We start from the raw sequence: 72,089 nt of genomic DNA on the forward strand, positions 1-72,089 counted from the left end.
TTCTCCCGCCAAAAGACAGTTCTGTAAGCTAACATGTGTGGTCGCCGTTATGTTTGGTGAATTTGCACAGTAAGGCTGGTTTCACACACAGTATATTTGTCAGTATTGTGGTCTTTTTATTGCAACCAAAACCAGGCGTGGATTGAAAACACAGAAAGGCTCTGTTCACACAATGTTGAAATTGAGTGGATGGCCGCCATTTAACAGCAAATATTTGCTGTTATTTAAAAACAAGAGCTGTTGTATTGAAATAATGGCAGTTATTTACCGTTATATGGCGGCCATTTGCTCAATTTCAGCATTGTGTGGACAGAGCCTCTGGGTATGTGCACACTGCTGAAAAGTGACAGAAATTCTGTCACGTAATCCGCAGCTCGCGTCCGCTTGCGCCCGCTCGTGGACTGCGGCGGGCACGCACATCTCCCCCATGTCATAGACTCCATTCTATGCACGGGCGGATTCCTTCCTCCGTCCAAAGAAGGATCAAGTTCATTCTTTGGACGGAGGAAGGAATCCGCCAGTGCATAGAATGGAGTCTATGACCCAGGCAAAGACGAGCGCGCTTGCCGCAGTCCGCGAGTGGCGGATTATGCGACAGAGTTTCCGTCACTTTCAGCAGTGTGCCCATACCCTCTCTGTGTTTTCAATCCACTCCTGGTTGAGGTTGCAAAATACTGACCAAATACTGACTGAAATATACTGTGTGTGAACCCAGTCTAAGACTATGTTCACACTACATAAAAGTACGGGTGAACAATGCCGATTGTTCTATGGGATCCCGGCCGGAGCGTATACACATCGTATACACATGTCAGTTTTCTGCGACCGCAATTCAGTGAATTGCGGCCGTAGGAAACCCTGTCAGTTCACATAATGAAGCGAGCGGCTCCGGACGCTTGCTTCATTGTGTGCAGGGGGAAGTTCTGATGCGGGCGCGCGCTGATGCACCCACATGAGAACTCTGCGGCCGAAAGATCATCCGGCTGGTACTGCAGTACCGGCCGGGATGATCCATGCAGAGACCGGCCGTTCACGGAACGGCCGGTCTCTATATGTAGCGTGAGCATAGCCTAAATCTGGAAAATTGCATATTGCTACAAAGCAAATTTAATGTCCGATTTGTTGCGGACTGGAATTCGTCAGATTCCCTTCACTCATCTCTAAAAGATACTAATGGATGAATTAAACGAATTGCATACTTTTAAAATGCTAGAAAAGAGTAATCACTAGAATTAGCTTTTTTTTGTCCTTTAAACCATATATGAACACAGGAAATAGTCTCTTTGTAAGCTCAGTGTTTATGTCAGCATGGAGACAGATGACAATGCTTACTTTGTGGCATGTCCTTCATTTCTGTCATTGCCCACAGTCTGGATTTCAAGTCTTCTTTGAGTAATATTTTAAGCCATGTGTGCAAGAAAAGTGTTTGAATTGCATTTGTACACACTTAAAAGCATGGTAATAAAAAGGTTTTGAAGGACAAAGTAACGGAGTCTTATAAATATTTCATGTGTGTCAGTGCAAAGCTAAAAACTGACTATTTACAGTATGTACATAGTAAAATGGAAGGTCGAACCTACTGCTGCTACCCCTACTGTTTCTTCAAATACCTGCTTGACTGCAAACATTTTGCAATTTACTATACACTAGAAAGACTCTCATCTTATCTGCATTGCGGATTCCATTTACAACATAACCCACAGCACTTGGCCACATTTATAATATCACTGATTCAAACTGAATAGCGCTGCTTTCTGTGAAGAATCACAAAACTGCAAAAACTGTAGTGTGAGAATAAACTAATGCATGTAAAATAGAAACGGCTTCTGAACCTGATGTTTAGTAATAGTGTTGAGCGATCCTGACAAACTGTTCTGGTTCGGAAGCTTTCTCCAAAACCCAAACACTCTACATTTGAATTCTGGCATCTGAAGAAGTGGCATCCAACTTCTCCAGCCACCGGGAGTCAAATGCTGAGCGCTCAGGTTCCTGAACAGTTTGGAGAGTTCACTCAACACTTGTATATGTACATGCATATCACAGCAGCATTCTTTTCTTGACAGGAGATACTGTTCAACTACACCAAGGCCATGTTCCCACTGCGTAAGACATCGGCCGTTCTGTGACCCGTTCTGTGACAGGTCAGTTTTTTGCGGTGCCGCTAACGATCCCAGACGGAGTGTATAATATGTGTATACACTCCGGCTGGTATTCCATCAGCTGCAGCACAATTTAAGTTCAGTAGTAATCACGGCCATTGTTGAAAAACGACGGCCATGATTACTACTGAACTTACGTTGTGGGGACATAGCCTAAGAATGTGAAAGAAATCCACAAAAGGCAATACATACTGTATGCCCTCCTTACACACACAAACACACACACACAATCAGGGCATCTTGCAGGGGGGCAGCACCAGGGAGCAGGAGGGAGGGGGAAAAAATTGTTTTTTATTTTTTTTTGTCTCCCACCTCCCATTCAGACTTGCCGAGGTTTTTTTCAAGGGGGGGGATTATGGGTGTATTGCTCAGGTCAGATATGGCAGCATTATCCAGTCACAGTATGGGGGTTTTGGTAAGGTCTGGTGTGGCAGTGTTATCCAGTCACAGTATGGTGGTATTGGTAAGGTCTTTTGTATGTTAAATTGAGCTATTACCTACCAATCTACCAATCCTGTGGTGAGAATTCCGTCAAACAATATGCAGACGGCTCTAATCATTGATTCAATGTGGAAATTTGTTTATGTTTTAAGCAGTTAAAAACCATTAAAACACAATTCAGACAATGCTTCTACATGTAGAGAAATTCATGTGGCCGAAACCATGCTGTAATTTCTTCCCCAGTAGTCATGTGCTGTTACCAGGATTATTGGCCATAAGCCTATTGGTTACCACATGAGGGTCTGGTTTCGGCTACGTGGAGACGTACAGTAAATGTGGGAACACGGCCTAAGACTGATCAGATATCAATATGATATTCAGAAAATCCTGATGCTGATTGGTGAGTGAAGATGTAGCGTCTTCAGCTTTAGTGCCTAGGTAGTTGTTAGTTGGGAAGGTATATTGAAGCCTTAGCAACCAATATGATTACTACTTTTATTTTCAAAGAGAGCTGGAATCTGATTAATTGCTAGGGGTGGCTGCCTCAGAACAGACCCATAGAAATAAAGAATAAAATGTCCTGGACTTCAGATTTGGTGCCATCTTTTGGATCCACTAAGTTAAACCAAGATCAGTACTGACTTGAAGCCACTCTTTGAGATTTTAATTTTACATTTGTAAAGTGTACAGTACTTGACCCCACTTCATCTTCAGGTTCTAACATAAACTAAGCTTATTTGGCAGGAAATCTTGCATGGCCATATGGAAAAATACTTCACGAGCTGCAGAGACTCCTCAGCAAGCTCAAGCTGATAAAATGCACCATGCTATAGCTAGGGCTTCAGAAACACCTCAGGACACTCAGGCCAGGCAGCATGATGATTTTTTTCATAATTTGGGCCTAGAAAACGGGGACAAATTCTACAAAACAGGAAAGGTTAAAACAACTGTCAATGACACTTATGGTTCTGTTGTAGGTACCGTTGGAATACCATGTTTTAAAATTTTACAAAAACTGAACAATTTCATCTTTTTTTAGTCAGTTAAAACTAAAATAACTTAAAGGGGTGCTCCAGCGTGGGGGCACTTTTTAGGGGGGACCGGGGAGGAGGTGGCTGAAATAAAAGACATCCACTTACCTCCCCGGTTCCAGCGGCGGGTCCCGCATCACTGCACTCCGGTGCCCGATTCCCGCCCGCTTCCGGGTGTCTGACGCGGGCTCGGGACGTGACATCTCAGGTCCGCTCAGCCACTCAGTGAAGGAGGCGGGATCCGTTTGAAGTCCGCTTGGATCCCGCCTCCTTCACTGAGTGGTTGAGCGGCCCTGAGACGTAGCGTCTCGGGTGGCGTCAGGCACCCGGAAGCGGCCGGGAACCGGGGACCGGAGCGCCGTGATGCGGGACCCGCCGCTGGAACCGGGGAGGTAAGTGGACGTCTTTTATTTCAGCCACCTCCTCCCCGGTCGCCCCAAAAAAGTGCCCCCACGCTGGAGCAACCCTTTAAAGGCACTTTAAAAATAATACTTCTGCAATTGAAATAATCCCCTTCTTGTCACCGTGAGATGCAATTGTAACACACTGGCAGAAGGTGAGCCGAAGAATTCTCCGTCACAGACACTATTGCTCTTTCGTAGTTACGTATTCAGAACATGAATCTCTTGTTTGTACCACTTCAAGACTACAATCTCATTCGTTTTAGTTGTGATATACATATATAAAATCTGATCTCCCTGTTTATTGTGGGAATCCTAAAGCATCCGATAGTCTTCCCCATTCACAGAAGTGTTTGTTTGGGTTCAGAACGATGTATGATTTCGATTCTTGAATCATGTTGTTGTTGAAATGAAGAATTACGTTTTTTTGAAAACGCTCTTCATTTAGGCTCTTATCTTTGTTCTGCACCTTATTTGTCTGAATGGAAACCAATTCTTATGTCTTCTAAGACTGTTGTAAATCTGGCAAATTGCTAGTCAATTCATATTTTTCCCAGCGAATGTTATACAGGAGGATACATATTCCTCTATGTGAAAGAACAATTGGATTTATATTAGTGTCCAGCGTCCATAAACAGGGCATGAATCAAGACTTCACAGTTAGTATATTAGGAGACACAGTCCACAGATGCAAAAAGAATGAAAGAAATGGCAAAATAATATAATGCATACAGCACAAATATGAAAGACAACAGATTCGGTGAGCATTATTTGGAGGAGCTTTAGCAATATAAATCGGTAAAAATTCTGAACTGGTTTTTGCCTGCTGCATAGTCAAAATGTTAAGTAATAGAATTCTTAGTGCCGACATCCAGGGATGCTCCAATCTAACCCTTTGTAGAGTCCCTATTACGCCCTGCATAGATCTCCCAATGCCTTACGTTTCGTCTGGTTAACCAAATTCATCAGGGGATAACATGCAATGGGTATAGTATTTAGTGTGTATCCATCCATAAAGGATGGTGTGCGGTACCTGAAACAAGGGCAGTGGTGACCTAAAGTATCCTGTGCCTTAGTTGCGAAGCCTCACAAAGAGCTGGTGCAGTGGCAAACTAAACTAGTTAAAGGGAACCAATCACCCAGAAAATCAATGTAAAGACAAGGATATGTGCTGATAGATCACCCAGCACACTTCCCAAATATGCCCCTGTAACCTCTGTGCCCCCCTCAATTAGACAGTAATCTTACTTTGTTCAGGTCACGCGCTGTATGTAAATTTTTGCTAAGTAGTCCTGGTGGGCGTATGTAGTCCTGGTGGGCGTATGTAGTCACGGTCCAGGGGCGTATCTAGTCACGGTCCGGGGGCGTATGTAGTCACGGTCTGGGGCTGTAATCACGCCCAGAGGGGCGTGATTCGGAGGCTTGCGGTCGAGTGACGTCATCCGGCGGCTTGCGTTCCGCGTCGCGGCCGCGCCGACGTGTTCGGGAACCCGCGCATGCGCAGTACGTCAGCGTCGTCTCCCGCCGTACTGCGCATGCGCGGGTTCCCAAACACGTCGGCGCGGCCACGACGCGGAACGCAAGCCGCCGGATGACGTCACTGGACCGCAAGCCTCTGAATCACGCCCCTCTGGGCGTGATTACAGCCCTAGACCGTGACTACATACGCCCCCGGACCGTGACTAGATACGCCCCCGGACCGTGACTACATACGCCCACCAGGACTACATACGCCCACCAGGACTACTTAGCAAAAATTTACATACAGCGCGTGACCTGAACAAAGTAAGATTACTGTCTAATTGAGGGGGGCACAGAGGTTACAGGGGCATATTTGGGAAGTGTGCTGGGTGATCTATCAGCACATATCCTTGTCTTTACATTGATTTTCTGGGTGATTGGTTCCCTTTAAGGCATATAAGAGTTGCAACTATAAATAAAAATATCAGATGTCAGTCTGGTGCAGCGTCATGTACAGACAGCAAACAGTACATAAAAACTCCAGAGACAGCACTTTAAGTGAAAAAAAAACGAAACGTGATTATTTATTTACATCCTACTACGCAACATTTCAGGTAATTCTCAGCCTTTGTTAAGCATGAGGAGGAAAAGCTGAAACGTCACGTAGTAAGATGTGAATAAAGAATCACGTTTTTTTTTTACTTGAAGTGCTGTCACTGGAGCAAATTTTGTGGATTGAGGCCTGCACTCCTTCCTAAACGTCTAAGATACTTACGGGTGCTGTCTACATGCAAATGAGGTCTGTTGCAAATGAGGTGCGGTCCCAGCGTCCCCAGTGCAACAATATCTCATCCCGGTTGATGCACTGCTTCTGTATTCACTCAGTCCAGCCTTCTGTTTCAAGTCTGTTAGTAGAAGTCTGGACTGGATGAATAGAGAAGCCATGCATCACCCGGGGAAGAGATATTGGTGCACTAGGGGCGCTGGACCTGCCACAGTGCACCCAAAGATCTAATTTGCATATTTAGAAAATGGCACAAATCTCGGGAAGCATTGTAATCTGTGCGGCATTCATCAACTCATATGATAAGGTCATAAGTAGGTTATTAGTGGTACATTCACTTTAACACTACTCAGTCTTTGTGTTACCAAGTAATTGTCTGTCTTCCTTTGCAGAAGCCTTCTATCCACCAGCTTTGTCATCACTACCCCATGATGGGAGTCATGAGGCACACTGCTCCCATAGCTCAGACAACGGTCTCACAGGTTAGGTTGTCTCTACACTGACAACTTCACAAGTTTATCACAAGATTTATTACGATTTACACCTGCACACAGGCATAAATTTTAATTGAAATCTACGCCAGCCTGAAGCGTGCATGGATGTCTGAGGCTGCCACGTAGAATTATTACGAGGTGTACACCTTTTAATAAATCCAGTGGATCAGACATCGGGGTTAATTTTCAAATTAGAGTATTGTGTGAAACATTCCTCTGCTCTCATACTATAGGATTCAGGGTGTGAAAGAGGGGTACTCCTTAATATGAAAAGTAAGGACCAGTTAGAGAAGGTCTCAATGTTTACTTAGACAAAGCAGAGGATAATCCTTTGTTCCCATTAGCTAATAAATGTTAATTGATGTGTGACTCAAATTAAAGGGAAACTATCAGCAGGATGGAAGAATCTAACCTGCTGATATCTCCCTAGCGCATGGGACACTAAGGTTAAAGGTATGTTTCTTACCTTCATCCTTGTCACCGGTTCTGTGCTATTAGTAGTTAAAACTTTTTGCTACTTAGGTATTTTGGTGCCCATGGGGGCAGGGCACCTAGTACCGCCCACTCCAACTAATGAATATGAGCGGAGCGGGCCGGCCAAGGACAGGCAGAATCGGTGCACTGAAGGCATCAGTTCCAACCCCATTGCACCAAAACACCTAATTTGCATAAAAATTTTGCTCCTAACAGCACGAAAACAGCACCAAGGATGAAGGTAAGAAACTTAGGCTGGGTTCACACTGCGTTTTTACAATCCCTTTTTGCAATTCGTTTTTTGCAAAAAAAAAAGGATAAAAAAAACTGATGCATTTGTGTGCATCCGTTTTGATCCGTTTTTCCATTGACTTCCATTGTAAAAAAAACCGGATCAAAACAGATCAATTTTTTTTTAAGGGCACAAAAACGTAGCTGACACTTCTTTAAAAAACGGATCCGTTGTTTTACAATGGAAGTCAATGGAAAAACGGATGCACACAAATGCATCAGTTTTTGCAAAAAAATGGATCAAAAAAACAGATTGCAAAAAAGCAGTGTGAACCTATCCTTACCTGTACAATCAGCTCCACGTACGCAATAGGGAGATATCAGTAGTTTACATTATTCTAACCCGTTGAGAGTTTCCCTTTAAATATTTCTCAACTGGGGATGAAAGAGTGCAGTTAAGTACAACACGTCGACATCCAATAATAGTTGAAGGTCAACTTTCACTGCACAGGTGGTCACAGGTAGTCCTTAGAATAAGAGCTACACCAACCTTACATTGTATGCACCTTTGCAACATGTTGCTAGGCCCTTTGTTACTGTGGCTATTGATGAAGCAGAACATGCAAGAGTTATAAAATGCCATGCAGCAAATTTAAGCAAAACAAAAATATTAAGATGACTGGTACAAACAAGAAATGCACGTGGAGTCGAGAAATATTGTTATTGGAATCACATTCTATTCAAATAACTTGCGCATAATTAGCTTATCTATGTGAATATCCCTTATTAATAGTTATTGTAATTGAATGTGACATGATAATATAATTTCCATGAATATTTTTAGGATTGAAGACCAGCGAGAGTGCAGCATTTAATAGATTCTTGCATAATTATCTACTCTACAGACTTTTCTTTAATGGTGATACAATTGTAGGAAATGCTAAGAATTCTAGATATGCTTGTTAACTTTTGCACATAACATCTTTTAATATAATTATGCATCACATGGGACTAATCATCATATAGGTTGAGGCTGCAAATTATATTATGTATTACATAATAGATTAGAAATAATAATGGATTATAGGTCATAGGCGTATGTAGAGCCAAATGTCAATGCCAGTATCTTAACATTGGCATCAGTATCCTGATTCAATATGGCATAGATGTGTCCATCCTTACTTTTCTTTTAGTTAATTTGATTTCTCGTGAAATTATAATGGATTAGAGGTCATAGGCGTATGTAGAGCCAAATGTCAATGCCAGTATCAGACATTGCCATCAGTATCCTGCTTCAATATGGTACAGATGTGTCCATCCTTACTTTTCTTTTAGTTAATTTAATTTCTCGTGAAGCTCAACACACAACATGCTATCAGAACACTCAAACATAAACACATTGGGGGGAATTCACTATTGTATGCTAATTGTCCGACATGCCAACTGCATTGTGCGAGGTGTATTTTTTGTGTCTTTTACTATTTTGGTGCAGGCTGGTGAAAAAAAAAATCATTGTTCAGATGCAAAGTGCAAAGTAATTCCTTCCCTTATTTTCTTGTCATTGTTAAATTGGCACCAGAAGTGAATGGGAGAGAAAAGGCTGCCGGTGCGCATGCCCATTGACAGCCTTTTCATTGGCTTGATCGCATCCCTTCACTTCAAACATCTGGATATTTACTTGAACCTATTCTATACTGTATGTGCCAAACATTGCACACCAAAAAGAGATACAAATCAGTCCAGCTCCACTAAATCATGTAACGTCAATGAGAATTTTAATGGAGATTGCATATTAGGGCCAAAGGAGTCATTTCTAAATATCATTACTAGAATAAAATATACTCATATTGCATTAAGGTTGGAGAGATGTCTGATAAAACATGACCTCCTGATTAGATCAGCTTGTTATCATCTAGTAATTCAGATTTATGGCAGTGACTTAAATGACCAAAAAATAAAGTAATCCAACAATAGGAAGCCATTAGCTGCTAAGGTATAAAGTTAAGCAGTTTATTCCTCTAGAGCTGACTTTCATAAAAATTGTAAGAGATGTTCTGTACTGTATGGCAATATCACATTCACAAATAGAATTACTGATAACATATTCAATTAAGCTATGAATACACTAACATGTCTAAACTGGAAGATACGAAACAAAGTCCTCAGTGTATTAATTATGTAGCCTGCAGGCAGCAGAACAATCTTCCCGACTAATCAGATAAACACAGTCAAGCTCAGAAACAACAAGGACTGATTGGGCAGAATAATATGTAATTTGGTCAATGAGCTATGTGCCATATCATAGCGTGGCAGCGAAGGTGTCCTGAACTAACCTGCCACCAGCCTGTCTCTTCAGCTCTTACAGGAGTCTTTTTATACATAAAATATGTATTATAGGCTATAAAAGTAGACTAACACATAGCAGAGTTGCTGAAGAAGTTCAGTGTGGAAAATCCATAGCGCTTACAGCATCGGTAAAGTGTATAAAGTAAAAACAAATGCAGCTGTTAATGTGAATTTTCACTGTTGGGCCATGTTCCCACTTTGTAAGACACCGCCCGTTCTGTGACCCGGCCAGTTCATAGAACGAGAAAGAGAAGATCATAGAAAGAGAAGATCATCCCGGCCAGTACTACAATACCAGCTGAATGGTCTTCATTCTTGATGAATTGGGATGCGGGCCCATCCGTACGCACCCGCATCCCAATTCGCCACTGCACACAATGGAGAGTATGGCTGGAGCCGACAGGCTGATGAGCAGATTTTTGAGATAATGCAGAGATTTTTGAGGCAGCAGGACGATCAGCAGATTTCTGAGATAACAAAGCGATTTGTTACATTTTTGTAAATTCTCTAGCGCTAACCAAAGAACCACACTCTTACTTACTGTATATTATGACAACATGTATGAGGTATAACCAGTCAGTAGTATTGGAACTTGGACTTCAATCCTGCAGCATGAAATGTTTTGTACGGGAAAACAGCTGCAATGTTTAAGAATTGGAAACCCAATTTTCCTTACAAAATCAGCAATAGGCCATGTTCACACAATGTACAGATGAGCGCAAACAACTTGACGAAATTAATGTTCATGATCATTATTTCTGGGTTAGCAGTGGTTTAGCGTTAAACAACGGCCATTCACTAAAGAACGTCCATTGTTAGTACATAGTGGGAACATGGGGCGAAGGTCATGTTCGCGCATAGTATTTCCATCAGTCTTTTAGCTAGTAATAAAACGGCGCCATACGTGGGAACCGGGCCACAGTTCAAAAAAGGACCGCGGCATCGGCTTCTCCGCTCTGGTGCTGTTCTATGCATATGCAAATCGTAAAGTGAATGTACTTATGCTACATTCACTTTATGGATCTTATAATTGGTTAATAATGTAACTATAGCGAAGATTTTTCTTTTCATTTCCTGTCTTTACATCTCTATATATATCTTCTCAAACAATTACTGTAAACCTCAAGTGACACAATGACAGCTTACTTATGAACAAATGATTCTGAATAGGATCACATTCTAAGCATTTTGGTTTACCAGTTTCCCCATCCTTTTTTTTTTTTCCTTTAGTCCAGGGCAGTAACGTCCACTAATTGGACAAACTGTTGGCTACATATGTTCCCATTTCATAAACAATCGTCTTGGTGCCATTAGGTTGACGGGGTCAAATCAATATAATAGGCATTACTGTAATTTAATAATCTTTGAAATTGCTAGGAAATATAAAATTAGCCAAAGTGGTGTTCATTTTTCTTTTTTCTTTACTGAACAACATAAATCTATTTTTAACAAAATAAAGTGTCAAAGAAATGTTACATTGTGTAGAAAATGTACAGCTCATATGGATTATTTTGTCGGAACGTTTTAAGTTTTGCAAACTTTATTAATAAGCGGTATTAGACTGAGTTGCCCAGGGCCCACCGGTAGAATTGATTCTAGACACCCACCCCACAGTAACTGTACATGTACTGTCTCATACACATAAATGTATGGTCTTACTTTATAATATATGTGGTACTAAATAAGGATGGTCCGAACCTGCCGAGGTTCGGGTTCGTATGAACCCGAACGTTCGGCAGCAGATTCTCTCTGTCTGGCCGCTCCATGCAGCGGGTGGATACAGCGGGAGGACCGCCTGGAAAACTGGGAACTGTATCCTAGTTTTCCAGGCGGTCCTCTCGCTGTATCCTGCCTCTCCACGGAGCGGGCAGACAGCGGGAATCATTGCCGAGAGTTCGGGTTCGTACAAACCCAAACCTCGGCAGGTTCGGACCATCCCTAGTACCAAAGTGTGGTACCATAATGTGGTACCCTTGGGTGAAGAAGACACCTGCTGCAAGAAGCTGCAGGCTGATAGGGTAAGATGAGCATATCTGGTGTCACTGTGAGTTCAGGAGCGGGGCCCATGGAGGGGGAATATAGGGCTACAGCTATGCAAACACAACGCAAGTAGCAAAATGATTTGACATCGTATCATCTAATAAAAGGGAGAGCTTGTCCCCCAAAAAACAAACTCTGTTGGAGAAAAAATAAATAAATGATAACCATCAGTATATGACGACACAAAATTTTAATTTTTTTATTTTTGTAAAGTAACGTTAAAGGGGTTATAGCATGGACTTGGGCTATTGTGAGCAGCACCACGACCCCCGATCCACCACATGAGTCCAGCCTACTATCCTCCCCCACAAGTACGTATCTGTGCAGGCGCTGTGACTGTTTTTTGTAACGTTAAAGGGGAACTTTGGATAAGGATAACTTGTTTTCTATTGAAAGTACATTAAAAGTTATATAGATGTGTTTATATAATGTATTACCGTATCTGTACGGTTCTGCCACACTGGTAGCTAATAGAAATCGAGGAAATGAAAAAAATGGCCCCTGTGCCAATCCACATTGTCTCCTGCTCCTTATGCTATCCCCCCTTAGGAGACAAATATTCCATGCCTCTGTCTGACATTGTGTGTGTTTGCTGAGGACAGGCTGATGATGCAGACAGGGGGCAGGGCATGGTGTCACAGGAGGCTTGGCTGGATCCCCCTAATCCCCCGAGTGATTGACCATCTCTGAATGGCCAGAAGCAGGTGTAGCACTAATTTTACTGATTGTGATGGGTGGGGGACTGGGATGATCAGCTGAGGGAAAGCATTGCATTCTGGAAACTGCTCAACCAGGAAGGAAAAAACACAATACAGAAAAAAAAAAATGGATTTTTGGTAGTTTCAAAACTGGGATAGACAGGTAAGTAATGCGTTATGCTTGTGCAGAAGTTTAATTTTTTTAAACCTCTACCTAGATCCCCTTTAATATGCAAAGGAAGAAAAATGTATTTAAAAAAAAATTATATATACACTGGGTATCGCTGTAATTGTACTGATTAGAGATGTTTCCCAGGACTGCATCCAGCTTTTCCCAGCACCCAGGGAGAAGCCTGCAGGCAGAGGAACGGATTGCAGACACAGCCGGTTACTCAGGCATGCATAGCAGCCCTATGGGCCTTTATAAGGCCCCCTGGCTGCCATGGAAACCAATCAGCATTGGAATTCTCATCATCTGGATGCTGATAAGTAAGTATACAGCCGCAGACACTTTACATGTCGTGGTCACAATCTAAGCTGAGCTCCATGGGAGACTTGTAATTCCTTATTCTAGGCCAGCCATGAAAAAGCAGCGGCCTAGAATAAGGATCCTTAATGACCCCTGTAGAAAAGGTTTATTGGCGGTCAATCAGAGGTTAAATAGTGATAGGTTACTGCCAAGTGTTAGATAAGGTGAACAAGGCTCCACACAGAAATACATCGACTTCCTGACTTACCTCCTTGGGCCTGGCAGTACACACAGGTGCATAGCATATAGCAGTGTATTGTACAAAAGCCTGGAGTCCCATCATGATGATAGAGTCCCTGCTCTGAATGGGATTTCCCACCGAAAATCAGAAAGCTTCTGCACCTGAGTGGGCCAGCGCTATACAGCTATGGGCCCAGCTTGGGCTGAGCAAGGGGTATCTATTATATGCCCTTTGCCCAGTCTGACAGTAAGTATTTAAAAGGGTATTCTTTTAAAAAAACAAATCCTTGAAATCAACTAGTGTCAAAAAGTTATATAGATATGTAATTTACTTCCAGTACTTATCAGCTGCTGTATGTCCTGCAGAAAGTGCTGTATTCTTTTGAGTGTGACACAGTGCTCACTGCTGCCCCTTCTGTCCATGTCAGGAAGTGTCCAAATCAGGAGATGTTTTCTATGGAGATTTGCTACTGATCTAGACAGTTCCTGACATGGACAGAGGTGGCAGCAGAGAGCACTGTCATGCTGGAAACAGTAAACTACTTCCTGCAGGACATACAACAGCTCATGAGTACTGGAATTGGGGGTCCGCACTAGGACCTGTCTTTATTTTGCGGCACAGATCAATGTGTTGATTGGCCCTATGTTTTGCCATTGTGGACAGAACTACAGACGTGTAAGCAAGGCTTTAGTATGTGTGAATGTACCCTAAACATATATCTATATATTTTTATATCTAGAGTAACTGCAAATAAACAGATTACTTGCATTCTATGCACGTACATTTATAATGCCTGCTATCATATCATGCTAATTAAATTGCTTTGGTATCATGCTTTGACACCAAACTAGATTACAGAATTAATTTTGCATGAGCAGTGCACTACATATATCAGTTTTCCTCTAATGGAATGTTCATTTAACAGTTTTGTTCTGATTAAATACATTAATTTTGTAGAATGAAGTCCCAACTGTCCTGTACTAGTTTTTACCTCCTATCTGGTGGTGTATTCATTAACATCTTACTGTAAGGCAAAACGAAATGAAAAATCCTGGATTCCAATGTTAATGCTAGAGGTGTTAAACAAATAATTACCCTGCAGCACTTACTTACATAGTGACATAGATAGGACATGTTCATGTGGATTTTTTAGCACAGCGTAATTAAAGCATCCATTGACTCCAATGGGAGCTTCTTAGCAGAACTATGCAGAAAAGTGACATGGAAAAAACACAATATAGATTAAAAAAAAACAAAAAAAACAGCAAGTTTCTTACATCATATCCTACTAAAACCACTGGGGGATGGTTTTTAAAAGAGATGAGCGAAGTAGGTATCACAGTGAATTTTGCAAAAATTCACTTCACCTTGACGAAGTGAATTTCGCAAACATTGATTAAAAATTTGTAAAAAAAAAATATATATATATATATTTTGTTTAAGCTTTGCTTTTTTTTAATGAAAAATAGCAAAACTAGAACGAAAATAAGCTGTCAAACTAAAAAGACTTTCGGGATTTAATGTAAGAGGGTAATGTAAGTTTAAAAAACCAAACAGCAGCAGCCTAGTAGTACCAGGGTGAGAAGGGTTAGAAGAGCTCCCGGCACCTCCCAGTCCTCCTGGTTCAGTGGGTGCTGGGGTAATAACGGGGGTAGTTATGAGTCCACATCTACACAAAGGTCTACAGATGTATGAATGGGACCTAAATTATACATTTTAATGACATTCATTGCAGATTATGTGTATATATATATCTATCATATTGGCACTATTATGTGTTGTACTATGTGGTTATTACTATTCTACACCAATTATATGGACACTGTATACTACTGTGATTTTTTTCTATCCTAAGAATTGTACAATACAGTTGTTTAGAACTGGTATTTGTTTATTCTTGCAGTAGTATTGTGGTTTCCTAGTGCTTTGATTTAGATAATGATTCATGAACATCAGTTTTTTTAAAAACACACTTTACAAATGCAATGTTATTTAAGGAAAAGGCTAAGTTTTACCTTAAAAAACTTGTTGCTATTTGCACAGGTTTGTAATTTCAGCCTGTTTTCCAAATTCTCCACACTTAAAATGTCACACTAACATTTCGGAGATTTAAAAAAAAGAAGCAGCTCTCAATTAAAAAAAAGTTGGTAAGAATAGACTTAACAGTAGGTATGACATAGAATGATAGAGGATGTAAATTCATATACAGGTCCTGAATATGGTCCCTAATGTATTTCATCAGGGTTAGGCACATGGAATTATGGAATTTTTTATATGCATAAAAAATCATGGCATTCACTGTTGCATGCAAAGTGTTAATCCAAGTTTTCACTGTTCCATTAGGGAGCAGAAAAAAAAATCTTTCAAATCAACTGGTGTCAAAAAGTGCCAGAGATGTGTAATTTTTAAAGTCATCCAGTACTTATCTTATCAGCTGCTGTATGTCCTGCAGGAAGTGATGTATTCTTTCCAGTCTGACACAGTGCTCTCTGCTGCCATCTCTGTTCGTGACAGGAACTTTCCAGAGCAGCAGAAAATCCCCATAGATAACCGCTCCTGCTCTCCAGACTAGAAAAAGTAAACCATTCCCTGAAGGACATACAGCCGATGATAAATACTGGAAGACTGGAGATAAAGTACTGCGAGAAAGGAGATAAAGTAAATTTCAAATCTCTGGCACTTTCTAGAACTAGTTAATTTTTTTTTTTTTTTTTTTTTTTACTAGAGACCCTTTATAAGCTAGATCCAATTTGTGCCAACTTACACCAAAATATATGGCCCATAATATGGTGCACAGTATGGCGCTGTGTCGAAAGTGGAAATGTAGACGTTAGGGTGCTTTAAAAAGCCCCCTTAAGGAGCTGTGAAAGCTTCTAAGTCAGATCACTTCGAGGACAGGAACCAATACGAATAAAAACAATTTCTGTACGGTGCTGTGGAAGCTAGAGGAAAGCTAATTTGGCCAGAGAATATTTCGACAATGTGCTAGTTTATAAAAAGCCCATATCTCTTAACATAGCAACCAGCTGCAGAGAAGTAAAAGAGCATGAAAAACAGGAATTACATAGCATAAACACTCCATTCCTCCCAGTGCAGATGTAGTGTCAGTTTAATAGATGACGCATGCCATCAGCTAAAACATCGCACCAGCCTTGTGTAATGAGATGCGGCACCCACTGATTAAATGATAAAAACTGATAATTAATTATCTCTGGTGCACAGTGTCGCCAAGCTCCAAGCCAGAGAAACGTGAAACAGGGCTTAACAGATGACAGCAAACACTGGGTAACAAAGTAACATTTGCTAAATCTCCACATTATTTGGCTCACTCACAACATATTATAAGTACCGGTGTCAAAATAATGCTTGTCTGCAGGTAATGCCTAGCACTATCTGATAGACACTCTCACATTGCCAAACTTGACCTTAAATTACAAGTGACATCACTGGATAATTACGAGGCGGTGTCAACAAATAAAGGTTTGTTTTGGATAGACCTGGTCTCCACTGGTTGTACTGGGAAAAAAAATGTAGACTACCCTAGAACTCTGTAGAGGTCAGCTGTAACACCTGTCTAGGTGACACAGCTGTAAATTTACAGAATTCTTTATAGTAGAGATAAGTGAAGCAGCCAGAAATTTGTTTCGCGAGCTTCACAAATTGTGGGTCAAATTTGTTAATGTTCGCAAACCGAATCTTAAAGAATTTCAATCTAACAGCCAAGCTATAGTAACTACAGCACTGCAGCTATTACAGAAGGAAGAATTTGTTAACACATGTTCTTGTAAAAGTGTCAAAAATTGGAAAAAATTAAAATAAAATGTCAATCTGCTAGTCACTTAGCCAATCTACTGAAACTCAACTTGTATAACACAGTAGGAGTAGAGTGTGAGTACTGATTATGTAAAGCGCACACTCAGTTCAGTAATAAAATCAAATGAGTTTAACAGAGTAGAAGTGGGGTGCAAGCACTGATTATGTAAGGCACATGGTCCATTCACTGATGCCAGTAAATTGGTATAAGTTAATAGGAGTTTACAGTGCCCCTTGCCCAGTGAGTGAATAATATGCACTGTGTCTTCACTGGTCCCACTGGTTTACTTTGTAAACTGGACACTTGGTTGGCAGCTACAACAAAAAATGACCCACAATTAGCCCTCCTACCCTCTCCTCTCTGTCCCTATATCCCTCTGTTAGTCTCTCCCTGCTCTGCTGTAACTGCCTGCTGCCATCCTGCTCTCTCCTCCTCACACAGCTGACTGGCCACCTCTGTTACCGGACCGCCTTATATGGGGGGGGGGGGGGTGCTGACATCACAGAGGGCCCTGCAGCTGATTGGACAGGCACTAGGGATTATGGTTAATCCCTTTTTTTTTCGGCCAGTGATGCTCCAGGCATCATGTGCGGCCGAAATTTTGTTTTTTGCAAATTTACTTAATGAATTGGTGGGAATTTGCTTCTAAGAATGAAGCTCGTCTCTACTTTATAGCATAAAAACGCTACAAGAAAGCAGTGTGGGGACCGTAGATTATAAGAACTATCCCAGACCTTCAAAGGATTACAGATGACTATGAATATGGAAAAGATGCACTTCATCTGAGGAAGGGAACCATGTCCCTGAAACTTATCATATGTGCATTCAATAAATCGCTGTTATTTATTTCTAAGTCTGTTTTGAGACCACTTTATTGGGGTAGCGCTGGCACCCAATGAGTACAACTTTTTTCTGTTTTTATTTTTCACCATGAATCTGGAAATGAATGTCAAGTGTACCTGTCAAGCTTTGTAATAAACCTGCATTTAGTTAGATGAATCCTTCAGAGAGGTGGGTAGGTGGTTTTAGAGCTCTCACTGCTGGTTCTAAACTCCTGAAAGTCCCCTCAAAAGGGATATCTGGAGAATAGGAAAGGTCCTATTTTTTCTGCTTCATGGTGCTCCACTTCCTCCATCTGCCCGTCCGTGCTGATAGTTCCGCAGATGAGTGGGGGGTGGGAGCATGTTGCTGACAGTAATCAATAGCTGCCTGCAGCAGGCAGCTATTGGACATTGTGTGGGCGTGGTTTCACACACATGCAATGCCCGCAGCGCCCACAACATGCTCCCGCCCCCTCACATCTGTGGAAGTATTATCACAGACAGGCAGATGGAGGAAGTGGAGCGTCAGAGAGCAGAATAGGTAGGACCTTTTACAGCTTTTTCCCATTCTCTCCATTTCAAAGGGGTGGGATCAGGTCTAAGCTGCCTCTCAGTAGTACAGATTATCCTTTACTTCTCTAACCAATCACAGCACAGCACATTCTCCTCTTTGTTATACCCTTAAACAAGTGAAAGTAACTGTGACCATTACAGTTTTACTGTAATTTAAAGAGACATTTTAAATATTTTAATAAACCAGGGTCTAGGTGCTGAGACCACCACCACCCGTTGCTAGAACAAGCGCGCCTCATTGCATAAGATGGGCTACATAGACTATTGAATTTTTTTGCAACTGTTTTTGTTCTCTCATGTAAAAAAATTTGTTGCACATGTAAAAAATGATTGCTTTTCTGGATTCTATGGAAATTCAAAAAGCCTTTCCCCAGGTCCCTCCCCTCTTTCAATCACTGCTCATTATCAAGAAATCTCAACTCTTTTACATCAGTCGTGCCCTGTCTGTTCTATGGTGAGGGGAGGAGGGAGATTAGTTCCAGCAGAGAGCAAAGAACAAAGGATTACACAGTGGGAGCTGTGTGAAAGCGGTATTCAGAGGTCAGAGAGGTCAGTGCTTACTTCAGAGGAGATAGCTGGTGATGTAGCAGTAAATTAACTCTTTGTTATCCTGTTTTGGTGCCTCATCTCTCTCAACCCCTCCCCTCTCCATAAGAGAACAATGAAGACAGGGGAGAGCTTCAAACTGCTTTTTCATGATAAAAATGATTTTTTCGGCTAATAAACCCAATTACAAAGTTTTTTAAAAATCGCCTGGACTATTGATTTCATCACAAAAATGTAAACGACAGTAACACTTAAATGTTACAAAAAAATTAGGTGGGTCAATTGGTGAAAAAAATAAAAGCACTATGGCCTCGTGAAAGAAAAACAAAAGTGCAAAAGTGAAAATTCACTCAGTCGCTACAAGGTTATTCTTAGCTGAAAAAGAACCTCCATACAATATACTAAGCACTTATTGTTTCAATATTCCTTAATATGATTTCACTATTGAAATAGCTCCTGCTTTGGCCATAGGAACAAAGCAATTCAACTGTAGGCAGAAGAAATCCCCAAAGTGTCAAGAAACTTGAATATCATTCAGCAGAAAATAGACTGACGGTTGCAGAAGTAATTGGAGTAAATTCTAGATAATATATATTTTTAGGTGGGTAGTTTTTAGAGAAATGCATTGTGGGTATATAATTATTATAGAACATGCATCATTATTATTATTATTATTATTATTATTATTATTATTATTATAGTGCTTGAAAAGCACTATATTGTAATCCGTATTCTTCTTCTTCTTCTTCTTCTTCTTCTTCTTCCAGCCATTTTTCTGCGCGTAACACAGCCCGAACCGCTTTGTGCACACACTCTGTTCAAACTGCGTTTCGAAGCCCTCGGCGGTGTGTGGTGTGCTATCTATTTTTCGTTTCGATCGGATTTGTCGTTTTTAAGAAATTTACGTTAAACGACCCCAAATTTCCCATAGAAAAGAATGGCCCATTGCAAATAATGGCCACACTCTAACCGCTGACAGCCAATCACAGCACATATGCAAATAGCTGAAATATAGCAGCCAATAGGAACTCTAAGGTACCCAAGTCACTCTTAAAGTGGCGGGACCCAAGTCGCTCTTAAAGGGACGGGACCCAAGTCGCTCTTAAAGGGTCCCATGTAGCTCTTAAAGGGATCCAAGTCGCTCTTAAAGGGACGGGACCCAAGTTGCTCTTAAACGGATGGGACACTCCAAAAGGTATGGGACCCATGTCGCTCTTAAAGAGACCCATGTCGCTAAAGCGACCTGGGTCCCTTTAAGAGCGGCCCGGGTCCCTTTTAAGAGCGACCTGGGTCCTTTTAAGAGCGAAATATGTCCCTTCAAGAGCGACCAAGGTCCCTTTAAGAGCGGCCCTGGTCCCTTTTAAGAGCGACCTGGGTCCTTTTAAGAGCGAAATATGTCCCTTTAAGAGCAACCAAGGTCCCTTTAAGAGCGAAATTGGTCCCTTTAAGAGCAACCAAGGTCCCTTTAAGAGCGAAATTGGTCCCTTTAAGAGCAACCTGGGTCCCTTCTAGAGCAAAATATGTCCCTTTAAGAGCGACCTGGGTCCCTTTAAGAGCAAAATATGTTCCTTTAAGAGCGACCTGGGTCCCTTTAAGAGCGAAATATGTCCCTTTAAGAGCGAAATATGTCCCTTTAAGAGCGACCTGGGTCCCTTTAAGAGCGAAATATGTCGCTTTAAGAGCAAAATGGGTCCTTTTAAGAGCAACCTGGGTCCCTTTAAGAGTGAAATGGGTCCTTTTAAGAGCAAAATGGGTCCCTTTAAGAGCGATCTGGGTCCCTTTAAGAGCAAAATGGGTCCCTTTAAGAGCGAAATGGGTCCCTTTAAGAACGAAATGGGTCCCTTCAAGAGCACCTGGGTCCCTTTAAGAGCAAAATATGTCCCTTTAAGAGCGAAATATGTCCCTTTAAGAGCAAAATATGTCCCTTTAAGAGCAAAATTGGTCCCTTTAAGAGCGACCTGGGTCCCTTTAAGAGCAAAATGGGTCCCTTTAAGAGCGACCTGGGTCCCTTTAAGAGCGACCTGGGTCTCTTTAAGAGCGACCTGGGTCCCTTTAAGAGCGAAATGGGTCCCTTTAAGAGCGATCTGGGTCCCTTTAAGAGCGACCTGGGTCCCTTTAAGAGCAAAATATGTCCCTTTAAGAGCGAAATATGTCCCTATAAGAGCAAAATATGTCCCTTTAAGAGTGAAATATGTCCCTTTAAGAGCAAAATGGGTCCTTTTAAGAGCGACCTGGGTCCCTTTAAGAGTAAAATGGGTCCCTTTAAGCGCAAAATGGGTCCCTTTAAGAGCGACCTGGGTCCCTTTAAGAGCAAAATATGTCCCTTTAAGAGCGAAATATGTCCCTTTTAGAGCAAAATATGTCCCTTTAAGAGCAAAATGGGTCCCTTTAAGAGCGACCTGGGTCCCTTTAAAAGTGAAATTGGTTCCTTTAAGAGCGACCTAAGTCCCTTTAAGAGCAAAATGGGTCCCTTTAAGAGCGACCTGAGTCCCTTTAACCTCTTAAGGACATAGGACGTACCGGTACGTCCTATGTCCTCATTAGCACTTCAAAGCGGGGCCGCGCGGCGGCCCCGCTTTGAAGTGCCGCGATCCCGGGTGCCGCGTGTAGCCCGGGACCGCCGCTATTAGCGGGCACGGTCCGATCGCCGTGCCCGCTAATTAGCTAATCGGAGGCAGCTGTCAAAGTTGACAGCTGCCTCCGATTACCGGAGGCAACGTTTCCCTGGTGTCTAGTGGGGGAGATCGCTCCTCCGGGACCTTGTCCCGGAGGAGCGATCTCCCTGTCTGATGCCGGCCGGGGACGCGTCCAAGATGGCGCCGTCCTCGGCTCGGCACTCGTTTGTTTCCGGCTGCAGCAGCCGAAAGCAAACGAGTGCCGATCTCATGGATCTCTGCAGCATATCTATGCTGCAGAGATCTCTATGAGAGATCCAAGTGTATATACTAGAAGTCCCCCAGGGGGGCTTCTAGTATATGTGTAAAAAAAAAAAAAAAACGTGTTGTTAATAGTAAAAATCCCCCTCCCCTAATAAAAGTCTGAATCACCCCCCTTTTCCCAGGTTTTAAATAAAAGTAAACAAATAAATAAATAAATAAACATGTTTGGTATCGCCGCGTGCGTAATCGCCCGAACTATTAATTAATCACATTCCTGATCTCGTACGGTAAACGGCGTCAGCGCAAAAAAATCCCAAAGTGCAAAATTGCGCATTTTTGGTCGCATCAAATCCAGAAAAAATGTAATAAAAAGCGATCAAAAAGTCGTATATGCGCAATCAAGGTACCGATAGAAAGAACACATCATGGCGCAAAAAATGACACCTCGCACAGCCCCATAGACCAAAGGATAAAAGCGCTATAAGCCTGGGAATGGAGCGATTTTAAGGAATGTATATTGGTTAACAACGGTTTGAATTTTTTACAGGCCATCCGATACAATATAAGTTATACATGTTATATATCGTTTTAATCGTAACGACTTGAGGAACATGCATAACAAGTCAGTTTTACCCCAGGGCGAATGGCGTAAAAACACATTTCCCCCAAATAAAAGAAATGCGTTTTTTTTTTCAATTTCACCACACTTTGAATTTTTTTCTGGTTTCGCAGTGTACTTTATGCAAAAATTCAGCCTGTAATTGCAAAGTACAATTAGTGACGCAAAAAATAAGGGGACATGTGGGTTTCTAGGTGGAAAAATGCAAGTGCTATGACCTTTTAAACACAAGGAGGAAAAACCGAAAACGTAAAAACGAAAATGGGCCATGTCCTTAAAGGGTTAAGAGCAAAATGGGTCCCTTTAAGAGCGACCTGGGTCCCTTTAAGAGCGACCTGGGTCCCTTTAAGAGCAATCTGGGTCCCTTTAAGAGCAAAATGGGTCCCTTTAAGAGCAAAATGGGTCCCTGTAAGAGCGATTTGGGTCCCTTTAAGAGCAAAATGGGTCCCTTTAAGAGCAAAATGGGTCCCTTTAAGAGTGACCTGGGTCCCTTTAAGAGCAAAATATGTCCCTTTAAGAGCAAAATATGTCCCTTTAAGAGCAAAATATGTCCCTTTAAGAGCAAAATGGGTCCTTTTAAGAGCGACCTGGGTCCCTTTAAGAGCGAAATTGGTCCCTTTAAGCGTGAAATTGGTCCCTTTAAGAGCAACCTGGGTCCCTTTAAGAGCAAAATGGGTCCTTTTAAGAGCGACCTGGGTCCCTTTAAGAGTGAAATGGGTCCCTTTAAGCGCGAAATGGGTCCCTTTAAGCGCGAAATGGGTCCCTTTAAGAGCAAAATATGTCCCTTTAAGAGCGAAATATGTCCCTTTAAGAGCAAAATATGTCCCTTTAAGAGCAAAATGGGTCCCTTTAAGAGCGACCTGGGTCCCTTTTATGAGCAAAATGGGTCCCTTTAAGAGCGACCTGGGTCCCTTTAAGAGCGACCTGGGTCCCTTTAAGAGCAAAATGGGTCCCTTTAAGAGCGATCTGGGTCCCTTTAAGAGCGAAATGGGTCCCTTTAAGAGCAAAATGGGTCCCTTTAAGAGCGACCTGGGTCCCTTTAAGAGCAAAATTGGTCCCTTTAAGCGTTAAATTGGTCCCTTTAAGAGGGAAATTGGTCCCTTTAAGAGCGACCTGGGTCCCTTTAAGAGCGAAATATGTCCCTTTAAGAGCAAAATATGTCCTTTTAAGAGCGACCTGGGTCCCTTTAAGAGCGAAATTGGTCCCTTTAAGAGCGAAATTGGTCCCTTTAAGAGTGAAATTGGTCCATTTAAGAGCGACCTGGGTCCCTTTAAGAGCGAAATATTTCCCTTTAAGAGCGAAATATGTCCCTTTAAGAGCAACCTGGGTCCCTTTAAGAGCGAAATATGTCGCTTTAAGAGCAAAATGGGTCTTTTTAAGAGCGACCTGGGTCTCTTTAAGAGCGACCTGGGTCCCTTTAAGAGCGATCTGGGTCCCTTTAAGAGCGAAATATGTCCCTTTAAGAGCAAAATGGGTCCTTTTAAGAGCGACCTGGGTCCCTTTAAGAGCGAAATATGTCCCTTCAAGAGCGAAATATGTCCCTTTAAGAGCAAAATGGGTCCTTTTAAAAGCGAACTGGGTCCCTTTAAGAGTGAAATTGGTCCCTTTAAGAGCGATCTGGGTCCCTTTAAGAGCGACCTGGGTCCCTTTAAGAGCAAAATATGTCCCTTCAAGAGCGAAATATGTCCCTTGAAGAGCAAAATGGGTCCTTTTAAGAGCGAACTGGGTCCCTTTAAGAGTGAAATGGGTCCCTTTAAGCGTGAAATTGGTCCCTTTAAGAGCGATCTGGGTCCCTTTAAGAGCGAAATGGGTCCCTTTAAGAGCGAAATGGGTCCCTTTAAGAGCAACCTGGGTCCCTTTAAAAGCCATTTGGGTCCCTTTAAGTGCAACGGGGGCCCTTTAAGAGCGACCTGGGGCCCTTTTAGAGTGAAATTGGTCCCTTTAAGAGTGATCTGGGTCCCTTTAAGAGCTAAATGGGTTCCATTAAGAGAGACCTGGGTCCCTTTAAGAGCGACCTGGGTACCTTTAAGAGCGACCTGGGACCCTTTAAGAGTGACCTAGGTACCTTTAAGAGCGACCTGGGTCCCTTTAAGAGCGACCTGGGTTCCGTTAAGAGTGACCTGGGTCCCTTCAAGAGCGAAGGGACCCACGTCGCTCTTAAAGTGACCCAGGTCGCTCCTAAAGGGACCCATGTCGCTCTTAAAGGGACGGGAGCCAAGTTGCTCTTAAAGGGATGGGACCCAAGTCGCTCTTAAAGGGACGGCACCCAGGATTAAAGTTAAATGGAAGTCACTGGTAAAGGGGCGCTCTTTTCAAGCACTATGTATTTCCCTGGGAATGCAAATGTAGTTATTATTATTATTATTATTATTATTATTGAGCTTTGTGTTACTGGGTTCATTTTATTGAGTAATTAGAATCCTATTTGCTGCAGGTTTATTTCTTATATATATTTCTGCTAAGATGTGGGTTGATTTAAAAAAAATTTTTTTTTGCATTCTAAGAAATAACAGCTCAGAGCTATGTTAGGCAAAGTGACAAAATCTGCTCAATGTGAGTAAACCCATGTATTGGCAAGCAGGAGAAACAGGTGTGTTTGCACATGATGTTATATGCTTCAGAGAAAACTTACTTGTCTGCTTGAGGTGTCCCTGATTAAACTATATATAGTATATTATTATGTATAATTAATGTTATATGTGCATATGCTTTTTCCTGCATGTATGAATAAGGACCCTGAAAATCATTGTGGGGAGTGGAGTATTTGTAGAATACATTAAGTGTATTGGAGGCTGGAGGCAGAGAAGAGCCAAAGAAAATGCTGGCATGAGGGAACCTTAAAGAAAGTCTTGGAAATGTAAGCAGAAAATTGCTTTATGTACCAAGGCGTTCTAATCCTAATCTGTAATTAAGTGTAATGTAATTAAAAATTAACACTTAGCATTCATTTGTAACTCAGGTTGCATAGCAATCAATGGATCAAGAAAGAAAGAAGAGGAAATGCTGTTTTGTTGGCAAGATCTGCATACAAGAGAGATTACCTTGTAAAGGTTAGGTGTTATTCCAAATAATGAAATTTCAATGAAAGCAATGATCACCACCTAGTAAATGTGATTAATTTTGACCAAGACAAATCCAGACTGATTGAGGATCCACGCTGATTTAGGCTTAGAATAAAAATAGTCAATAGTAATAATAACATGTTTTTCTAAATAACCATGGCATTACGCAGATCTAAGCCGGACCACTCAACCTAATTGACATATCATACAATAGTAATTTTGCGTTCTGCGTATCCGAATGTGCGTGTTGTTAAGGGAAAGGAAAATCTCTTCGATACTTCCTAAGATATCACATTTGTTAGATCATTTAACAAATAAAGTCTTATAGTCTTCAGTTATATAATGCCCATTTTTACTAGCCAAATTAAATGTATACACTGCATATACGAAACATAAAAGAGGTTATCCAGCATTAGAAAAACATGGCCACTTTCTTCCAGAGACAGCATGACTCTTGTCTCGAGTTTGGGTGGGGGTTTGTAACTCAGATCCATTGAAGTGAATGGAGCTTAAAGAGGATGTACCACCAGGTACATCCTCTTTAATCTAAACTGACGTATTGAACGGCGCCATCACAGGGAAGCCGGTGACGCGGTCCGTTTTTCGGAATGCGGCCCGGTTCCCGTGCACAACGCCGTTCTATGCACTGGAACCGGCCGGTGCTCAAGCACTGGAGGCCGGCTGAGCCGCCCCCAGTGGGAGAAAATTCCCTCCCCTGTATGACGCGGCTCCATTCATTCTAATACAGGGGAGGGAATTCCCTCCCACTGGGGGCAGCCCGGCTTACTTCCAGTGCTTGAGCACCGTCCGGTTCTGGTGCATAGAACTGCGCCGTGCACGGGAACAGGGCCGCGTTCCGAAAAATGAACTGCGGCATCGGCTTCCCTGTGACGGCGCCGTTCGATCCGTCGGTTGAGATTAAAGAGGATGTACCTGGTGGTACATCCTCTTTAAAGGAGAACTTGTGGCTGGGGGGATTTTTGGCGGAGTGCTGGGAAGGGGGGAGGATGAAATAAGTAACATGCTCTCACCTCACCTGCTATTACCGCTTCTGGGTGGGGACCAGGGCCATGACGTGTTAGGCCCGCCAGCCAGTCAGCGACCAAGGCAGGACCCAGCTACAGCCACTGACTGGCTAAGCAGGCCTAACTCGCCCCGTCCCAGGTCCCCCATAACCCATAGGAGGCTAGGACCAGAGCTGCAGGATACCAACACCAGCAATGAAGCAGGGGAGGTGAGAGCATGTTACTTATTTAATCCTCCCAAGCACTCTGCCAAAAGTCATTCCAGCCCAGACTTCTCCTTTAATTGCAAACCACACCTAAACTGGAGACAAGAGTAGTGTTATCTATGGAAGAAAGTGGCCATGTTTTTCTAATGCTGGAACACCCCTATAATAATTTAAAAAGAAGAAGCATAAAGAAAGACACAACAGGCAAGACCCCACAAACCTTAAAAGAAAACATCAGAAATATATATTCTACGGGAGAAATGTTAGTAGGATGGCATTAGTAGGGGTCAGTCAACAGTAATCCCTCATAATTTCCCAAACATGGTGGTTGATAAAATGGGCAAAAAAATGGTCTATATTTTTTACAACGACTGTCGTTATTATGAAATGACAGATGTTATTTGGCCTCAAACTGCCAAAAAAGACGTTGTGGGAACATAGCCTATCAGTGTTCTTCAACGTTCATGTTCCACTCATAGCTATGGTTTAGAGATATTTGGGGAGATTTATCAAACATGGTGTAAAGTGAAACTGGCTCAGTTGCCCCTAGCAATCAATCAGATTACACTTTTCATTTCTCAAGATCCTTTGAAAAATGAAAGGTGGAATCTGGCTGTCTCAGAGTTAAAGGGCCAGTCCGCCCCTAATTGGTTATCACACTCTCCTATAAATTCCAGCCTGCCCCACCACAGGTGTTGGAGCCTCTACATGCTTCCCATAGCGTTTGGTCCAGCCCCCTGTTGTTCCTGTCCTCAGTCCTTGTTCTTTGTTCCTAGTTCCTGTCCGCTGACCCGGTCCCTAGCCCCTGTCCACTGCTTAACCCATTGTTCCTGAGTACTGTCTGCCACCTGCGGTTACGCCTACAGACCTCTGCCTGCATTACCATCTGCCTACTGCTCCTGCCACGCCTCGCCTGCTGTCACTAGCAACCAAGCCAGGGGTAGTGAGCTGGGGGTCGCCTGCCGCAGCAAGCCCATCCCGCCTTGCGGCGGGCTCTGGTGAAAACCAGCGTCCCCTTAGACTCCGCTCCCTGGTGCGGTTAGTGCCATCGCTAGTGACGGTTCAGTGGATCCACGACTCCAGGCGTTAAAACCAGCTTGATAAATCTCCCCCATTGATGTCAAATACTGACAAAAATATAGAAGGTAAACTTAGACTACGTTCACACTGCTGAATGGATCCACACCTTTAACTGGGCCATCATAAGACAACAGAGCTTCTATGCCAGAGATATCAAAGAAAAAAAAAGGGGGAAAGGGCGCCTCCTAGTGCAATACCTGGATTACTAGAGAGCAATAGTGCAGAAATTATCACTCAATGTGCTCACCTTTTTGTGTTGTGCAATGATAGGCACAACACTATATCACACGTAATGCAAATACCGCAGCTCAGCAGAGGATCATCCACACAACGTATGGAGTAGATACACCAAAAAGATAGGGTCATTAGAAGACTTTAGGGCCCACACACGATCCTCCTAATCGCATAGCGCAGGTATATATATATATATATATATATATATATATATAAAGGCAAGGTAGTCAATGGTAAGCCTTATGTTACTGGCTGCCAGTAGATATGACTCCCAAGCCAGATAATGGTAAAAAATGTCAGAGCAGGTTTATTAAAAGATAGCGACGCGTTTTGGCACTCTAGTCCATCAGTGCCTTTCTCAAGCTTAACCCATGCCAGAGATATTACACGGTATACTTTTATGGAAGTTGATGACGCCTTCAGCTGTATGGCATAAAGTTGCAAGCTTTGTGAAAATACATTTGTCATACAGATGTAGCCTGTGTTAACTTCATCACAATGGCGCAAATAACTTTCTAATTGACTTAACATAGCTCCGTAACACAATTGTTGCATCAGGGATCATGTTAGCCTGGCTATATCTGAATGCGCTGAAAGTAAAGTAAACTTAAGTTAGAGGTGAGTGTTTGCAGCATTCAAAAGGTTCAGTGGGGGGAGCAGTAACTGCTGGTAATCCAATCATCGCCTCCACAACGTGATCTTGGGGTACCAATTGGTTACCATGGCAGCCAGAGGTCTTCTGAGGGACCATTTGCCTTCCACGATAGTGCCAATTTAACCTGCCTTCAATGAAGCAAACCAACAATTGTTAAAGCGTTACTGTCATTTTTTTTTTTTTTTGTTGCAGAAATCAGTAGTATAAGTGATTTTAAGAAACTGTATAATAGGTTTTATTAGGCAAATAAACCTCTTTCTGTACTCAAAAAGCAATTTCCAGGCCTCACCCCCCCCCCCCCCACACACACACACACACACACTTCTTATCTGTGCATTATCAGGCAAATCCGTCTTCATTACAGAGAAGCCAGTGAAGACGGGTTCTGCTGTGTCCATTTTATCCTATGGAGGGGGGAGGGGCTGAGGGAGATGAGGGAGCAGGAAGAGGTGACATGAAGGTCAGCTGTTTGTAGACTGTCTGGGCACTTAAAACACTGGATTCAGGGGTCAGAAAAGACCCCCAAAAGTCCCCTCGGGGAGTTTAAAAAAGAAAAACTCTATATAAAAGTTCCACACACGCAATATAATTTACAATGACCCTCCTTTTCCCGTTTTAATAATTTAAAAAAATGTGTGTAATTATCTGAACTAAAAAAATTAAATAATAATACTATTGTTCCTGTCTTAACTAAAAAACAAAACAAAAAAAAAACAGAATTGCTGACTTTTGGTCACGTGATATATCTCTCCCATCTGGACCAGCTCTCCCTTACCCTTTTGCTAACATCTGTAGTGTTCATAGTCTTATGAGTTATTGACATCCTTTTTTTCATTGCTCCTATTCCTAGCAGTGTTTGAAGTGTAACTGGGTGATGAATACAAAATATTTGTGAGTTTTCTGACTTTATTCTTTCAAGTCTTAACTGACTGTAAAAAAAAAAAAAAATTATGTTTACCAACTAAACTGTACTCCCTGCTGAGGTCCTGGAAGCTCCAGATCTCCTCATTTGGAAAAATATGGGCTACTTGTGTGATACCTCTACTTATCTAAAAATTAACAAATTGCTGGAATCGCAGCATTGTTCCATAAAGGAGTAAAGTGTCATATGGTAACTATAAGCTGACATAAACTCAAATATTTATATTTCTCTAATATTAGGTTACTTGTCTCCAGGAGCTCAAACCACTGTGTAAATTTACTTAAATTTAACAAGTAATATGGTTTCCCCCTTTTAATATTATATATTACAAAGTGATGAGTAACAAAATATAACCTTCAATTTGGAAGTCCCTTTCTATTTTTTGAGCTTAAAGGTTTAATTTTAATAAAGTAGTAAAATAAAACAAAGGCTATAATATTAGGTGTCCTTGTTGATATACATACACGCATATATATATTCTCTGATGTTTCCATGCTGAAGAGTCCAGTCCATTGAGTGACTCCGCCCACTGGACTCCTTAACACAGGATGATCAGGGATTTCAGTAAGCATGTTACAAGATATACTGAATCTTTCCCCACAAACCTATATATCAATCTACTCAGCTCTTCCTGCTCTATAAAATGATGATGATAGATTACATAGCATTGTCTTTTTGACATCTTCTCTTTAAGGGGTTAAATTGAGTGGCAGGTGCCTTTCCTAAAAGTGTATTTATTTGGAAAACTAAGGTGGTTCCTTTGTTCAGGTTAAAAAAAAAAATATTAATAATTTTCTGGCCACATTAGTGAGCAGCTTTCGTAAAAAAAATAAAAACACCATCTTTCAGGTTTTTTTTCCTTTGCAATTTTAATACTGTATTTGCATATTAAAGCATTGTTGTTTACTTCAATTATCATGAGATACAGGCTCAGCTATACCTTGTGCGCTGAATACAGATGCATGTCTGCTATCTGCTAATTCATAGCACTGTAACATCTATGTGTGATTACTATGTCCACTTTACTAGCATTAAAACTAGTACTGAAAAACAACCAGAAAAACAAAGCACGTGTTATTATTATTATTATTATTATTATTATTATTATTATTATTATTATTATTATTTTAGGACTGTCTAAAAAAAATTCTTGAAGACAGCAAAGTGAAAGTCATCCTGACCTAAACTGCATTTTGGTAAAGAATTTGTTATAAATATTCATATCTCCTTATTGATATTTACGTAATAAGGGGAGATCAAAGTCAAACGGTTATCGGCCGTGTACTTTTATAACATGTTAATATGAGTTATATTAGCGGCAGTGTAGAAGGTGGGTCTTCTCCCATCTCAAGACGGAACATTCTAGATTAATTTTCAGTGGAGTTATTGCACATTGTAAAGAGATCTCATTTACCGCTATGGATATTTATTGTGCATGCACAGCCATATCTTTCCTGAAAATGGGGACTGGTAGCTGTACGTTCCCAGCTGTCAGATCACCACTATGGCATGTCTGATTTACATGTCATTTACATGTCATAAAAGTATTTAGTCTTTTATAGAATACATTTGTCTTGCAATCAAAAGCGATGAAATAATATTAAGTCTGACAAACTATTCAACATGGACAAGCGAGGTATTTTACCTTTGAAAAATGGAAAACAATTCAGAATTATTATTCTGTACTGGGAAATGTCGGAGACATTTTTGAAAGGGGGAGATAATTTAATGCTTGTTGAAAAATAGATAAGAATAAGAATACACTGACCTTGAACAAGCCCCTACTGGAAGGTAGAGAATTCTAGATTTTCTTCAAATCATTGTTAAGAGAACAAGGAGGACCAAGAGTTATGATAGCAAAATATAAATATTGGTGATATACAGTAACAGAAGGCACGCTCCATAGAAAGCCTTTAAAAATATCCATTATTCTCAGAAAAAAAACAGATACTTGTGATATAAATCTGTCTAGTTGGCTGTTTGTTAAAAAATGTTAATAAATCAATGTCAACACTTCAAAAGACAAAAAGGTCCTAAATACACCCTGACAATATATTATAGTGCACATTGTACCGGCTTCTGTTATTGGAGTGCTCAGCTACTGTTTTTTTTAGTGGATTAGCAAGAAAACGTGTTGATCACAGGAAGCCTGATGCTGGGACCTCCAATGATCATCTGTATGCTGGGTATACTAATGGCAAAGGTTAAACTCCTCTACAGTGCCACTACAGGAGAGATGAAGCATTACATGGTGACAGCTAAAACCAATGGACAGTCTATATTATAAACAGAGACTTTCACACATACTTAAAGGGTATATGCAGCATTTAAAAAGTTTTGTCTTATTGCGCTGCCAAATCTGTAAAGCATTGTTGGAATTGGAATTGCCCCCTAATGTGACCGATCCCTTTGTGGCCGTGGAGGTAGACTTCTCCCTAAAACAGGGTTTGCTGAAAACGGAAAAGTCACTGGGTTGGGAACCTGATTGGGCAAATTAACATTCATAGACTGTGGTGGCATATGGACCTACGAATGGTCCATAGGTGTCACATCAGATGACCCATAGTGTACAGATGAAGGTAAAGAGGAAACTGAGGGAACCAATATTGCTAAACATAATCAACATGTTATACTTACCTCTCCATGGTTCCCTGGTGTCCTGATGTGTCCTTTCTGGTGTCCCTTGCTGGCCACAGCCCCACTACTTTCGAGACAAACTCATCTCAGGAGTGACAACCCACCCAGCCAATCACTGTCTGAGGTGCTGTCCCATCTCAGCCAGTGATTGGCCGAGCAGGCTGTCACTCCCGAGACAAGTTCATCTGAGAATTTTTGGAGCTGCAGTCAGGGGGGAACACCGGACAGGACACAACGGGACGCCTGAGGTGCACGGAGAGGTAAGCACAACATGTTTATTATGTTAACCAAGGGTGCAGCAATATGTCAAACTTTTTAAACGCTTGATAACCTCTTTAACCAGCTGCGGATTTTATGGGGCGGATTCAACCAATAGAAATGCATAATCGAATCTGTAACATGATTATGTATGTGTGACCATACCCAGCAGGTGTGTCAGGTTCTCAAGAGTGAGTGACAGAATCTTTGTAGTGACTTCCATGCTAGTGAGGGATATAGTCGCAACATTTCATCTTGTAGCAGCAGAGAACTACATCCAGTAGAAGCAGATGTCCCTATTGGTTATTGCCTACAAATTCTTTGCCACGTGTAGACCACAGCATAGCAGGAACTTGTTTCCCATACAATATATTAATACTCATTAGAGATGAGTTAAGTTGACGAAAGTTTGGGTATGCACAAATCCCACTGGCCAGAGAAGGTGGATGCAGCCCAAAGACTCCCTGGAAAACATAGATACAGCCATAGGGGAACACAAACTTTTGACAAGGGGTACGTCAAAAATTTTTAAAATGTGTTATGTCTTGTGTGTCAATTTTCTGCAAAATTTTGATCAAAACAAGTGGTTGGGGCTTGATACGAAATGGCAGGGTCTCCCATGGCCCAGAACATTTACTGGCATAAAGTATAACTGACTTAGCTAGTTAGTATCTGACCACTAAAGCCAGTAAGCAGCTTATCATCACATATAGGCAATGCTCCTACAATGTCTTTTTAGGTGAAAAAAAGCTGCCTTTTTTTCGTAATGATTGGCGTAATAATAATCATTATTAACGTTCGGCATTATTAAAAAAAACTGCAATTTTTTCACCTAAAAAGACTTACAATGCCATACAATGTACAGGGTTTTTCTTCCATAGGATAGGTGATAAATGTGTGACTGCTACAGTTCCTTCCTCTGTCCAAGGATCGCAAATCACCCATATATTCCAGTGTTTATATCAGTACTCTGAACTATATACTCATATTGCCTATATGCATTATGATTAATTATGTATTTTCAATGTGACAGTAAAAAATGTCGACTTTAAGTGTTTTTGGATATGTTGTCTAGAGAAAAGAATAAAGCTGGATGGCATCCCTGGCACCAGGGCCCTAATCATAACATAACCAGTGGTTCCTGAAAACAATGGCCCCTGAGTGCCCCTTGTAAATGGAACAATGCTCCATTCACTGCTATGGCATTGCTATGAGAGATATTTTTTCCCCATGTTCCATAGACATAGACCCTCAGAGATCACACATTTATCAGTTGTCCTTTGAATAAGTGATAAATGCTTTTAGCGGGAAAATCCATTTAAGACCACAATGCACTATAAATCATTTAACATGCTGGGCTCAGTCTTCCAGCTAGAAGGGTAGCCGTATGCCTAGGAATTACATCTAAGAGTTACCGTTTAGTGAAGACAAATGTTCAGTAGCTATGCTAGAATAATGCTTTTGCTATTGGAGATGAGCAAACATCGAGTGTGCTTGGGTTTGTCCGAATCCGAACGTGCAGCATTTGATTATCAGTGGCTGAAGACTAGAGATGAGTGAACTGTTTGGACTTTTGGTCCAAAAGCAGTTTGCTCTCTCGCCATGCCTGTGATCCAGGATATTCCAGGAAATCAATGTTGAAATTTCTGGAATATCCTGGCCGCATATTCGCAGGATCGCAACTATGCAGCCGGGATCACAGGCATGACGAGAGAGCGCCGGTGCCGTCGGACCAAAAGTCGGAAGGTTCTCTCATCTCTACTGAAGACGTTGGATGCAGCCCCAAGGCTGCCTGGAAAACATGGCTACAGCCATAAGCCATAGGCTGTATCCATATTTTTCAGGACTCCCTAGGAGTCCTGGAGTCAGCCAGCGAGTGATCGGGTTCGAGTTTGAGTATTCCTGTCAATACCTTTCTTTTCGTTCTGTGATCTGGTGTTTTTAGAGAAAATGCTGTGATAGTGTCACAGAGACCTGTCACCCCCACCTCATTCAACAATAATTCACATCTCACAATGAAATCTAGGGCAGCCGAAGATAACCTAGCTGTCATTCATTATGGAGGGGAGGCGAGGTGTCAAGACACATTGGTGGCATATTTGCATATTCATATTGTCATTTTCCCGAGATTTGTTTTATTTATTGTAATTTCCCTTTAAATATATATATATATATATATATATATATATTGTAGAAAGGCAGTAGGTGCTATTGTCGATGACAGGTATGTGTCACCAAGGTGGCTGGCCTCGGTGATATAAAAAACCCAATAGTTTGCACCTGTGACATTATGTTGCTGAGTGGTTTTTTTTTGGTAGTTCGGGTCCGGGTTTTTTATGGAGCGACCAAAGAGCTTGGGTGGGAAGGTCGCTCCCATACTCCAGCCCAGGTCTTACCAGCCCTTTAAAAGGCAGCTGGTTCAGAGCAGAGGGGGGTGTGGTGTGTTACTGAAGCAAAGTGTGAGCGCTATCAAAGCTGGAAGGCTAAGGAAGCCTGTGGGATTTGCTGCATCTAAACGGTGAGACCGTGGCCTTTGTTTATTTTTGGCTTACCTGAGAGAAAGGACTGTTTATTTTTTCCTTGAAGTGTTTTTCATTATGCTGAAGAAAAGCTATTTTTATTTGTAAGACTGCGTTCACACAATAAAGTGTCTTTTGTTTGACTGGAACCCGTGCCCAAGGACTATCTTTGAGCTGAACCCCCACAATTGGTGCTTCGGATGCGGGCATAACCCACTCTTTTAAAAGGAGAAAGACTGCATGTCCTGGGTCAAGGCAGCGACAGGGTTAAAGGAGCAGTCTGACAGCATGGAGGAGCTTCTTAAGCACCTGGTTAAGGCCAGTGCACAGCAGCAGCAAGCCCACTTGGAAACTGTGCAGGCTCAGCAAGAGACTAATAATCTCCTTATTAAACAGATGGCTGTCCTGGCTGAGTCTGTCAGAGCCAGGGAGACAGTAACCTCCCAAACACAAGGAGACATTGGCCGTGTAAGGAGAACGGTAAGGGAAGCCTTACAGAAAATGACGCCAGAGGATGACGTTGAGGCTTTTTTGACGGTGTTTGAGAGAGTAGCTGACCGTGAGAAACTACCTCCAGACCAGTGGGCTGAGGTTCTAGCCCCGTACCTCACCGGAGAGCCGCAGAAAGCCTATTATGACCTGACCCTGCAGGATGCTAAAGAATATACAAAACTCAAAGCGGAAATTTTGGCCCGACTGGGTGTGACCTTGGCAGTCCGGGCAGGAAGAGTGCACCGCTGGGTGTATGGCAAGGACAAGCCACCAAGATCACAGATGTTTGACCTACTCCATCTTGTGCAGAAGTGGCTGCAGCCAGAGACCTGCTCTCCAGCCCAAATGGTTGAACGGGTCGTCATGGACCGATTCATACATTCACTCCCTAAGTCTGTGCAGTGCTGGGTTGCACAGGGAGACCCCCAGAATGCAGATGACCTCGTGGGTCTGGTAGAGCGATACGTAGCTGTGGAAACCTCTCTAAATGACTCAGGGAGCCTGAGGTCACCTTACTGGGGTGCCCAGAGTAGAACAGATACTCAAAAGAGGGGGTCCAAATCTCCTCTTGAAGGGCGTTCTCAGGCCAAGGAAGGGTCTGAACCCAAGTTAAGGGGCCCATCCCGAGATATTATTTGTTGGAGATGTCGAGGCCCTGGTCACATTGCCGCCCATTGTCCTGTAACTACTGAGCCAATGGAGTGCTCCATAGGACGACGCTGCTCCATGTTTGCACATCCAGCGTGCAGTGCTGTTCCAAACCCTGGCCAGGGACCACAGATGTGCCAGGTGGTGGTGAATGGCACCGAAGTGACTGGACTCTTGGACTCAGGGAGTTTGGTTACCCTAGTAACAGCCAGACTCCCTCATGAAATACTCCCTGGGAAGTGGTTAGGGGTCATGTGCATTCATGGTGACACCAAGCGGTACCCTGTGGCCCAAGTGACAATAGGCACAGACTCTACCACTGTGTCCCACCCAGTGGGAGTGGTAAAAAACTTGTTGCATTCTATTATTATTGGGCGGGACTTTCCCTTGTTCTGGGATTTATGGGTGAGGACAGTGCCACCAAGCCACCCAGTATGGCATGAAAGCCCTCATGATGTGAGTGAGGAAGCACCAAAAGAGTTACCCTTAACAGTGTTGGCAGGGGACGAGGATGAGGTGTCATCCCCTGAATCCACTGTACCTGACCTGGAGATATCCCGTGAAAATTTTGGGACAGCCCAGCTGAGGGACCTGACCCTAAAAGGTGCACTAGAGAATGTGACAGTGCTAAATGGTGTCCCACAAGAGCCAGGTGCAGACGAGCGGTATCCCCATTTTGCTATGAACAATGATTTGTTGTATCGGGTGACCAAGGTACGGGATGAGGTCATAGAACAGCTACTGGTACCCGGGCCCTACAGACGCATGGTATTAGACCTCGCCCATTCCCATGTGTTGGGTGGTCACCTGGGGGCAGACAAGACACAGGAGCGGGTCCTGCAGAGGTTTTACTGGCCTGGCTGTTTTAGGGAAATAAGGGATTTTTGTCAGTCTTGTCCCGTGTGCCAGGTAACCTCCCCTATTGCTCATTTCCGTAGTCCCCTGGTACCATTACCCATCATTGAAGTTCCGTTTGAACGGATTGCTATGGATCTGGTGGGGCCCCTGGTTAAGTCCGCTAGAGGTCACCAATATATTCTAGTGGTGGTTGACTATGCGACCCGATACCCAGAAGCAGTGCCCTTAAGGAACACCTCCTCCAAGTCTATTGCCCGAGAGTTATTTTTCATATTCTCTAGAACTGGGTTACCCAAGGAGATCCTAACTGATCAAGGTACGCCTTTTATGTCAAAGGTAATGAGGGAACTGTGTAAAATGTTGAAGATAACCCAGTTACGTACCTCAGTCTACCACCCCCAAACCGACGGGTTGGTAGAAAGGTTTAATAAGACCTTAAAGGGGATGTTGAGAAAGGTGGTAGAGAGGGATGGTCGGGACTGGGACTGTCTGTTGCCCTACTTACTGTTCTCCATCAGGGAAGTTCCACAAGCGTCCACAGGTTTCTCGCCCTTTGAACTGTTATATGGTCGGCACCCCAGGGGTTTACTGGACATAGCGAAGGAGACCTGGGAAAGTGAAACCACTCCATATAAAAGTGTCATAGAACATGTAGCTCAGATGCAGGAGAGGATATCTAATGTGATGCCTATTGTAAAAGAGCATCTCCTGCAGGCTCAAGAGGCACAGTCCAGGGTATATAATCGATCTGCCAGACTTAGACAGTTCAGACCAGGGGATCGAGTGCTTGTGCTGGTACCCACAGTCGAGAGCAAATTCCTGGCAAAATGGCAGGGGCCATATGAGGTGGTTGAAAAAGTGGGTGAAGTAAATTACCGTATACATCAACCAGGTAAGAGAAAGCCTCTTCAGATATATCATGCAAACCTGTTAAAACCCTGGAAAGATAGAAACCCTCCTGAGACCCCTTGTTTAGTGACCCAACCTGAGTCTAATGTCACTGCTGTCAAAATTGCAGAGACCCTGTCCCCTTCACAGAGGCAGCAGTGTAGAGAATTGCTGCAGCACAATAAGGACTTATTCTCTGAGTTGCCAGGTCTTGCAAATTGTATTGAGCATGAGATCTTCACTGAGCCACAGGTTCGGGTAAATGTAAAGCCCTATAGAATCCCCGAAGCCCGTCGGGAGGTAGTGTCCAGTGAAGTTAAGAGGATGGTCAAGTTGGGGGTGATTGAGCAATCTAAAAGTGGGTGGTCCAGCCCAATAGTGTTAGTACCAAAACCGAATGGTGAATGGCGGTTTTGTAACGATTACCGGAAGTTAAATGAAGTATCTAAGTTTGATGCATACCCCATGCCTCGGGTAGATGAACTGATTGAAAGGCTAGGGCCGGCCCGGTATATCACAACACTAGACCTTACAAAAGGGTACTGGCAAATCCCATTGTCCAAGGAAGCGAGGGAAAAGACAGCTTTCTCCACACCAGAGGGGTCCTATGAGTACGTACGGATGCCTTTTGGGTTGCAGGGTGCACCTGCTACTTTCCAGAGAGCCATGGACCATATTTTACTCCCCCACAGGAAGTATGCAGCGGCCTATCTGGATGACATTGTCATCTTTAGCCAGGACTGGCAGAGTCACCTGAATAAAGTCCAAGCAGTCCTGAATGCAATAAGGGAGGCTGGGTTTACTATAAACCCTAACAAATGTGCCATGGGGATGGAAGAAGCCAGATACCTGGGGTATATAGTGGGAAGGGGTCAGATAAAACCACAAATAAATAAGGTGGAGGCAATCCAGAGCTGGCCACGCCCACTCACAAAAAAACAGGTAAGGTCCTTCCTGGGAATTGTTGGCTATTATAGAAGGTTTGTCCCCAACTTCGCAGAGATTGCAGTGCCCCTGACGGATCTCACTAAGGGTACAAAGTCGGCCATGGTAAAATGGTCCCCAGAGGCTGAGCAGGCTTTTCAAGAGTTAAAGTTAGCCCTATGTAAGCAGCCAGTATTGGTAGCCCCTGATTTCTCTAGGGAATTCATAGTGCAGACAGACGCATCAGATGTGGGTCTAGGAGCTGTCATGTCCCAAGAGATAAATGGGGAGGAACACCCAGTGGTGTATCTGAGCAGGAAACTGTCCTCCTGTGAGAAAAACTACTCTATCATAGAGAAGGAGTGTCTGGCCATCAAGTGGGCTTTGGATTCATTAAGGTATTATCTTTTAGGAAGGAAGTTTAAGCTAGTTTCGGACCACGCTCCCCTAAAATGGATGCAAGAGAAAAAAGGGAACAATGCCCGAGTGACACGATGGTTTCTGGCCCTACAGGACTTTAGGTTTAGTGTGGAGCACAGGCCGGGCAAGCTGCATAGCAATGCAGGTGCCCTCTCAAGGGTTCATTGTATGTTGGCAGAAGGTGCCCAGCCCCTCGGCTTTGGGCAGAGGGGGGGGGGTATGTAGAAAGGCAGTAGGTGCTATTGTCGATGACAGGTATGTGTCACCAAGGTGGCTGGCCTCGGTGATATAAAAAACCCAATAGTTTGCACCTGTGACATTATGTTGCTGAGTGGTTTTTTTTTTGGTAGTTCGGGTCCGGGTTTTTTATGGAGCGACCAAAGAGCTTGGGTGGGAAGGTCGCTCCCATACTCCAGCCCAGGTCTTACCAGCCCTTTAAAAGGCAGCTGGTTCAGAGCAGAGGGGGGTGTGGTGTGTTACTGAAGCAAAGTGTGAGCGCTATCAAAGCTGGAAGGCTAAGGAAGCCTGTGGGATTTGCTGCATCTAAACGGTGAGACCGTGGCCTTTGTTTATTTTTGGCTTACCTGAGAGAAAGGACTGTTTATTTTTTCCTTGAAGTGTTTTTCATTATGCTGAAGAAAAGCTATTTTTATTTGTAAGACTGCGTTCACACAATAAAGTGTCTTTTGTTTGACTGGAACCCGTGCCCAAGGACTATCTTTGAGCTGAACCCCCACAATATATATATATATATATATATATATATATATATATATCAAAAGTCTGTTTGTTGGTCAGCTCACCTGCTGTGGTATAGCCGTCGGTGCACGGTAAGACCCGGAGCCAGGGTCACAGCATACCAGAGAAAAAAGTCCAGCACCAGGTCAGCATATACCATTAAAATTCCATACTTTATTAGAAAATCTTCACATAGGACAGTAATAAAAGTTTACGCGTTTCAGCGCTTCTCGCGCCTTGTTCACAACTGAAGCATGAAACATGCTTCAGTTGTGAACAAGGCGCGAGAAGCGCTGAAACGCGTAAACTTTTATTACTGTCCTATGTGAAGATTTTCTAATAAAGTATGGAATTTTAATGGTATATGCTGACCTGGTGCTGGACTTTTTTCTCTGGTATATATATATATATATATATATATATCAGGCCATTAATCCAGTCCATCTCTTAGGCAGTAGAAAGCTTTGCATACATTTGGATTTGGAAATGATCCCAGGTATTGATTACCAGCAAGCTGAATGTTGTAAGTCAATGCTCTGCTTATCAAACAAATTCAGTGTGTTATTGCTAATCACCTTTAGTGTACTATCTTTACTGTCTTTAGGATATGCTATATAGACATAAAGCCCATTTACACAAGCAGATCATTTCTCTGAACACTAAGCCTGTTCTTACATGTGCGACTCTTGCACACATTAGTCACTACAGCCGGCACCTAGAGTTGTTGCTTAAGGCTATGTTCACACTACGTAAGTTTCGTAATAATCAGGGCTGTTGTAACAATGGCCATGATTACTATGGAACTTACGTAGTGCCGCATTCTATGGAATCCTGGCGTATACACTCAAGCCGGGATCCCTAGTGGCGTCGCACAAAACCAATATGTCAGTTTTCTGCAGCCGCTATTCAGCAGAAAACCTGTCAGTGCACACAATGGAGAGTGCCGCTCCGGCCGCACGTTCCATTGTGTGCAGCGGGAAACTCAGATACGGGCGCGCACGGATGCACCCGCATTCGAATTCAGCGGCAGTGAAGATCATCCGGACGATACTGCACTACCGGCTGGGATGATCTTCTCTGACACTGGCCGTTCCATTACCCGGCCGGGTCATGGAAAGGCCAGTTTCTTACTACGTGGGAACATGGTCTAAAGCAGCATAAAGTCCAGGTGCCAACAACAATTATTGGGGAAATCACCATTGCTGGTGACTAACAGCTAGAGCTGTATATTTCCCAGGTAATTATATCCAGCACCTGGACTTTACGCTTTTTAAAGAGTAAGTGCTTAAATGGACGATGTGAAGAAAGTAAAACATTTTGATATGTCATTGGCTATGTTCACACTATGTTTTTTCCTCTCCGTTTTTAAAAGGAAAAAATGATGTCCGTTAATTCGTTGTTTGACCGCCCGACCGCCCGGTTGTTGGTACATTATTCTAGGTTAGGAGGAGTAATTGGCTCTTGGTTGTCATTAATTGAAAAGTCCCTTGAATTTAATAATAGAAATGGTGAAAGGACAGTGAAAAAAGAAAAACTGTGTGAGAACAACTAAAAAAATAACGTCCGCTGTATGCAAAAGACGCCCCAAAATAAATGTCATTATCATTATTTTGATTAATACAATATGTGCATTGGACGTCCGTCATTCCATTGACTTTAGTGCGCTGCATTAAAATCAATTAAATCGTAGCAATAATGGATGTCTTTTCTCTTTTTTTGACATTGTGTGAACATAGCCACAGAGTGTTCAGACCCTCAATGAGCATTGGAGTGAGCCAGGAGAAGTACGCACTTAGCATGTTCTTTTCCAGCTTCATGTCACATGATCGAGAGGCCATCATAATGTAGGTCTATGGGGGCATCCCACTTACAGAAACTCAGAGGGGAGGGGGGGGATAGGGGGTCGTATGGCAGATAATGCAAACCCTGATCTCCAAAAGATAAAAACTTTTGAGATGTCTCTGTGTCATGTAAACAGTATTTATAGTTTAGATAGGTACAGCTACTGAATACCTACCAATAAAATTGCCTATTGACGCTTTTCTGGGACTTTTTATATTTAATTTTTATATCCTATACCCACGAGAGGTAACTTTGCATCTAACAGAGCTGCTTAAGGATTTTAAATTATATTTCCCAATTTATTAGTTAATGGCAACCTTATCAAAATAGCCATGGAGTGCTCCCACAGTTGCCAGATTGGTGCAACGTGTGTTTAACCATGATTATATTACAGAGGTTATCTTCTCTGATACTATCGCACATTGATCTGTCTGCAGAAAACTATCACAAGGAGTCCTAAGGCAAAATACAAGCTCATTCATCAAGGTGATGGGACATGTTATTTAGACTGATATATTAGTGTTTTTTGTAGTTTACTCATTCTGCTGCACTTTGTTGTTGCTATATATATATATATATATATATATATATATATATATATATATATTTATAAATATATATATATGAAGTGGTTATACAGCTTTGGTCTTTACTATTTTGAACTTTTATGATTGATATTTGTAATATTTGGGTAATATTCTCATTCAATTTAGATTTTAAGAAAAATCATTTTAGAATTTATTACTTACAGATTGCAAATATTTACTAGTATATGTTTTATTCAGAGTATTGCACATGCACAAGAGTATTGTATATTAAAGGGGATCTTTAATATGTCCAGCGATTTTATAAAAAATAAAATGCACTAAAAGCATATACATTAGGTGCACTCGCCAATCTCCCGATAATCATTTGACTCCTTTGCCACTTGTCTATGCTGCTTCTAGCCTCAGATTCAAACTTTTACATGATGTTTTACATCATGGCACCCGACTGGAAAACTACATCTCCCAGCATGCATTGCATCCCAGAACCAACTGCCGGGTAACCGCCCCTGTTTTGTAGGATCTGCCCACCACTGGCTCAAACTGCTTCTGCTTTGCAATGTAAACACTCTATCTATCTATCTATCTATCTATCTATTGAAATAAAATACAAATAGTGTACAAGGCACTTAGGGAAGAAAATCAGGTGTCGGCAAGCATGCCGGGGGTCCACCAGGCAATGGTGAATATATCCTTCAAAAAGGCTGCAGCACTCCGGAGGTAGTGAAAAAATGGTGTATAAATTTATTCACATCCCAAATCAAATACAAAGAAAGCGACGTTTCTGACTGCAACAGCAGTCTTTTTTTCAAACCTTAGCAACACACGTGCAAACACAGGTATATATATATATGTCAAACAGGTGATAGCAGTTGGGTAATCAGTGACATCACAGTGCAAATGTGATCAGGTGACTAGGGGGAGTGAACTCCCATACATAGTAAAACTATTGAAAAAGCAGTAAATATAAGTTTATATTCTAGATACAGTGCGAAAAACAATAAATTGAATACATCTATAGTGGACGATATAAGATCGCTCACCCGATGCGAAAAGAAGTAAACAGCTGATCCATCGGAGCTGGGTAGACAACTGGAACGCAAGCCCGAATGGAACGCAACAGAGTGCGTGTCATGTACGGGCTGCGCATGCGCGATGGTCGCACCAATCACGCATCTTGTAACAGTCCGGACACATCTAGGAACGCCCATATGTAAACTATTCATGTGTAGAGATCTATCATAGGCTAATGGCTCGTAAATGAAGCAAAATGAAATGGAATAAATAATAAAAAATAACCAAATTCCACTATGTGGAGAGATGTCTGCGGGCCACCCATTAGCATGAACCTAGGACTAGAGACACCCGTAATCTCATATTCATCCCAGAGTAGGATGCCGGCCTGGGTCCACTCTGATGCCGCACACGGCCGCAACATGTAAACACCTGGCTAGCTCGCGCTGGGGTTCATGGGGGCCTGAGTATACAGATATATAAATAGGTAAAGAATGAATCAACGGTACCATACATATTTCAAAATAAATGTAAAAGATGACCTGAATAAACAAAAAAAGGGGGACAAATAAAAATAAAAAATAATGAAACAAATAAAATAATAAAAGTAAATATCAGGGGCGCCACATGTATAGCCATATATTAAGATCTCCATTATTCATGCACACAATAGCGATATGTTCCGGCCACGATGGATCACGTTTGGTATCAGCCATGTACAACATAGCAGGGGGTGATTGGTCCTTCATCCACATTGGAAGCTTGACTCTAAAGAATAAACAAAAAAAATCCTATAAGTATACATAATACAATAACGTAATACAGGTTGTCACACGTGTGTTGTTCTGTCCCGGTACACATTAGAGGGGGAGTTTTAGCGAAACCGGAGCAAGGGGGGCAAAAATGTCATTCTCATCGGACAGAAATTATTTGCAATAACGTGGGAGAATTTTAAAATCCACATTAAGTCCATGAGGTCTGAGAGTATTGAGTCTATGTATCCACTCAAGTTCTTTTCTCTTTAGGGTAGCATGGTGATCACCACCTCCAATTAGGGGGGCTACCTGGTCTAATACCATGAATCTAAGCTCACCCTCGCTGTGTTTTTGTTCCACAAAGTGCTTAGAGACAGGTAAGTCCATTTTGCCTTTACGTATAGAGTACCTGTGTTGTCCAAGTCTGGTTTTAACTTCGTATGTAGTTTCCCCCACGTATAGCATCGGGCAGGGGCACATCAGTAGGTATAGCACCCAGTCCGAGTTACACGTGAGGTGTTTCTTGATGTCATAAATCTTTCCTGTGTTAGGATTTCTAAAGTGATCACCCTTCACCATGTATCTACAGCTAATGCAGTTCAGACATGGGAAGGAGCCCACTTTCAATGGGCCTAGGAATGTGGAACGAATTGGTTTAGCATGATTTACTTCAGTGTGAACTAGATGGTCCTTCAGATTTTTAGAGCGCTTGTATGAACTGCATTAGCTGTAGATACATGGTGAAGGGTGATCACTTTAGACATCCTAACACAGGAAAGATTTATGACAACAAGAAACACCTCACGTGTAACTCGGACTGGGTGATATACCTACCGATGTGCCCCTGCCCGATGCTATACGTGGGGGAAACTACATACGAAGTTAAAACTAGACTTGGACAACACAGGTACTGTATACGTAAAGGCAAAATGGACTTACCTGTCTCTAAGCACTATGTGGAACAAAAACACAGCGAGGGTGAGCTTAGATTCATGGTATTAGACCAGGTAGCCCCCCTAATTGGAGGTGGTGATCGCCATGCCACCCTAAAGAGAAAAGAACTTGAGTGGATACATAGACTCAATACTCTCAGACCTCATGGACTTAATGTGGATTTTAAAATTCTCTCACGTTATTGCAAATAATTTCTGTCAAATGAGAATGACATTTTTGCCCCCTTTGCCCCGGTTTCGCCAAAACTCCCCCTCTAATGTCTATCGGGACAAAACAACACACATGTGACAACCTGTATTACGTTATTGTATTATGTATACTTATAGGATTTTTTTGTTTATTCTTTAGAGTCAAGCTTCCAATGTGGATGAAGGACCAATCACCCCCTGCTATGTTGTACATGGCTGATACCAAACGTGATCCATCGTGTCCGGAACATATCGCTATTGTGTGCATGAATAATGGAGATCTTAATATATGGCTATACATGTGGCGCCCCTGATATTTACTTTTATTATTTTATTTGTTTCATTATTTTTTTTTTTTATTTGTCCCCCTTTTTTTGTTTATTCAGGTCATCTTTTACATTTATTTTGAAATATGTATGGTACCGTTGATTCATTCTTTACCTATTTATATATCTGTATACTCAGGCCCCCATGAACCCCAGCGCGAACTAGCCAGGTGTTCACATGTTGCGGTCGTGTGCGGCATCAGAATGGACCCAGGCCGGCATCCTACTATGGGATGAATATGAGATTACGGGTGTCTCTAGTCCTAGGTTCATGCTAATGGGTGGCCCGCAGACTTCTCTCCACATAGTGGAATTTGGTTATTTTTTTATTATTTATTCCATTTCATTTTGCTTCATTTACGAGCCATTAGCCTATGATAGATCTCTACACATGAATAGTTTACATATGGGCGTTCCTAGATGTGTCCGGACTGTTACAAGATGCGTGATTGGTGCGACCATCGCGCATGTGCAGCCCGTACATGACACGCACTCTGTTGCGTTCCATTCGGGCTTGCGTTCCAGTTGTCTACCCAGCTCCGATGGATCAGCTGTTTACTTCTTTTCGCATCGGGTGAGCGATCTTATATCGTCCACTATAGATGTATTCAATTTATTGTTTTTCGCACTGTATCTAGAATATAAACTTATATTCACTGCTTTTTCAATTGTTTTACTATGTATGGGAGTTCACTCCCCCTAGTCACCTGATCCCATTTGCACTGTGATGTCACTGATTACCCAACTGCTATCACCTGTTTGACATATATATATATACCTGTTTTTGCACGTGTGTTGCTAAGGCTTGAAAAAAGACTGTTGTTGCAGTCAGAAACGTCGCTTTCTTTGTATTTGATTTGGGATGTGAATAAATTTATACACCATTTTTTCACTACCTCCGGAGTGCTGCAGCCTTTTTGAAGGATATCTATCTATTGATCTATCTTTTTATCTACATAGATAGATTAGAGAAAGAGAGAGCTGAAACAGCAGTGTCTCCTTTCCCCTATACTGCTTAGAGAGGCTGTGTTTTGGCCAGGTGATCACTGTCTGATGTAAGTGGTGCGCGTGGTTACAAATTAGGTGCTACAGCTTTCCTGGCAACAGAAGATACAGAGATCATGTGACCTCTGTCTCAAAAAGGAGGGGACGTAGGACAGAGGAGCTGAGACAGAGTGGATCAGGAAGTGAGGATTTACAGCAGCTTCAGGATGCGAGTCAGATACATGCACTGCAGATACACAGACCAGTTCATGTAATAGAAGCCTATTACAAACAAGCTTAGAATATGGGTGGGGATTAAACAGGGATAAATCCTTCTTGTCGGAGTTCCCCTTTAATGTTCACAATTAATGCTGTTACACAGTTACTAGGACTACAAAGTACAGAGCCACATGGGCTTTGTGAACCTCCATGAAGGATGAGTCCTGTGTATGAGGTCTAACAAATGGCAACATCTGGCGCTTTGTGTACAGTCATACCTAGTCCATTAAATGTTATATGAGACATCAGAAAACATCAGATTTACCGAGAAATACTTGTTAATCGCTTACTTTCAATAGAGAACATTATCTGATGCAACCAAAGAGTCACGCTTGATAAGTAGATAACTATATTACATTTTTTTTCCATTTTATCCCAAACTAAATTTACTATAATTGCAAACTATAAAAAAAAAAAACTGCTGAGAGGCGGCTCCTCCTGAGAAAGCTTTTCACTGCATTAAATGATTCAATTCAACTCCCCAGTTAGCACAGATGTTCTACTTTTAAATATTAAAACCTATGTCTAGAGACTCACTTTAACTAAATTGACTTGTTACTTTCCAGGTATCATTGATAATGAGCGGAGGAAATACTTAACCTGGCATGAAATTTAACAAACTTCTCCGGAGCTGAAAGAGAAAGTTATGATTTTGCAGCTTATGCTTCACCTAAGCTGTCCGGCATAAGGCAAGCTCGCCGCATGCTTCAGTTTATAGTTCCCCTCGAAGTTAAGGCACATGGAGTAGTATGTCTCTTGCGGAATAAATGCGATGAACATACTTGACAACTATTATCCCTTGGTGCACAGGGACACAGTAAATACTCAACCAAGGTCAAAAACTACAGATGACACTAGAACTCAAAGTAGATCCTCCATCAAGTCTCCAAGGTTTACAGTTCTCCATCACAGAGCCACATCTTTCACTTAAAGTTGTTTATCAAGCAGATTTCAATCTACTGGTCTGGCCGGATATGTTACAGTTCAGGATGAAAAATGGAGGCAGGAAATAATTATCATCAACAATACTTTTCTAGCCATCAGGAATGCTGACCGATGTGAAGAACGCTGTATTCATTCCTCCATTCTCAGTATCGGTAAATGAAGGTCTCCTTATGCTAACCGCCTATATGTTGTTATAGATAATGCTACTAGTTGGACATTAGTATTTGTTTTTTAGTATTTGGTTTTAATTTACATTTTAGTGGATGTTGACTATTTGCAGGCCTGTATTTGGACTGAAGTTCATTCTGATCTAGGCACTTTGAGTGTTAAAGGCACAAACTGATGCCCCCCATAACAGGGAGGGGTGTTGGACTGTGTTCCTACTTGCTTAAATAAATGAATAAACAAAAGGCCAAAGGGTTCCCTATCATTTCCAAAGCACGACAGCTAAAAAACAGCAGGATTTTATATTAAGATGATGTTACAGCAGTACATTGTATACACTAGCCGCCAAGAAAGAGTAGCAGGGAAGAGATTTTAACATAAACACAATGTGGGAACACAGCCTAACACTTGTCTGTCTGTGATCTTCCTCTGCACTGCAACCTCTAGTGGTAATGTGACCATCACTAGAAGACACAGCCAGGAACAGGGAAAGGTAAATGCAGGTTCACGACTGAGGAGGAGAACACCTCTCATTTTGACATGTGTTCTGCTCCTTCACAATAAGCAGTGATCTGTATAGATTGCTGTTTACTATCCCCCATAGGGTTTATTGGTGATGTTGTGCCCCCCCACTCTTACTGCATAGAGCCAGGTGAGTAAGGGTTGAAGTCAGTTAACCCCTTTTCCTGCCGGTCTGAGTGCAGTACGCTCAGCACAACAAGTGCCCCTTTGCTATCTTCAATTCTTCTGTTGTGCCGCTGATGTGGGAGTTTTTATAAATAGATAGAATATAAGATAGATAATACCTGGCTTACCCAAAGATAAATATCCAAGATACTGCACTGGAAGTTCAGAACGGGGAAGAAAGCAGCTGAGTCACGGGGAAAGCACAGCAGTAAAAGTAAACATGGCAGCTTTACATTCTAAGGGAGATAGAGGAAGTGAATTATTCCTGGATAAAATGGTGATGTCACGCCCCGACTACCAGATCTGTGCGGGCTGTGGCTGCTGGAGAGGATGATGGCAGAGGACACTGAGGGACACAGGGCACTGAAGGGCCACTGAGCATCCCTCTGCCATCATCCTCTCCAGCAGCCACAGCCCGCACAGCTCTGGGAGTCAGGTCGTGACATCACCATGTTATCCAGGAAGTGACATCACCATTTTATCCAGGAAGTGAAGCCTTGATACAGAAGTAAGTGCAGGGAAAAAATCCCTTTATAAGCATTTCCCGTAATAAGTGAATACTTAAATAAAAAATTTCACCAGACTTCTTTAACCAAGAGCAACAGGTTATCTAAGAAAGCAGCACATGGTTGATTAGTAAGTCTATATCTCTCAAACTATACATTTTAAGAAATGCTTGTACTTTCAAACATATTTGAAATATGTTTTCCCAAACATACTGCATCAGTATAGACCTAGTTTTCTTTGTGACATCATTTTTTTTAATGATTTCTATCTGCAAGTTGCATTAGAGGAATATTTTACCATTTCATTTTGAGTAATTAGCAATAGTTCCGGCAGCTCCCCATGTGATTTACATTGCCAAATAATCATTTGTTGCATTTTATGTTGATCCTCTACTGTATAATTGTTTATTACAAGAAAAAAAAAATCTTTGCATGTAACCAAAATACAAATATTCACTATGCTTGCATTATTTGTTCCTTGATTTTTTTTTATTACTTGTCATTATATTTGTTCATTTTACTGTAACGTGCTGCAGAGTTTGTTGGCACTATATAAATAAGGATTATTATGGAGTTCGAAATGTCACAGTTATATTTTTATGTTGAAGTTCATACAATGATGCATTCACATATTCAAAGAGTTCAAATTCTAACCAGGTAAACAATTAAAAAAAAAATGCATGCAATGGGGGACATTCTGGGGCAAATTAATCAGAATTTGACACATGGCATCAGCTACATTAAATATGGTTTTATAACCAGAACGTTATTCAAGGTGTAGTAAAGCCGGAGCACTGTGTTTCTAGTGAATAAAAGCTGCTGTCCTTGGTCCTGAAGTCATAGGACTGCTAAGCTTAAAAACCCAAAGTGAATAAAAAATAAATATTTTCATTACTCTAAAAACATATTAGAGTCTTTTTTTTCTTCCCTACAAAGGTGGTTAATACTATATTTGTACTATAATAGTTTCCATTCACATTAGGATCAAGGCTTCCACTATTAAAGATACAATGACAGCCGTGACAAAACTTAACAAATCCTAATAAAGAGGTGCTACAGCATCACAAAAACATTGCTGCTCTTTTTAGCAGCAGCACTACTTCATGATTTGAGACTCATATTGCAGTTCAGGTCCACTCAAATAAATGGGGCTGGACTGCAAGACAAGGTTGTCTCTATTTTCAAAGGGAATGTACCATTTGCTAACTGATTTTTTTTTAAACACTGGGCCCCCTTCTGTTTAACTTGTTATAGTGCTTGAAAAGCACTATATTGTAATCCGTATTCTTCTTCTTCCGTTCCTTCTTCTTTCAGCTATTTTTCTGCGCGTAATACAGTCTGAACCGCTTTGCTCACAGACTCCGTTCAAACTGCGTTTCGAAGCCCTCGGCGGTGTGTGGTGTGCTATCTATTTATTAGTTTCGATCGGGTTTGAAGTTTTTAAGAAATTTACGTTTAAAGACCCCTAATTTCCCATAGAAAATAATGGCCCATTGGAAACGCTGACAGCCAATCACAGCACATATGCAAATAGCTGAAATATAGCAGCCAATAGGAACTCTAAGGTCTTGTCAGGCACTGTATCACACCATCCACACAGTCACATGTCCACTATTAGCCAATAGAAGATTTTGTCTCCCTGGCATGAGTAAGATTGTCATGGTAACCGAGCAATGATCTTTACCATTACAAGTAGCAGAGCCGCTCTTAAAGAGACTGGACCCAAGTCGCTCCTAAAGGGACCCAGGTCACTCTTAAAGGGCCCCAAGTCCCTCTTAAAGGGAAGGGACCCATGTCGCTCTTAAAGGGACCCAAGTCAGTCTTAAAGGGATGGGACGCATGTTGCTCTTAAAGGCACCCATGTAGCTCTTAAAGGGACAGGACCCAAGCCACTCCTAAAGCAACCCAAGCCACTCTTAAAGGGACCCAGGTCGCTCTTAAAGGGACCCAGGTCGCTCTTAAAGGGACCCAGGTCGCTCTTAAAGGGACCCAGGTCGCTCTTAAACGGACCCAGGTCGCTCTTAAAGGGACAGGACCCAGGTTGCTCTTAAAAAGACGGGACCCAGGTCGCTCTTAAAGGGACAGGACCCAGGTCGCTCTTAAAGGGACAGGACCCAGGGTTAAAGTTTCTGTTAAAGGGAAGTCACTGGTAAAGGGGCGCTCTTTTCAAGCACTATGTATTTCCCTGGAAATGCAAATCTAGTTTATTAATGATATTGAGGATGGAATTAACAGCAATGTTTCTATCCTTGCAGATGACACCAAGCTTTGTCGTACAGTACAGTCTATGTAAGATGTGCAGATGTTACAAGCTGACTTAGACACATTGATTATTTGGGATTCCACTATGCAAATGAGGTTCAATGTGGATAAATGTAAAATTATGCACCTGGGTACTAATAACCCACATGCATCATATGTCCTAGGGGGAGTTACTCTGGGAGAGTCGCTGATGGAGAAGGATCTGGGTGTACTTGTAGATAATAGACTACAGAACAGTACACAATGTCAGTCAGTTGCTTCTAAGGCCAGCAGGATATTGTCATGCAATAAAACAGGCCTGGACTCACGGGACAGGGATATAATATTACCGCATTATAAAGCTTTGGTGCGGCCCCATCTGGAGTATGCTGTCCAGTTCTGGAACCTGATTCATAGAAAGGATGTTCTAGAGCTGGAAAAGGTACAAAGACGGGCAACTAAACTAATAAGGGGAATGGAGCATCTTAGTTATGAGGAGAGATTAAAAGAATTACATTTGTTTAATCTTAAGAAGAGACGTTTAACCCCTTAAGGACCGGGCTAATTTTCATTTTTGCGTTTTTGTTTTTTCCTCTTTGTGCTTAAAAGGACATAGCACTTGCATTTTTACACCTACAGACCCACATGAGCCCTTATTTTTTGCGTCACTAATTGTACTTTGCAATGACAGATTGAATTTTTTCATAAAATATGCTGTGAAACCAGAAAAAAAATTATATGCGCGGTGAAATAAAAAAAAAAAAGCAATTATTTTTCTTGGGGGGGGGGGGGGGGGGGGGCGCTTCGTTTTTACGCCGTGTGTCCTATGGAAAAACTGACATGTTATATATCTTCCTCAAGTTGTTATGATTACAATGATATGTAACATGCATAACTTTTATTTTATTTGATGGCTTGTAAAAAATTCAAACCATTGTTAACAAATATATGTTCCTTAAAATTGCTCTATTCCCAGGCTTATAGCGCTTTTATCCTTTGGTCTATGGGGTTGTTTGAGGTGTAATTTTTTTGCGCTATGATGTGTTCTTTCTGTCGGTACCTTAATTGCTCATATGCGACTTTCTGTTCGCTTTTTATTACAATTTTTCTGGATTTGATGCGACCAAAAATGCGCAATTTTTGCAATTTGGGATTTTTTGGCGCTTACTCCGTTTACCATACAAGATCAGAAAGGAGACAAATAAGTAGATTGGGCGATTACGCACGCGGCGATACCAAACATGTTTATTTATTTATTTACTTATTTATTTTTATTTATAAAATGAGAAAAGGGGGGTGATTCAAACTTTTATTAGAGGAGGGGATTTTTTTTTAATAATACACTTTATTTTATTTTCACTAACAGTAATATGAAGCCCCCTGGGGGACTTCTATATACACAGCACTGATCTCCCATTGAGATCAATGCTGTGTATATAATAGAGCAATGATCCATCAGATCGGTGCTCTATTATACTGGTCTGCTGCAGATCATCTACATAGATTGCCGAGTCGAGATCAGCATCATTCCGACGCTGAGCCCGGCCGGCTCATTACAACAAATCTCTGCAATCGCATCTAGTGGGGGAAATCCCCCACTAGACACCAGGGACAGGGGGCACATATACTATTCAAATGCAGCTGTTAGCTTTGACAGCTGCATCTAAATAGTTAATTAGCCGGCTGGCTAATACCTGCGGTCCCTGGCTTCACATAGCAAACGGGGACCGTGGGCTGCAGAGAGGGCTCATGCCGGGAGCCCTCTCTGTTTACCCTTAACAGCCGCATGACGGGTATACCCGTCATATGTCGTTAAGGGGTTAAGGGGAGATATGATTAATTTATTTAAATATATAAATGTCCTCCATAAGAAATATGTGGAAAAGATGTTTCACATCAAAAACAGTGGAGGCTTCACTATAGGCCTAGACAAGGTCTTAGACCAAAATAACATAAATGCATATGGGTAGCTTCACACGGGCGGGCTCGCAGCGAGATTCTCGCTGCGAGCCCGGCAGGTCCTGTCAGTTTCCATAAACTACATACTTGCTGCAGACCGCAGCAAGTATGTAATTGTACCGCGCTTAACCCCTTCTACTCCCGCCGGCTCCCCCGCTGTAAGCAGCATACATTACCTGTCCTTGCTGCACGGGTCCGGCGTCCTGCTCTCCCGCCCGGCCAATCAGTGGCTGCGGCTGGGCAACACACTAATTGGCCGGACGGGAGAGCAGGACGCCGGACCCGAGCAGCAAGGACAGGTAATGTATGCTGCTTACAGCGGGGGAGCCGGGCGGGAGTAGAAGGAGTTAAGCGCGGTACAATTACATACTCGCTGCGGTCCGCAGCAAGTATGTAGTTTATGGGAACTGCCAGGACCTGCCGGGCGCGCAGCGAGAATCTCGCTGCGAGCCCGCCCGTGTGAAGCTACCCTTTGTATAGAATCTACCCATCATCACTCCCCCTTCCATTCATCCATTCTCTCCTTGATTGAACTTGATGGACATGTGTCTTTTGTCAACTGTACCAACTATGTACGGTAGTGTAAACAAAAAATTTCAGTTAGCAAATTGTACATTTGCTTTAAATTAAGGCACAATTATTTCAATTATTTTTCTAATTCTTTTAATATGTATGTGTGTTTGTGTGTGTCTGTTGCAAGTGTGATGTATAATACACCATGTCATCAGTGCGCTTCCACTGTTTATGATTTCAAGAATAGCGATTTAGTCCATGCTATTTTTGCCTTCTAAACTGCAGGAAAGAAAGAAAATAAATGCCTAATCTTATCCCAGTTGACATATTTATTTTTAGACCCGTTACGTTAGGTAGGTTTTTGGAATCTTCATCTAACGTCCGATATATTCAAAGAAGAGCTTCATCACTGCCCGTCACATAACCAGCGGATCAATTTTCCTATAAAAGTAATATTATCATGAAAATGATCAATGCGAAAAATGTCAGAAAATATAGATCTGCTTTATCATTTCATATCTGTAATGTTACATGGCATGGCCGTCATGATTAAATATGTAAATGACTCGCTTTCATCGGAGATCAGTCTCATTATGTCACTCTCAATTTTAGAACATCTATTTCTTCCGCGTATGCACACTGGCAACCGCTGCTCTTGTTTTTTTTTTCTTTCTTTTTTTTTTTTTTTATACCATATTGCGTGACGGGTTGGATATGAGCCTTATGCTTGAAAAAGAAAACATTTTTCTTTTTGCAAGTTTTTGTCTTTTTTTGTAAACTGTAAAATTCAAATGGCATCTTTTATCATGGGCCTTGTCATTCCTTAGATATGAGCAGGCAACAAGTCATCTGGTAATGCCTGTGCTGCAGAGCCGCACCAAGTCCCCTTTTCAGTTTGAAGCCAGCTGTCATCAGACGGTTTCCCGGAGCCGAACAAGGGGAACTCATTAGCTAACAAAACCCTCTACAGACTTTCTGCTACCAGTCCTTCAAGCTTGTTAAGATTTTCAGATTCCCTCACATGCTACTTTCCTCTGGGAACTGATATTATCAACCATTTATCAGAACAAGATTCCTGGCTTCTTCTTCCTCTATCCGTTTTTTTTTTTTTATTCCAACAGCCGTATCCTTGGGCTGTGGCCTGTAATCTATCGCTCAAGTAATTTCACAGGAGCCGGGTTACAGCAGCGTCTATGCAGAGAAATCAGTGTCATTCCTTTTCACTGTCCCCCCAGCAGAATAGGACTCATAGCTCACACCAGCACACATCTATCCAGGCGCCATGAGACATAATGCACATAGATTATTGAGTGTGTGCGGCATGACTCATGAGTGAATAATGGGTAATATCCATGTATTGTTACACATGTGTTATCTGCTGATAAGGCGGAATTATCAGTGACCCAGCTGTCCTCTGCTGAACCTTGAAATTACCTGGAGTTGATGTGATGTGTTTGCCGGAAAGAGCGACGACCTTGTGTTTACTTAAAGCTTATTTCGCCATTTCATCAGTCAGATGAGAATTCTGTCAACCCGTTTTTCTTGCTCCCCCCTCTTTCATCTTCCATAGATTCCCCTGCCAGAGGTGATAATCTGTGAACATGAGGACAGTAATCAAGATCTATCTGAATCATTGGTCACCGACCTTGGTGACTGTCTCCACCAGAGAAATAAAATGCCTGACTTTAAAATATCCTTGAAATAGTAACCTTGTCCATATGCAAAGGAAACGGTAGGAAATATTAAAATGGTAAATTCAAAGTCATTTTGTTCTTCGTTCCGTTAGCTTTGACCATGTGAACCCTGTATTTAGCGTGATTAACTGTCTCAGTGCTGTAATTAATGTGTCCGCATTTCTTTGATGAAGCAACAATGAAAATAATTACTGCTGCAAGGGAAAAAAAACACTTGTGACATTAATAACAATGGCGGTGACAGTTCTCATAAGATCCACCCTGAAAATATTTTTACTGTGTTTACATCCCTTCTGAGGTTCCTGGATTGCATCTTTTCTTTATGTCCACCTCCATGGCTTTCCGGTGACCCCAACATGATTGATGTGCATTTATTTACACATTCTTGGATGTTAGGATTCACATCTGTAACCGGTATGGCAGCTCCATCAATATACCTGTCCGGAGGTGGTAAAACGCTACAGAAAATATATCTCTGCCTCTTATTATCTGCTAAGGAACTGTGCAGTGTGTAATGATCAAGTGTTCTGTCTTAGTTCTTCTTTGACTTTAGTAACAGAAAAAAAAAATTGCCTTTATAGGGTACTTGGTGTTCACACACAACAAAATAAAAGCTTCGTGCGCCCGTAATTTTGAGTGAAAATAAAACAATGTGTGAATAGATGGGGGGAGGGGGGGCAGAGGCAAGGGGGGGAGGAGAGGTGTATTTAGCAAAACCAGGTTTTAAAGGAGAAGTCTGTCGATTTATAAAATCCGGCAGCCGATAGGGGCAGGGGGACAATCGATAACAAGTACTAACTCACCTCTCCCAGTATCCATAGTGAGTAGTGGGAAGGCATTTTTCCCTGATCTGTGATAGCATCACGACTCGGGGGGAAAAGGCCTGTCCCAGCTGATGGACTGGCAGCTCAGCCAATTAGTGACTGGAGTGGCCTTCGTCCCCAGTGACTGACTGGCTGAGCGGCCAGTCCATCAGCTGGGTCATGACGTGTTAGTGCTAGAGATCCCGGAGCCTGGCGGAGGTCCCACTGCCGTTCCCGGCGCTCAACGCGGACACGGGGAGAGGTAAGTTAGTGCTTGTCATTAATTTCCCTCCAGCTTCTGCCGGATTTTATAAATCGTCTGACCTCTCCTTTAAATAATGAGGTAACAGATCCCTTTAATGTTTTTATGGCACGCCCTTTGTCATCATAAGGCAATCCTTAAATGTTGACATTTAAGGATTGCCTTATAATGACAAAGGGCATGCCATAAAAACATTCCCCATGTCGTACCTGTGGGGGAATATATATCAGATCTGTCTTAAAGAAGCAACTGGAACAGGATGCTGGGTAGATTTTTTTTAGCATACTAGTCTCCTTGCTTCTAGAAGGTTAAGGGTAACTGAAAACTAAATAGACCTAGGGCCTAATGTAGATCCTTGCAAATGGGATACAGGGGTAGATTTTCCTACTCCCCTGGTCTATCCAGGACTAACTAGAAGGTTGTAGCCCTCTGGAGAGAAAAGGTTGGAATTATCTTTGAATGGATTGTTTCTAAGCTGGAAAAAGGTTGAATCGTTCCTCAAAGCACACCTAAAGATATTTGTGCAAAGATCATATAACCAATATCAACTTATAATATTACATATTCAGCTGTTTCTCATTGTTTGTTTCATCTGTTCTACATGTTGTTTAGAATAAAAAATCATTATATTTGGGTTGTGGAACCAATTGTCTGCATTTCAATTATTTCTTATGGGAAAATTTGCTTTAGTTTAAGAGTAGATTTGGATTACAAACATGGTCCTGAGACAAATTATGCTCATAACCAAAGGCACCACTGTATATAAAAGTAAATACATTATTTCCAGTCTGCGCTGTAAATAACTACCAATCTATCAGTTTCCACCTATCCAAAAATAGTACATATGTATACTGTACACTTCACATAGAAGTCCAGCCATGTATTTTTAATTTTTTTTTCCAAAATGTATGGGCAGGGGGCATAAAACACCATCACAACTCACCTTTACAGCGTTGGATTGCTGCTCTGGGACCCCGCCGGACTCCAGAACATTCTGATTTACACCCTGAATCTGCTGAAAATCCCCCCTGCCTGGTCCACATGGTCTCTACTTCCCTGTTTTCCCCTCCCTTCTGAGCACAAAGTCACAGGAATTTGGTTTCTTCTGTTGCTAGGCAAGCTGTAACACCTCATCTCTAACCCCGCCCACCACTGACACCATACCAATAAGTGAGCACCTGGCCAAGGTGTGGGGAAACAACAGAACAGTGACAGCCTCCTGAGCAGTATAGGGTAAATGCAAGTGTTTTATCTGTCTCTCTTTCTAATCTATCTATGTTGATGAAAATGTGGCCCTGGGTGAGCTTGTCTGTCACTGTCAATGGTTAATTATTTTCCTCTGTCTGGCAGTTGGAGAAAGTGCCAGCATACAACATTGCTAATTATCCAGCAGTGAGAGAGTTAACAGCAATCAGGAAGGGAGTTCAATAAGTATTTTGTGAGTTAAAATGAAGCTCACCTGTATGTATGAGGTCCTACTGCGAGTATGGCCCCTTAAACCCCCCGCAACGCGGGTACATACATTACCGGGTCCCTGCTCTAGCTTTCTTTGAGGGCTCCTGAAATCTCCCAGCGTTAAGCGAATCAGTGTGCTGCCCAGCTGCACTGCACTGATTGGCTGAGCTGTATGTATCCGTAAAGGATTTTTTTGCAAACTCGCAGCGTTAAATCCACTGCAGATACAGTATGTGTGAACCCACCCTAACAGCGTAAAACAGAATTAGATTGAGCCAGCGATGGGCAGGCACTTGGCAGTAGGCTCTGAGGTGCAATGCATGCTGGGAAATAAAGTTTCCTGGCTGGTGCCATTTTGAATATAGACTGGCTTTTAGAAAATATTTGTAGCTCAGAACAGCGGCAGCTAGAAAGATGGAACTTGTCTCAAATTACGAGTGAGTAAGACCAGTTAGGTTTGGGAGCATTTCATTTTTTAGCTCTTTAGTGGAATACCCCTTTAAATACTTGAGTCTCCGAATGATTTCATTGGGGTTCGTTACTTGCATTGAAAAATACTTGACTGGAGTAATGAGCACTCGTGCATTTTTGTGCTCGCTCAACACTATTAGCCACCTATGACCCTGTCACCAGATGTCCTTCTTTGGCTTACTTTTACTAATCCTGAAGATGCCCAGACCCTCAGATCCTTCCTTACACATGCACTTTTCACTTCATCAACCAGGGTGAATTAACAAAATGTTTTCACTAGTGAAAATTTAAACAAAACCCTACACAATGACTGAAAGTTTCATATTCACCACATAACTGAAATTATTTCACCTGTAAAATGTCATTTTCCTAATTAACTCGACTTGTTCACAAGAAGGTGTGCGGCTTCATGCAAGGAAACGTTTTCCTGGTCACAATCAGAGTTCACATTTTTTGGTTCAGATTTTGGCATGGCTCAATGATTTTGGCGTAGGATTTACTAAATGCAACAAGAAAAAACCCTTGCACCTGCGCCACTTTTACTGAGCTGTGCACCAAAATTTAAAGAAGTAAAAAGACTTTCCATGAATTTATTTACAATGAACAGGTGAGTGTTACATCCAGAGATTCCTCACTTTCAAACAAGTGGAAACAAATATTATTTATCAACGAATTATGAAAAGGCAAATTCATTTAATTTTCAATTAGTTTTGACAAAACACATTTCACACTTTTTTTTGTTTATTCGCCCCATCAAGTTCAAGAACTGTTGCCTAATTTATTCAAGCCCCTAACTGTTCTTTACTTAACCAATCATGTTTTTGTTGTTTTGTTTTGTTTTTAGATCAACAATACTGAATGCAATATTTACACAGTAACTAAAGTAGTAGTGCGGTGGTAAACAATTATTCACAGAATAACACACATTGCAAAGTTATACAACTTTGTAATGTATGTTATGTCTGTGAATGGCCCCCTTCCCTTTGTGAATAGCCCCCTTCCAAACTGTGCTCAGCCAATCGTGGCTGAGCATCTGATGACGCTGAAGAGGGCGGCCGGCACTCAGGACGGTCGGAGGGATTCGGCCGTGCCGTCCGGAGACAACATCGCAGACTGAAGATTGGAGACGAGTCGGCACGTGACAGGTATGTATAGCGCACCACACTTCCGGGTACACGTGCGGGGGTGGGGGCACACAGGGAAGGGGGCCATTCACAGACATAACATACATTACAAAGTTGTATAACTTTGTAATGTGTGTTATTCTGTGAATAATTGTTTACCGCCACACTACCCCTTTAAAGTGAATCTTCTCCACTAAGTGTTCCAACACAAATTCATCACAAAAGCATACTAATGTTTTATTATTCAGTTTAACCCCTTAGTGACCGCCGATACGGCTTTTTACGGCAGTCACTAAGGGGCCCTATTCTGCTGCCATCAGCTTTTTACGGCGATGGCACAGAATAAGATTGCGGGGCCGGGAAGGCCCCCACCCCATCCGGGTTGGGGCAGTGTGTGGGGTCTGTCCCGCCCCCCTTACTGACGATCGCCGCTATTAGCGTTATAGCGGCGGCCATCGGTAACGGGCATTGCCGCTGCCGCCGCTGCTTTTCATCTCCCCTTGCCGTGGAGATGAAATAAGTGTCCCCTCAGACCCCAGATCAGCCCCCCTAGTAGGCAGTCACTAACCCCCCTCCCCCGGCGGCCATCATTTCCAAGATGGCCACTGCCATCGCTGTGAACAGACTTATGTCTGTTCACAGCGATGGAAAAGTGAAAATAAATCAAAGTCCCATGCTCTCCACCACCGGAGGTAGCGGAGAGCATAGGGGAAATAATCGGGGACTCCCCTGTGGGGTCCTGGTACAAGCTATCAGCGGTATATACTATATACCGCTGATCGCTTGTACCATGTGCTCCCGGCACTTTTATCCCCTGTCACCATGAATGATTGGTGACAGGGGATAAAAAGTGATGTGTCCGTCCCACCAAAGTCGCCCCCACCCCCCCCAGCATCCAGGCTGCTTCTGAAGTGCGCATGTGCTCCAGAACCAGCCAACTCTGAAAATTTAAAGTAACAGAGACCAATTTGGTCTCTGTCACTGAACTATGATTACTGTGATAGAAAATATCACAGTAATCATAATAACAAAGGGAAAATGAATGTGTAAATGTACAAAAAGTGACAAACATACAAAAAAAATAAAACACACACTTTTTATTATAGTAATAATTGCAGTTTACTCCCAAATTACCCCTAACCCCCCCCCAGATTACCCGTAACCACCGCACGTTGCCCATAACAACCGCACGTTGCCCATAACAACCACACGTTGCCCGTTACCACCGCACGTTGCCCGTAACCACCGAACGTTGCCCGTAAACACCGCACATTGCCCGTAACCACCCCAAATTGCCAGTGACCCCCTCCAGATTGCCCGTAACCACCCCAAATTACATGTACCCACCCCAGATTACCTATAAGCACTTCAGTTTATCAGTAACAATCCCAGATTGTCTGTAACCCTTCCAGGTTGCACATAACCACCCCAGGTTGCCCGTAATCACGCCAGATTACATGTAACCCCCCAGATTGCACATAACCACCGCACGTTGCCTCTAACCACGCCACGTTGCCTCTGACCACCGCACGTCGCCTCTGACCACCGCACGTCGCATCTGACCACGCCACGTCGCCTCTGACCACGCCACGTCGCCTCTGACAACATTACGTCGCCTCTGACCACGCCACGTCGCCTCTGACCACCGCACGTTGCCTCTGACCACCCCAAATTGACAATGACCCCCTCCAGATTGCGGTAACCATGCCAGATTACAGGTACCCACCACAGATTACCTATAAGCACTTCAGTTTATCCGTAACCACCCCACATTGCCCGTAACCACCCCACAATGCCCGTAACCACCCAAGATTGTCTGTAAGCACTGCAGTTTGCCCATAACCACCCCACGTTGCCCGTAACCAACCCAGATTGTCTGTAAGCACAGCAGGTTGCCCATAACCACTCCACATTGCCCGTAACCACCCCACGTTGCCTGTAACCACCCCAGGTTGCCGTAACCACAGCAGGTTGGCCGTGACCACCGCATATTGCCTCTGACCACCGCACGTCACCTCTGACTACCACACGTCACCTCTAACCACGCCACGTCGCCTCTGACCACGCCACGTCGCCTCTGACCACCGCACGTCGCCTCTAAACACAGCACGTCGCCTCTGACCACAGCACGTTGTCTCTGATCACTGTAGGTTGCCTCTGACCACCGCAGGTTGCCTCTGACCACCGCAGGTTGCCTCTGACCACCGCACGTTGCCAATGACCACCCCAAATTGCCAATGACCCCCTCCAGATTGCGGTAACCATGCCAGATTACAGGTACCCACCCGAGATTACCTATAAACACTTCAGTTTATCCGTAACCAGCCCACATTGCCCGAAACCACCCCACATTTCCCGTAACCACCCCAGATTGTCTGTAAGCACTGCAGGCTGCCCGTAACCACCCCACGTTGCCCGTAACCACCCCAGATTGTCTGTAAGCACTGCAGGTTGCCCGTAACCACCACACGTTGCCCGTAACCACCCCACGTTGCCTGTAACCACCCCAGGTTGCCGTAACCACAGCAGGTTGGCCGTGACCACCGCATATTGCCTCTGACCACCGCACGTTGCCTCTGACTACCACACGTCGCCTCTGACCACGCCACGTCGCCTCTGACCACGCCACGTCGCCTCTGACCACTGCACGTCGCCTCTGACCACCGCAGGTTGCCTCTGACCACCGCAGGTTGCCTCTGACCACCGCACGTTGCCTCTGACCACCCCAAATTGCCAATGACCCCCTCCAGATTGCGGTAACCATGCCAGATCACAGGTACCCACCCGAGATTACCTATAAGCACTTCAGTTTATCCGTAACCACCCCACATTGCCCGAAACCACCCCACATTGCCCGTTACCACCCCAGATTGTCTGTAAGCACTGCAGGCTGCCCGTAACCACCCCACGTTGCCGTAACCACCCCAGATTGTCTGTAAGCACTGCAGGTTGCCCGTAACCACCACACGTTGCCTGTAACCACCCCAGGTCACCGTAACCACAGCAGGTTGCCCGTGACCACCCTATGTTGTCCGTAACCACCCCAGATTACCTGTAACCACCTCAGGTCGCCCATAACCACCCCAGAGTGTCCGTAACCACCGCAGATTACCTGTAATCTATTTTTTTTTATTTTATTTTAGTAACTGCGCTATTCTAATAACCATTACTAGCTGCGGTTTTGCTCCAGTAAATTGGCGCTCCTTCCCTTCTGAGCCCTGCTGTGTGCCCAAACAGTGGTTTATGCCCACATACTGTATGAGGTACCGTTTTACTCAGAAGAACCTGCGTTATAGATTTTATGGTACGTTTTCTCTCCTGTTCCTCGTGAAATTGAGAAATTTCAAACTAAACCAACATATTATTGGAAAAATTTGAGTTTTTAATTTTTACTGGCCAATTTTGAATACTTTCCTCTAATACCTGTGGGGTCAAAATGGTCACCACACCCCAAGATGAATTCTTTGAGGGTGCACTTTCCAAAATGGGGTGAATTTTGGGGGGAATCTATTCTGCTGACACTACAGGGGCTCTGCAAACACACCTGGTGCTCAAAAGCTTCTTCAGAAAAATCTGCACTGAAAATGCTAATTGGCGCTCCTTCCCTTCTGAACCCGGCTGTGTGCCCATACAGTGGTTTATGCCCACATATGGGGTACCGTTCTACTCAGGAGAACCTGCATTACAGATTTTGCGGTGAATTTTCTCTTCTGTTTCTCGTGAAATTGAGAAATTTCAAACTAAAGGAACATAATATTGGAAAAATTCAAGTTTTTCTTTTTTACTGTCTACTTTTGAATACTTTCCTCTAATACCTGTGAGGTCAAAATGCTCACCACACCCCAAAATGAATTCTCTGAGGGGTGTACTTTCCAAAATGGAGTGACTTATTGGGAGATTTTACTCTGCTGGCACTACAGGGGCTCTGCAAACGCACCTGGCGCTCGGAAACTTCTTCAGCAAAATCTGCATTGAAAAAGCTAATTGGCGCTCCTTTCCTTCTGAGCCTGGCTTTGTGCCCACACAGTGGTTTATGCCCACATATGAGGTACCTTTTCACTCAGGAGAACCTGCGTTACAAATTTTAGGGTACTTTTTTCCTCTTGTTCCTCATAAAATTGAGAAATTTCAAACTAAAGAACATAATATTGGAAAAATTTCTTCAGAAACTTCTTTAGCAAAATCTGCATTGGAAAAGCTAATTGGCGTTCCCTTCCCTCTGAGCCCGGCTGTGTACTTATACAGTGGTTTACGCCCACATATGGGTACCGTTGTACTCAAGAGAACTTGCATTACAAATTTTGGGGTGCTTTTTCTCTCATGTTCTTTTGAAAATGAAAAACTTTAATCTAAACGTATATATTATTGGAAAATTTTAATTTTCCATTTTTTTACTGCCTAATTGTGAATACTTTCCTCAAGCCCCTGTAGGGTCAAAATGCTCATTATACCCCTAGATTTATTCTTTAAGCTGTGTAGTTTCCAAAATGGGGTCACTTATGGGGGATTTAAGGATACCAGACGTCTAAATGCATTTAAAAAAAAGAACTGGTCACTAAAAAAAACCAGTTTTGGAAACTTTCACGAAAATGTGATAATTTGCTGATAAATTTCTAAGCCCCGTAACACCCTAAAAAAGTAAAATATGTTTACCAAATTATGCCAGAATAAAGAAGACATATTGGTAATGTGACTTAGTAACTAATTTATGTGCTATGACGTTCTTTTTTTAGAAGCAGAGAATTTCAAAGTTCTTAAATTTTTTTCATGATATATTTTGATGTTTTTCATGATATTTTGATTTTTCCACTAATATAAAGTGCCATATGTGAAGAAAAAACTGTCTCAGAATCGCTAGCATACATTAAAGCATCACTGAGCTATAAGAGCATAAAGTGAGACAGGTCGGATTTAGAAAAATTAGCCTGGTCATTAAGGCCCAAACTAGCTGCAGCACGAAGGGGTTAATATACAATGTTTCTATGAAAATAAAACAGGGTCTTAAAAAAAATATATATTTTCTCCCTCTATACCTCCCTCTCGCTCTGTAGTTGTTCCCCCATACTGTATATATCCCCTCTTGTCAGTAAAGTCCCACACTCACTGTATACCTCCCCCCTCTGTAGTTGCCCCCCCCCATACTGTATACCTCCCTCTCGCTCTTATGATTGTCCCCCCCATACTGTATATATCCCCCTTTGGCAGTAAGGCCACACACACTCTGTATACCTCCCCCCTCTTTAGTTGTCCCCCCATACTGTATACCTCCCTCTCGCTATTATGATTGTCCTCCCATACTGTATATATCCCCCTTTGGCAGTAAGGCCACACACACACTGTATACCTCCCCCCTCTGTAGTTGTTTCCCCATACTGTATACATCTCCCCTCTGCATAAAGGCTCCCCATACTGTATGCCTCCACCATTTGTAGTTGTTTACCAATACTGTATTATACCAATACCCTGTTTTATTTGTAGCACTGTGGCTCAGTGGTTAGCAATTGCAGCGCCGGAGTCCTGGGTTCAAATCCCACCAAGGACAACATCTGCACAGAGTTTGTGTGTTCTCTCCGTGTTTGCGTTGGTTTCCACCAAGTATTCCGGTTTCCTCCCACACCCAAAGACATACAGATAGGTCAAGCGCTGCAGAATCTGTGTGCTCTATACAAATAAAAAAAAATTAAAAAAAACATACTGTATACATCCTCCCCTGTACAGTAAGGCTCCGCATACTATATACATCCTCCCTCTACAGGCAGTCCCCATACTATAAAGCTCCCTCCCTCCCCTGTTCTTCTTTCTTCATACTGTATACATCTCCCCTCTGCAGGTAGTCCCGTTACCGTATATCTCCTTGGTATAATAGTACCTTTAGGGCCCTATTACACGGGACAATTATAATGTAAAAAAACATTAAAGCGTTTAAATTTAAACGATTAGTGTTCTGTGTAATTGCAGGCAACGATCGAAAAATTGTTTGTATGTCGTTGATCATTAATTTAAATCTGAACCTAAAATCATCATTAACCCCTTAACGACATCGGGCGTAAACGACATCGGCCCCGCTCTGAACCGCGCCGGTCACGGGTGCCGCGTGTAGCCCGGGACCGTAGGTATTAGCGGGCACGGTCCGATTGCCGTGCCCGCTAATACAGTAATCGGATGCAGCTGTCAAAGTTGACAGCTGCATCCGATTACCGGACGCAGCGTCATCCCTGGTGTCTAGTGGGGAGATCGCTCCTCCGGGATGTCATCCCGGAGGAGCGATCTCCGTAAATGAAGCCGGCCGGGGACCGCTCCAAGATGGCGCCGTCCCCGGCTCGGCACTCGTTTACTTCCGGCTGCAGCAGCCGGAAGTAAACGAGTGCCTATCTCATGGATCTCTGCAGCATATCTATGCTGCAGAGATCTCAATGAGAGATCAAAGCACTTATACTAGAAGTCCCCCAGGGGGGCTTCTAGTATAAGTGTTAAAGTAAAAAAAAAAGTGTTGTTAATAGTAAAAAGCCCCCTCCCCTAATAAAAGTCTGAATCACCCCCCTTTTCCCAGGTTTTAAATAAAAGTAAACAAATAAATAAATAAATAAACATGTTTGGTATCGCCGCATGCGTAATCGCCCGAACTATTAATTAATCACATTCCTGATCTCGCACGGTAAATGGCGTCAGCGCAAAAAAATCCCAAAGTGCAAAATTGCGCATTTTTGGTCGCATCAAATCCAGAAAAATTGTAATAAAAAGCGATCAAAAAGTCGTATATGCGCAATCAAGGTACCGATAGAAAGAACACATCATGGCGCAAAAAATGACACCTGACACAGCCCCATAGACCAAAGGATAAAAGCGCTATAAGCCTGGGAATGGAGCGGTTTTAAGTGTTGTATATTTGTTGACAATGGTTTAAATTTTTTACAGGCCATCCGATACAATATAAGTTATACATGTTACATATCGTTTTAATCATAACGACTTGAGGAACAAATATAACAAGTCAGTTTTACCCCAGGGCGAATGGCGTAAAAACACATTTCCCCCAAATAAACAAAATGCGTTTTTTTTTTCAATTTCACCACACTTTGAATTTTTTTCTGGTTTCGCAGTGTACTTTATGCAAAAATTCAGCCTGTCATTGCAAAGTACAATTAGTGACGCAAAAAATAAGGGCTCATGTGGGTCTCTAGGTAGAAAAATGCAAGTGCTATGGCCTTTTATGCACAAGGAGGAAAAACCGAAAACGCAAAAATCGAAATTTGCTCTGTCCTTAAAGGGTTAATCATTCGCTAATTGTTCGCTGTAATTCAATATTTGTTGGCTGTAGTTCCGCATTTTTTCACTAATCGTTCAGTGTAATTGCACATTGTTCATTGTTTTGCTGAGATCAGATGGAGTAAACGATCATAGCAACAATCGCAATAACGATCATAGTAATAATCGTCACTAACAATTATCGTTCTGCGTAATATGGGGAGCGATTTCAGGTTAACGATAAACAATCTCGATTGCGATAGTTTATTGTTAGTCGTTTATCATTAAAAATCGCTCCGTGTAATAGGACCCTTATTTTAGGAGAAACATGGTATAAGCAGTCTGCATTGCCTGCCCTCTAGTGGTGGCTCAAGGTAGCTAGGACTATATTATTTCACTCATTTAAATTTAGCTTTGAAGCTCTTTCAGAAAAATGAAGCTTTGAACATATATGTGAATATATAATAAGTGATGATTCAGCATAACATTTTAAACCTATTGCGATAAAATCCAATTGATGTTCAAGGGTGGACATTCAATTCCCAGCTGCATTTCATGTTGTATGCTAAAAATACCAGAAATCATTTTCTTTTCTTTTTTTTTTCTTTTTTTCCCCATTAAACGTCTTTTCCCTCTTACAGTGCAGTAATATCTCCCTAGTATTTCCCCAGCGCAGATGTTCAGTCCCCCGGTATACAGTAGCTATTTTTCTTCATCCCTTGTCATGCAGGCTAGCACACTAGACAATTTCTGCATTTTACCACTAGACTGGGTCAGGAAGGCCGCTCACAATAACATGAACTTCAAGCTTACAGACTCTGACAATGGATTAAAAAGTAAACGGAGGTTGATCTTTGTGACGGTTGCTTGAACTCATGAGGATAAACTTACCGTTATGAATCTTTCCTAGCGGAGCTGTGGTCTGAGCCAAAAATAACTTTTTTTTTTCATGGAAGTGGAGCGTCAGGACAGAGGATAATAAACTTGAAAAGAGAACAGGAGTTTAAACCTTTCTAGGTAGCACATATACTGTAACCATATTTTATATCCTGTATTTTCCGGTGTATAAGACAACCCCTGACTTTGAAGAAGATTGTCAGGGGTTCGCCTTATATGCCGGAAAATGTAAACCCCTGCCTGACCGCACCCCTGCTGGGGTGAGGCAAGGGTTAGCTGCAGCTAAAGAAAAACAAACAGTTAACTCACCTGTGACCCGTTCCCAGCAGCCGCGCGTCCCCTGTCCCCGAAGCTCTCCTAGGCAGCTTAGTCTCTCATCCGAGATGCTCGGCTGCCAGGAGAACTTCGGGAGAATAACAGAAGCTTCGGGTACTTTCGGCGCCTCTGTCATTCTCCCAAAGCTCTCATATCAGCCGAGAATCTCCGAGCGTCTTCGATGAGAGGCTAAGCTGCCCGGGAGAGCTTTGGGGATCTCCGGGACAGGAGACACGTGGCTGGTAGAGATGAGCAAACTTGCAGGATTTTTGGTTCGTATGAACCAGAAATCCGGCAAGTTCGCTCATCTCTAGTGGCTGCCAGGAACGGGTCACGGGTGAGTTAATTTTTTTTTTTATAGTTGTCACCCGTACGTCAGGAACGACCATTTTTTAGCTCCCCCACCGTATGGAGCAACCATACCCGGCGTATAAAATGACCCCCGACTTCTAAGAAGATTTTTCGGGGTTAAAAAGTCATCTTATACGCCGGAAAATACGGTAGCCACAATATACTGTATAGGTAGGGACTAATGCAGAAGAGGGGATAATAGTGAGTGATGAAATTTTATAGAAGTAAGCGGGTGAGATCAGTGTTCATAGTCATTTATTTTCCATTACGTTTGAAAGCTAGGGAATATCATACACAGCAACAGGAAAGAATATGTACCGGCTAAACTGACCTAAAATAGCTCAGTAATTTACCAGCAACAATTGTGTCTACCCCATAAGAAACCCAGCTGTGAGGGATCAGAGAGTATACAATGGCTAGATTGCTTAGTTGCTGATCATCGCCAGAAGTATTATTGGGGATATATAAAACAGAATTTTTCATCAGATGTTAGATACTCCACAGTTTGAATAGACACCCCCCTGAGAGATCCAGGCATGCTTTCCAATAATGCCAGCCAGAATTTTTGTTGTGTTGGAAAAGACACAAGGAGGTCCTCAAGGTAAGAAGAGGCTGAATGTCAGACACAAAGCAGTAGGAGCTAATAGCGTGTGAACAAAAGCAGAAACTAACAAACAGGGTTTAAACAATACCGATACATTTACCCTTTTATTGCTGTTGTACGTGAAGAGGGAAAAAATTGCTTAAACTGGAGGAAATAAAACATGAAAAGGAAATCAAAATCCTCTAAGAGCGAAATGGTTTAGTAATGTACATAAATATAATTTTTTTCTGGTTAAAGGAGAGACAGACTGAAACCATTGTGGGTCCCCTAGTGATATCTCTTGCTGTGAGACACTGAGCCAATTGACAAGTTATAGAAAAAGCTGTGGGAAATAATCTGCACTACTGAAGGCTTCAAACAAAGTCCATCCGAAATCCTGCCAAATGTTGGCCCATAAGGGCCAGGAAATGTCTGTCTAATGTCCAGAATACTGGCATGAATTCCTAAGCAGTAATTATTATAACATGATAATTGCAACCACAATAACCTGCCCAGGCTTGTCCAGGTTTACATCAAAGTCACCGTTGGAATTTTAGCAGCAAAAAATCATGGAACGTGAGTAGTGCTTTAATTTTTCAGCCCAGTATGATTGTACAGGCACTGGCATAGTCAATGAAAGAGCCTAGTGTTGGTGGAAGCACATGGGTGGTCAAGGTCAGATGGGAGAACCTGGGGCCCACCAAAGGAAATAATTCTTGGGGCCCACCATATAAAAATAAGGCAATGTAACTAAACACATTATCTGCCACCAAAAAAAAAGTAAAAAGGGTTAGCAGAGGCATAGTTTTATGCATAGGGGTTGACTTACGGGATGACTAGATTTAAGTGAACACTAAGTACGACTCATATATGAATAAATAGGTGCTTGCAGATATGATAGTGTAAAAAGTAGTACTATTCCACAGCTGCGACAGAGAATATGTTTAATTATCTTGTTACTTTGTTCTACTGTTCAAAATTACTTCTTCCTATTGTAAGGATGTTGTACCTGTATGTTGGGTTGAATTTAGGACCCGTATATGCCTTACATAGTCAAAAGTGCCCCCTATCTGTGCCCTTATATAGTAGATAAGCCCTCGTCTGTGCCTCCATACATAAGATAGGACACCTACATTCTGATGTAGATTTTACATGCTCACATGGACGTAAGCATAAAATGAGCATGAAATGTAATTTATGTAATTTTTTTTAATGCTACATTAAAATTTAAATTTTTTTTTAATGCACCTATGCACAGCTATGACTAGGACCCTTTACAGATCTACAGTATTGCCCAGGCTCGGACTGGGCCACCGGGGAGCCGGGGATTTCCCCGGTAGGCCCCGCTCCCCAGTCAGGGGACACAGGGCTGGAGACTGCAGAAATGTGGTCTCCACTCAAGCCCAGCCGGGGCCCTGTGCTCCTCGGGGGCCCACTCCGTTGCCGGGTTCCTTTTTAACTGGAAGCGATCGCAACAATCGCTTCCAGTTAAATGTAGTATTCTGATTGACAGCGCGAGAAGCCATAGGCTTCCCGCCCTGTCAGTCACTCTTGTGACCGCAAGCAGCGTTTTGCTTGCGATCACAAGAGTGTTCCCCGCCCCGCCCCGTCCCGCCCGAGGAGCAGCTCTGTTGTGTCCTGGTCAGCGCGTATCACTGACCTCAGTGTGCGCCGCGGTGGCTGGGACTTCCGGTATGCGCGCCCTGAACCGGAAGTCCCAGCCGCCGAGTCACACACTGAGTTCAGTGGTGCGCGCTGGCCGGGACTCCACAGCAGAGCTGCTCGTCGGGCGGTGAAGAGAGAAGAGACCAGCGACGGGGGAGCGTGTGGTAAGGTGAGTTATGTGTTGTTGTTTTTTTTTTTTAAATCAGAGGGGGGAGCTGGGCCACATAAGGGGGCTATATGGGGAGGGGGGAGCTGGACAACATAGGGGGCTATATGAGGAGGGGGGAGCTGGACAACATAGGGGGCTATATGAGGAGGGGGGAGCTGGACAACATAGGGGGCTATATGAGGAGGGGGAGAGGCTGACAACATAGGGGGCTATATGAGGAGGGGGAGAGGCTGACAACATAGGGGGCTATATGAGGAGGGGGAGCTGGACAACATGGGGGGCTATATGGGGAGGGGGGAGCTGGACAACATAGGGGGCTATATGAGGAGGGGGAGAGGCTGACAACATGGGGGGCTATATGAGGAGGGGGAGCTGGACAACATGGGGGGCTATATGAGGAGGGGGAGAGGCTGACAACATAGGGGGCTATATGAGATGGGGGGAGGCTGACAACATAGGGGGCTATATGAGGAGGGGGAGCTGGACAACATGGGGGGCTATATGAGGAGGGGGGAGCTGGACAACATAGGGGGCTATATGAGGAGGGGGAGCTGGACAACATGGGGGGCTATATGAGGAGGGGGAGAGGCTGACAACATAGGGGGCTATATGAGGAGGGGGAGCTGGACAACATGGGGGGCTATATGAGGAGGGGGAGCTGGACAACATGGGGGGCTATATGAGGAGGGGGAGGCTGACAACAAAGGGGGCTATATGAGGAGGGGGGAGGCTGACAACATAGGGGGCTATATGAGATGGGGGGAGGCTGACAACATAGGGGGCTATATGAGGAGGGGGAGCTGGACAACATGGGGGGCTATATGAGGAGGGGGAGCTGGACAACATGGGGGGCTATATGAGGAGGGGGAGGCTGACAACAAAGGGGGCTATATGAGGAGGGGGGAGGCTGACAACATAGGGGGCTATATGAGATGGGGGGAGGCTGACAACATAGGGGGCTATATGAGGAGGGGGAGGCTGACAACATAGGGGGCTATATGAGGAGGGGGGAGGCTGACAACATAGGGGGCTATATGAGATGGGGGGAGGCTGACAACATAGGG

General features: G+C 42.8%; 1 long non-coding RNA gene across 1 annotated transcript; it reads left to right on the forward strand.

The window, feature by feature from the left end:
• The first annotated feature begins 25,260 nt into the window (after positions 1–25,260).
• Positions 25,261–47,711, forward strand: LOC138793826 (uncharacterized). Its single transcript, XR_011363361.1, has 3 exons — positions 25,261–25,379; positions 25,482–25,572; positions 47,542–47,711. It is a non-coding gene; the product is annotated as an uncharacterized lncRNA (long non-coding RNA).
• The last annotated feature ends 24,378 nt before the right edge of the window (positions 47,712–72,089 follow it).

This window comes from Dendropsophus ebraccatus, chromosome 5 (genome assembly GCF_027789765.1).
Source record: "Dendropsophus ebraccatus isolate aDenEbr1 chromosome 5, aDenEbr1.pat, whole genome shotgun sequence".
Classification (NCBI taxonomy): domain Eukaryota; kingdom Metazoa; phylum Chordata; class Amphibia; order Anura; family Hylidae; genus Dendropsophus; species Dendropsophus ebraccatus.